The sequence below is a fragment of the Parambassis ranga genome, chromosome 6 (assembly GCF_900634625.1).
Source record: "Parambassis ranga chromosome 6, fParRan2.1, whole genome shotgun sequence".
Lineage (NCBI taxonomy): Eukaryota > Metazoa > Chordata > Actinopteri > Ambassidae > Parambassis > Parambassis ranga.
Genome location: NC_041027.1, coordinates 15788797 through 15855980, shown reverse-complemented (window position 1 = coordinate 15855980; position 67184 = coordinate 15788797). Strand labels below are relative to the sequence as shown.

The 67184-nt window shown below is 49.5% G+C and overlaps 8 protein-coding genes and 1 long non-coding RNA gene across 14 annotated transcripts in view; 6 read left to right on the top strand and 3 right to left on the bottom strand.

The window, feature by feature from the left end:
* Nucleotides 1-20340: 20340 nt before the first annotated feature.
* rpp30 (ribonuclease P/MRP 30 subunit) lies at nt 20341-22994 on the bottom strand. The gene is made up of 11 exons (XM_028408632.1): nt 22863-22994; nt 22332-22390; nt 22131-22253; nt 21951-22022; nt 21414-21503; nt 21193-21309; nt 21059-21088; nt 20952-20989; nt 20800-20879; nt 20627-20719; nt 20341-20531 (listed from the first exon to the last, which is right to left on the bottom strand). Exons 1-11 carry the CDS (start codon nt 22942-22944, stop codon nt 20494-20496), a joined length of 822 nt encoding a protein of 273 aa, XP_028264433.1. The 5' UTR covers nt 22945-22994; the 3' UTR covers nt 20341-20493.
* nudt13 (nudix (nucleoside diphosphate linked moiety X)-type motif 13) lies at nt 22920-26139 on the top strand. 3 transcript variants are annotated; one of them, XM_028408630.1, is made up of 11 exons: nt 22920-23054; nt 23165-23268; nt 23368-23495; nt 24113-24213; nt 24281-24423; nt 24511-24618; nt 24706-24812; nt 24908-25027; nt 25127-25238; nt 25317-25471; nt 25557-26139. In XM_028408630.1, exons 4-11 carry the CDS (start codon nt 24134-24136, stop codon nt 25755-25757), a joined length of 1026 nt encoding a protein of 341 aa, XP_028264431.1. In that variant the 5' UTR covers nt 22920-23054; nt 23165-23268; nt 23368-23495; nt 24113-24133; the 3' UTR covers nt 25758-26139. The 3 variants fall into 3 exon arrangements, with proteins under 3 accessions (XP_028264431.1, XP_028264429.1, XP_028264432.1); XM_028408628.1 differs by having other exon boundaries at nt 22924-23054; nt 23168-23268; XM_028408631.1 differs by lacking the exons at nt 22920-23054; nt 23165-23268 and having other exon boundaries at nt 23301-23495; nt 24113-24215.
* A 766-nt stretch (nt 26140-26905) lies between these two features.
* On the top strand, nt 26906-29248 carry LOC114437420 (zinc finger protein OZF). The gene is made up of 5 exons (XM_028408092.1): nt 26906-27224; nt 27397-27556; nt 27648-27706; nt 27773-27866; nt 27944-29248. Exons 1-5 carry the CDS (start codon nt 27069-27071, stop codon nt 28960-28962), a joined length of 1488 nt encoding a protein of 495 aa, XP_028263893.1. The 5' UTR covers nt 26906-27068; the 3' UTR covers nt 28963-29248.
* Nucleotides 29249-29568: 320 nt separating this feature from the next.
* Nucleotides 29569-38311, top strand: noc3l (NOC3-like DNA replication regulator). The gene is made up of 21 exons (XM_028408705.1): nt 29569-29742; nt 30127-30331; nt 30401-30527; nt 30607-30761; nt 30833-30904; nt 30979-31109; nt 31208-31369; nt 31447-31540; nt 31608-31783; nt 32109-32237; nt 32310-32441; nt 32570-32650; nt 32721-32821; nt 32932-33004; nt 33090-33153; nt 34088-34159; nt 34305-34486; nt 35510-35638; nt 37582-37679; nt 37771-37855; nt 37953-38311. The coding sequence occupies exons 1-21, from the start codon at nt 29734-29736 to the stop codon at nt 38112-38114; spliced, it is 2439 nt and encodes an 812-aa protein (XP_028264506.1). The 5' UTR covers nt 29569-29733; the 3' UTR covers nt 38115-38311.
* Nucleotides 38312-38446: 135 nt separating this feature from the next.
* On the bottom strand, nt 38447-42397 carry LOC114437133 (interferon-induced protein with tetratricopeptide repeats 1-like). The gene is made up of 10 exons (XM_028407584.1): nt 41705-42397; nt 41190-41360; nt 40841-41030; nt 40576-40764; nt 40276-40503; nt 39921-40053; nt 39734-39857; nt 39524-39665; nt 39333-39380; nt 38447-38745 (listed from the first exon to the last, which is right to left on the bottom strand). Exons 1-10 carry the CDS (start codon nt 41707-41709, stop codon nt 38713-38715), a joined length of 1263 nt encoding a protein of 420 aa, XP_028263385.1. The 5' UTR covers nt 41710-42397; the 3' UTR covers nt 38447-38712.
* A 264-nt stretch (nt 42398-42661) lies between these two features.
* Nucleotides 42662-43909, top strand: ch25h (cholesterol 25-hydroxylase). Its single transcript, XM_028407588.1, has 2 exons — nt 42662-43135; nt 43396-43909. The coding sequence occupies exons 1-2, from the start codon at nt 42713-42715 to the stop codon at nt 43726-43728; spliced, it is 756 nt and encodes a 251-aa protein (XP_028263389.1). The 5' UTR covers nt 42662-42712; the 3' UTR covers nt 43729-43909.
* Nucleotides 43910-47273: 3364 nt separating this feature from the next.
* Nucleotides 47274-49680, top strand: LOC114437136 (uncharacterized). Its single transcript, XR_003670889.1, has 2 exons — nt 47274-47510; nt 47859-49680. It is a non-coding gene; the product is annotated as an uncharacterized LOC114437136 (long non-coding RNA).
* Nucleotides 49681-55214: 5534 nt separating this feature from the next.
* acta2 (actin alpha 2, smooth muscle) lies at nt 55215-59106 on the top strand. 3 transcript variants are annotated; one of them, XM_028407587.1, is made up of 9 exons: nt 55215-55371; nt 56676-56855; nt 57021-57149; nt 57225-57335; nt 57452-57536; nt 57646-57807; nt 57878-58069; nt 58164-58345; nt 58423-59106. In XM_028407587.1, exons 2-9 carry the CDS (start codon nt 56727-56729, stop codon nt 58564-58566), a joined length of 1134 nt encoding a protein of 377 aa, XP_028263388.1. In that variant the 5' UTR covers nt 55215-55371; nt 56676-56726; the 3' UTR covers nt 58567-59106. The 3 variants fall into 3 exon arrangements, with proteins under 3 accessions (XP_028263388.1, XP_028263386.1, XP_028263387.1); XM_028407585.1 differs by having other exon boundaries at nt 55223-55371; nt 56622-56855; nt 58423-58566; XM_028407586.1 differs by having other exon boundaries at nt 55268-55371; nt 56625-56855; nt 58423-58566.
* A 24-nt stretch (nt 59107-59130) lies between these two features.
* The window catches only part of stambpl1 (STAM binding protein-like 1), a 9597-nt gene continuing 1543 nt past the window's right edge, over nt 59131-67184 (bottom strand). The window contains exons 2-11 of one of the 2 annotated variants that reach the window (XM_028407581.1): nt 66248-66465; nt 66088-66166; nt 65914-66009; nt 64730-64948; nt 64311-64461; nt 61021-61145; nt 60746-60883; nt 60320-60432; nt 60134-60233; nt 59131-59949 (exon numbers count right to left, since the gene is read on the bottom strand). In XM_028407581.1, coding sequence (XP_028263382.1) covers nt 59893-59949; nt 60134-60233; nt 60320-60432; nt 60746-60883; nt 61021-61145; nt 64311-64461; nt 64730-64948; nt 65914-66009; nt 66088-66166; nt 66248-66465 — 1296 coding nt within the window. In that variant the 3' untranslated portion in view covers nt 59131-59892. The remainder of the gene's footprint in view (nt 59950-60133; nt 60234-60319; nt 60433-60745; nt 60884-61020; nt 61146-64310; nt 64462-64729; nt 64949-65913; nt 66010-66087; nt 66167-66247; nt 66466-67184) is intronic. The other variant, XM_028407582.1, reaches the window with a different exon arrangement.

The window sequence follows — 67184 nt, the reverse complement described above, 5'->3', positions numbered from 1 at the left end:
GGCAACGAAGAGTCTGAAACTTCTTCATCAATAAGTGTTTTCTACTTGTATGGTTTGTGTTTACTCAGCCTGTGTGTGTGTGTCTGTGTGTGTGTGTTTGTGTGTGTCTGTGTGTGTGTATGTTCTTGTGTGTGTCTGTGTGTTCTTGTGTAATATTGATAAATGACAGCAGAAACATGGATGTTCTATCTGCACAGAAACACGTCTTTGTTTCCATTTTAATGAGTTTTGCTCAGACTAAGCGTTTAAATTTCATTTGTCCGGCTGTGAAGCTGCTGTTATAATTAACTCCACTAACATTATTGACGTCTGTCACACACACACACACACACTCAGAAAACAACACATGCGTTTTGCTGTGTGAGCACTTTGTTGCTTCATAAATATGATTCCCTGTTTTCTCCTGATTGGCTTTTGTGCAGCACCACGAGGGAGTTATTGATTGATTTACCCATCGTCAAAAATAATTGTGAGAGCGAGCGAGAACGAGAGAGAGATCGACGTCAGCATTTAAAGTTGTAACATTTACAAACCATAATGATAAATAAACAGTTATTGCTGATGGTTCATAAACATCTTTCTGGTGTGCTAACAGTTTTCTTCTTTTTAGTACAGGTGCCAGTTATGCTCATATTTTAACACCTTCCACATGCTAGCTGCTACATGCTAGCTGCTACATGCTAACTGCTACATGCTAACTGCTACATGCTAGCTTTCAAAGCGCCTCATCAGCTGTTTGTTTCTTCGTCACATGTGATGTGTCCGAGGGCGTGCCTGACGTGATGAGGCCTGTGAGGTCAGAGGTCATGATGGCGACTGTGAGGTCAGAGGTCAGGCCGCTGGTCGGTTCCTCAGTCTGAAACAGCTCCACATACAAATGTTCTTTTTCTGTCATTGGTCTGAATGAGGTGCTGTCTCAGCAGAAAATGAGTGCTGATTTAAACCTCACCTCCTCCCCCCTTCTCTCCTCCTTTTATCTCCCTGTGTATCTCCCCCCCTGCCGCCTTTATCTCCTTCTCTAAAATGACTCTTAAAGACTTCCCACTCGACTAACCCTCTCTCTCTACACTGCCAGCGCGTCATTGGTCGACTGCTGACATTTTGTTAGACATCGTTAAGGCCGGCGGCACCATAAAGCACCCGAGGGTGACACCGCCCCCCCTTCACAAAGAGGAGGGGGGGAGAGTTATAGTTCTTATTTAAGGTCTCGATTAACCTTCTTTTCTGTACGACTAATCAATTTTCATGATACGAGCTCCATAAAGTCTCTTAATCACACACAGAATCTCTGTGAGAACACTCCGCGCTCCAGGACCACAACCTGGAGAACACATACCAACCTGTTTTATTAGCTGAGGACAGCTGGACCCTGCTGGACATTTCTTTGACTCGTAGCCTCCAGAGTTCCTCACAGTCCCAAAAACCCACCCCCATTTAAAATGCTTAAAACTCTCTGAATCCCCTGGAAGCTCAGAGTGACTCCTGGAAGGAGAACCTTCGGACAGCAGTCCCTCTCCTCAGAGCCTCATCAGGATCTGTAGAACCTCTTTTCTCCTTTTGCCCCCTGCTGGTGAGGATGTGCGGGTGACTCCTGAGACGCTCTCACAGCTCTCGGCTGGTCTTCTTCCACGTCTGTCTTCTCTTCTTTCTTCAGTCTCTAACTTTTCTTTTTCTTCCTTCATCTGTCTTCATCTCTCTCTCTTCCTCTCAGTGTCTCTCGTCCATCTCCATCACTCCATATTAGTTCTCTCTCTCCTCTATTACCTCCCTCTCTCGTCCATTAGTAACACCTGAATCCTTCTATTAGATTGAGGAAGTTGGCCTCATAAATTCGCCGGCGTCTGTCGGCCGCCGAGCGACGGCTCAGTGTTTTTGATAATGAAAGGATCTGGGCTTAAATTCACATTACCTTTGTAATGTACTTCATGCTTGATCATATCAGGCTCTTTGATTTTATTAACGTCTCTGAATGGATTTCTGCCTCTCTCCCCCGTCCATCTCCGTCTGTCTGCCCCCAAACGTTTCTTCCAACGACAGCTTCGCCCTCCGAGGCGCAGCTGAAGGTCGAGAGGTGGCCGCCACTGCTTGAAACGGAGGCTTCTGATGGCCTGCAGAGATGCATGATGGGAAACTTTAAGGTGAGGAGAGGCTGAAAGCTGTGTTCGTGATGTCTGACCCACAAACTGATTCTGCTTTCCATCGCCCTGCTGGACAGACAGGCAGCATCTGAACTTCCTCTTCTTTGGTTTTTATGAGGCTTATCTGGACATGAACACACGTGTGTGTGTGTGTGTGTGTGTGTGTGTGTAGAGTGTGTGACGGCGGCAGGTGTGTTTGCTGCTGACCGGGCAGGGTTCAGGCTGAGCTCACACTGAACCTGATCACATGTTATTAATCAGAATCAGTCAATGAGAGGAGCTGCAGCACTTTTAATGAACACATGTTTGTTGACACATCGACTCACAGTTTGATCCCATAAGCACAAAATGAAATTGATTTAACTCGGGTTAATTTCCTGGCTCTGTGTGTGTGTCTGTGTGTGTGAATAAAATTAGCTGTTGTGTTTTTTGTGTAGAGCAGCAAACATTGTTAGTTTACAAGCTGATCACTCAACTAAAACTGCAGCACTAATTAAAAGCCTGCTGTGTGTGTGTGTGTGTGTGTGTGTGTGTGTGTGTGTGTGTGTGTGTGTGTGTGTGCGTGTGTGGTGTGTGTGTGTCTCTGTGGTGTGTGTGTGTCTGTGTGTGTGTCTCTGTGGTGTGTGTGTGGGTCTGTGTGTGTGTGTGTCTGTGGTGTGTGTGTGTGTGTGTCTGTGGTGTGTGTGTGGGTCTGTGTGTGTGTGTGTCTGTGGTGTGTGTGTGGGTCTGTGTGTGTGTGTGTCTGTGGTGTGTGTGTGGGTCTGTGTGTGTGTGTGTCTGTGGTGTGTGTGTGTGTGTGTGTCTGTGGTGTGTGTGGCAGCCATTTTATGGTTGTCGGTCTGATGTTGAACTCTGGTCGGGTCAACACACTCACACTTTCTTGTTTTTTCCATTTCTGTTCCTCCTCTGCTGTCACGCTGTCTGTCATGCTCTCTCTCTCTCTCTCTCTCTCTCTCTCTCTCTCGCTGTCAATCAGTCAGTTACTCAGCCAACACATTACTAGTTTCCGGACACACACACACACACACACAGCTGACCATCATTACCAGGCTGCAGTGAAGCAGAAAAGCTCAGTAATAGCAGGTCACACCCTCTGTGTGTGTGTGCGTGTGTGTGTGTGTGTGTGTGTGTGTGTGTGTGTGTGCGTGTGTGTGTGTGTGTGTTGACCACTTGGCAGTCTATTAGTGTGATGTGATGGACTGTTTGGCCGGAGTGGCTGTGATGGTGGTCAGTGTGGTCAGTGTGCCTGAAAGCTGCAGCTTGTTCTTGGAGTGAAATCTGCAGAAACTTTTATGTCTCGTGTCCACATCACTTCTATAGTCCATACATCCGTATATATACATCCATATATATATATATACATCCGTATATACACTCAACAAAAATATAAACGCAACACTTTTGTTTTTGCTCCCATGTTTCATGAGATGGACTTGAAGATCTAAACTTCATTCCAGATACACAATATTACCATTCCTCTCAAACATTGTTCACAAATCTGTCTAAATGTGTGATAGTGAGCACTTCTGCTTTGCTGAGATAATCCATCCCACCTCACAGGTGTGCCACATCAAGATGCTGATCTGACATCATGATTAGTGCACAGGTGTACCTCAAACTGCCCACAATAAAAGGCCACCCTGAAATGTGCAGTTTTGTCTCACAGCAAAATGCCACAGATGCCACAAGCATTGAGGGAGCGTGCAATTGGCATGCTGACAGCAGGAATGTCAACCAGATCTGTTGCTCGTGCATTGAATGTTCACTTCTCCACCATAAGCCGTCTCCAAAGGCGTTTCAGAGAATATGGCAGTACATCCAACCGGCCTCACAACCGCAGACCACGAGTAACCACACCAGCCCAGGACCTCCACATCCAGCAGGTTCACCTCCGAGATCGTCTGAGACCAGCCACTCAGACAGCTGCTGAAACAATTGGTTTGCATAACCAAACAATTTCTGCACAAACTGTCAGAAACCGTCTCAGGGAAGCTCAACTGCATGCTCGTCGTCCTCATCTACTACATCCATGTATATACATCCAGCAACCTCCTGTCCCAGGTGACCTGAGAGATATATTTGTGAGATGGAGGTGTTGGTGTCTCTCTGTATGAGGGTCTGCTGGATCAGCTCCGTGCTCTCTGTGGCTGCAGGGACCAGGTTCTAGTCCTCCACCTGCCTGATGTCTCTGTGTGAGGAAGAGGAGGCTCCGTGTTCTCTGTGGACTCGGCGGTGGGAGTTCAGAGACCGTTGCGCCTTTGTCCTCACAGAGACGTGGCTGAGAGACAGAGTTCTGTACGCCTCTGTCCATCTGGACTGGCTGGTTCGGTGCTGACAGACATGCAGCTCTGTGCGGTGAGGCTCGCCGTGGTGGCTGCTGTGTTGACATCAGCTCAGCTTCTACTTCCTGCTGCTCCCTGGTGGAGCAGACCAGGTCCATGATCAGGTCCAGGACATCAGAGCTGGTCCTCAGTCTGTCCTGCACTGATTCTACCAGTCAGTATCTGCACAGGGGATAACCATCAGCGCCCCCTTCAGCAGGGACAGATACCTACACACTGTCCCTCTTTAATGGGAACATGTTCAGTCTTTTGTTTGTGCGTCTGCAGTTCGGTGCACAGTCGGCGTGTCACATGTGCGAGGTCGTGGTGGCGGTGGTCACATGACAGCGACCCGCAGCAGTGTGATGGCTGACTCCTCTGTTCCAGCACATGAACCTCTGATGCAGATCAGAGCTGACGTTTCCGTTAATATTTCATGTCACGCTTGGATAATTCATGCACGCACATGCGCATGCCCGTGCGCTCTCACGAGCACATTTAACGAGCTCTGTTGGCTCCCCGCTGCTAAAAGATTCACTCTTAGCATCAAAGTTTAACGAGGCTTTTCTCTGTGTCCTAATGAATTCAAGTCCATTTGTTCACATTTGAATAACCAACGAGGCACGGCAATCATCATAACACACACACAGCCTGCAGTGTTGTTCAGTGTGTTTACAGAAAACACACACTTATCTGTGTGTGTGTGTGTGATGGTTTATTTATGTGTGTCAGAGTGAAACAGGAAACCTCTCATCTCTGTTTAGCTGCAGGCTGAACGCTGTCCGGCCCATAACCCCCTGCTCTGAATGTGTTTGTATGTTTTAGCGTGTGTGTGTGTGTGTGTCAGAGCTGCGGGCCTCTGATCATGGTGTGAGAACAGGTTTTCAGTCTGTATGCAGCAGCAGTAATGTATGCAGAGCCCCTGCAGCCTGTTTAGCCTCCTGACCCCGGCTGCTTAATGCTTTAGGTGCGCTTGATTTCTCCGCCTGAGCGTCAGTTATTCAGACGATTATTTGACTCATTTCCTGCTTAATATTTGGATTTTTCAGACTTGCTCTCTGCCGGCTGCCTAATGGACTGAAGGCAGTGTGAGGCTCTGCAGCTCTAAACACTGCCACTCACTTAAGGATGATGAGTTCCAGTGTAACACTGCTTAATATTTAACCCACTAAGTGGCTTTTAAGGCGGACTGAACAGCTGTTTTTAAGGTGTTTTAATAACTAACGCTGCCTGCTGGCTCCTTTATGGAAAGCTGAATTAAACATGGTAGCCAGAGTGGCCAATGGAATGCCAGGAGCCCCCCCAGAGCTGGGTCTGAGGCTGAAGACAAGACACTTCTGCAGCAGGAAGCACCCACAGTCACACAGATTTCCTACAGGTTGATAACAGCAAGCTGAAAGGAACGTCCAAGACTGTCCTGTCTGTAAGGACCAATCACAGCAGAGCCTGATGGTGGTCCTCTGACAGCCTCCACCTTAAACGTCGTCCAGCACTGATCACACAGTCACACTGAGAACATGTACGAAGTCTGTGTGAAACTTCATGCAGCATTTTATTGGACAAACTGTCCTTGACCCATCAGCTGGGTGTAAATTAACAAGCAGGTAATTAATCTTAATTAGAGAGGACGAGGCTCTGTGTGTGTGTGTGTGTGTGTGTGTGTGTGTGTGTGTGTCAGCAGACAGCTGGAGTCTCTGCTGCTGCCTTGCTTCAGGGCACTTCTGCTGTGTGAGGGATTACACCTGTGACCTTCAACGCCCCCCCCCCCCCCCCTCTATGTTAACTTTAAAGTTTATTTAAAGGACAAAGTCAATGATGAAGCAGTTTGAGTGACAGCTGGGGACTGACCAATCACAGACCTGCCTCAAGAAAGGCTCACCGGGAGTGGAGGGAGGATCACACACACACACACACTTACTGCAGGATGATTGACAGAGCTAATTAAAAGCAGTGTGTGCAGATTCTGCCTCACACACACACACACACACATTTAAATAACATATAACATTAAACCCAGTGGCTGATTTGTGCGACTCAGCAACGACCTGTAATAACAGTTATGATGATGAGGATGTCGAGTCTGATGATGATGGATGTGTTTCTGTGTGTGTGTGTGTGTGGTGTCTTTAACATGGATGATTAATGTAGGCTTAATTACCTGAAATGACGGACACACACCTGACCGCCTGCCTGTCAGTCTCACTGAATGAAAACATGGCGGACATGACAGCACCTCTCAGGAGAAGCCAAGATGCTCAGGTTGCCCCCTGGTGGCCGGTCCACCCTTGAGGGGCGGGGCCTCCACACCACCTGACTCATTGTTACATCTGCTGGTTGGTCCAGGGGATGAGGGGCAGAAATACTGGACCTGTGATCTTACTCCTGCCGCCCTGGTGGCAGGCTGCGTCAGCGTCTTCACCGGATGCAGTACCTGGACACACACACAGAGGACACACACACACGACACATGATGTCACCAGAACAAGATGGCAGCCCCCATCTCTGAGCAGCTCCGGCAGTGAAGTCGAAACATATCAACCATCTTGGTGATGGTCCGCTCCATTGGAAATACATGAATCAGTATGTTGATGAAGGATTCTGGTGGGTTTGGCGTGCGTGCTCCTTTCGTGTGTTTGAGCGCCCTCCTGACGTTTCTCCGTCTGTGGTGACATGAAGCCGCCGCTTCGTGTTCACTGACATTTGTGAACATCAGGACTCTGACTGTGTTCAAAGCTGCAGCCGGGCAGCTCTGTGTGAGGCAGGCTCACAGCTGGATCCAGATGCTGACATTCAGGGGGTCAAAGGTCAGACGGACGAGCTTTACCGAAGCTCAGCCGATATTCAGATCAGGCCGAGTGTAGAGGGGAAGGCGGCGCTGCGTGCTGCTTGTTCGTCTGAAGGTCATTACCATGGATTCAGGAGCTCGTTAGCTGATATAACAGTAATGCTTTAATTAGTCATAGATACACAGGCGGCCCAGCAGCTGCTTCCAGTGTTTACACAGTTTGTGCTCTAATTGTTTAATTGTTTTCAGAGTGTAAATGTTCTCTGGGCTGTTAGTCGCTCGTTAACAAACCTTCCACCTCATTAATTAACTTCATACAGTGTGAGGAAACGTCTGACAGAGTGCATCTCAAACTCTGGACAGAGGAACTTCCTCCACGAAGCAACGCCTCAGCTTTGACAGAAGGAACCGTGGCGCTCAGTGAAGCGCTCAGAGCAGCTTTGTCATTGTTTGAGTACAGTAATCTGAGGAGTCCACTTGAAATCACAGTGTGAAGCAGGGAGGAGCTGATGGAAACAGTTTTTCACTCTGAACAAAGGTCACACTCATCAAACTCTGAGACATGAGTGGACGTGTGGCGGCCTTCGATCTGAAAGGCGGACTTTAATTCTGTTAGGTTGAAATGAATCAGAGACTTTAACTGACTCAAGTTCAGCCAGTGAGAATCATCCTGCAGAGCTTCAGCAGCTCGGCTAATTTACTGTCTGATGATGTTTGGACCAAAGTGTTAATATTTCACAGCTGAAGTGAGGAGGAGGAGGAGGAGGAGCAGCAGATGTAGAGCCTCTCAGCAGTCGAGCTTTTTACTGGAGCTCAGCGTCTCCCTCTTCATGTCTTTAATTGACTCCCTCTCCTCTGTCCTCCCTCCTTCCTCTCTCTTCATCTCTCTGTCTGATTTTAGCTGCAGGGCTCGCTCAGCGTTGTTTCTCTCTGCAGCTGATTGGTTGCTGAATTACTGAGGGAATCACTGTGATTGGCAGCTGAGAGCCCACAGTAACAGCTTGGCAGGAAGAACACAGGACTACTAATTACTGAGGAGTGTGTGTGTGTGTGTGTGTGTGTGTTCTTGTCGTTAGATGATGTGACGATCATGCTGTTCCCAGCGGTCATCAGAGAAGATTAGCTCCTATTGCCAGGGGACACACACACACACACACACACACACACACACACATTCCTAGAGCCAGAAACAGAGAACCTGAAGTGAAGCCCGCTGAGTCCTGCAGACCTCTGAAGATGTCTGTAGTCTTGGAAGGAGGATCAGAGCGCCTTGTGGAGCGCTGAGATCCTGTAAGACAACAGACTGCTGGTTTACAGTCGTTGAGTTACACTTCCTGGAGGTGATGGTTCTTCAGGAGAAGGGTCACCACACAAGTTCTTTGGGTATCTCCAGGATCATGCCCCATGCTCTTTAGAACGTTCTCCAGGACAGTAGAAGGAGGTTCTCTGAGAAGGGAGATCTCTGCAAAAAGAGAGAGGATTTGTTGTCCAGGACAGCAGAAAGTTTCCTTCACCAGAATCATGATGTTCTTTGGAACAAGATGAAACTCTTTCAGAGGGTCTTCAGGCCCAGAGGATTTTTAGATGGTTCTGTTAGGCAGGAGGGTGCTCTTCGAGGCCACAGAGGTTTCTGCAGGACAGGAATAGATTCTTCAGCCTATGATGATGTTCTTCAGAGGTTCTTCTCCGACAGCAGTGCCTTGTGTCCTGCAGTTCATTAGGCCGTGCATGGCAGACCCTTAAAGCCAGCCGAGCTGCCGTGTGGAGCTGATGAGCTGTGATCCTCAGAAAGTCTGAACTTTGTTTAATGATGAAAAACGTGCAATTCCCCTTTAAGGTTTTTCCCTGCAGGACAAAACACTGCCTCAGTCAGTGTGTGTGTGTGTGAGTGAGCAAGTGAGTGAGTGAGATGATTGATGATTAGATCTGTTCAGATCTATCAGAGGGCTCAGAGTTTAGAGGACGAGAGCACCCTGAAGCATTATGGGAAATATCACATTCCCTCTAATGTTGACTCTGATTAGTGTGTGTGTGTGTGTGTGTGTGTGTGTGTGTGCATGCGAGAGAGAGACCTGTTGGACATCCACACTACAGGTCCATCACAGGTCTGCAGATGAATGTGTCAGACTGAACTGAAGCAGAAACAGGAAGTCACCAGTGTTTTAACAAATCATTTCACAGCAGCTTAAAATGTATGATCCCACATACTCTGTGTGTGTGTGTGTGTGTGTGTGTCATTAGCAGCACTCTAAAAAACAGTAACGAGAGCCATAAAAGGAAAAATTGAAGTTTTAATGTGAGGTGGTCATCATGCAGCTGCTGTGTGTGTGTGTGTGTGTGTGTGTGTGTGTGCAGGGTTTGTCTGGAGGCTGGTCAGTTTGTCTCGTTAATGACCCCTCCCCAACTTAACGAGATAATAATGAGAGCTCATTAAGACAGGCGGACGGACGGAGCTCGGCAGTAAAACTCAGTTACTGCTCGTCACTTGCTCGGTACCTGCTGAAACCATGGCAACCAGACTGGACAGATTAGGAGGCATGTTTCACTGGAACTGTTCGGTCTGTCAGCGTCAGGGATCCATGTCGGGGTCCTTCTCTGTTCAGGTCAATTGTCATGGTGACCACTGAACTCCTCCTCCATCTTGGGTCTGAGGGTGAACCAGTGGATGCTGTCAGTGTGCCTACAGGAAGTGATGTCACCATGGTGGGCCGAGGATGAAGACTGTCAGTATAATACATATAAAACATATTGTATGAAACACTAAGATGGAGTCAAATTAGTGAAATATGCTGCATGATGAATGCCATCTCTAAAAAGTGCAGGAGGCAGGAAGCGTGTTTTATCTGAGGAAACCTTCTGATCGCACATGAAAGCCGAGCGATGAATAAAAGATGAAAGCAGTGGAGGTGTGTTAATGACGCCGCCTTTAACCCCTTATTATTACTACACAGCTCAAAGAAATGAAGGGAACACTGAAATAACCTGGGCCTCCACACATGGAGTATTCCACTTCATTCATTACTGAACACACTGAAGACAAAAGAACAATGATCAATGTAAATCAAAGTTATTAACCCATGGAGGTCTGGATTTGGAACCATCCTCCAAATCAAAGTGTAAAATCACATCACAGGCTGAAACTCTTCAAGACGAGTCAACGCCTGGGCATGCTGAGGGATCTCCTCCAGATATGGTCTCACAGTGGGTCTGAGGGTCTCATCCTGGTACCTGATGGCAGTCTGGGAATCTCTGGCCAGCACATGTTTGGATTAATGATCTGTTCGTTGTTATTGGATGTGACCATGTGGAGCTGATCCTGGTTCTGACCTGCTGGCTGTCTTCAGTGGTCATGTGACTCTTTCTGCCTGGATGCTCCTAACGAGCGTCTGATGAAACTTTCCCTCCTCTTCATCTCTTTGAAGTGTGTGTGTGTGTGTGTGTCTGTGTGTGTGTGTGTGTGTGTGTCTGTGTGTGTGTGTGTGTGTGTGTGTGCGTGTGTCTGTGTGTGTGTGTGTGTGGTAGCAGGCCTGGACGGTGACTGCGCGGCTGTGGCAGCTTATGGCCACCAGGTGGAGTCCCATGTCCCAGTCTGGACAGGTATTGCTCTGCAGTGCTAACGGGACGTTTAGCTTGCTTCCTCCTCATTAATCAGCTCCTCTTCTTCTCATTAGCTCTGTGTGACTCTGATGTTCAGCAGCATTTATTGATCTGCAGTGTGAGTGTGTGAATTCATTATTGGAATGCAGTTAATAACAGAAACACAGAGGCTGTTTATTTATGAGCGTGAGGCTGCTCCGCCGACCTCTGACCTCTGACTGTAGCCGTGGAAACACACTCACCTGCGGCGGTTGATGGGACTGCAGATTCTGCAGCAAGTCAGAGTTCAACAAAACTTCCTCTCATTAACAGCCGACCTCTGACCTCCAGAGCTGTTTACTTAAGGAGATTCATTCACTTACCCCCCACACCTGAACTCACCACAGCATGCGCTCTAATGAAGCAGCACACACGGTGTTAACACTTAGGTTCCGTGTGACTTCCTGTGTTCACAGGACCCCTTCACTGGCCGTGCTCACACACACTTCCTGCTCCGCTGTGTGTCGACCGCAGACCGGATCGATCCACTGGACCGGGCCGCTCCTGATCGTACTGTTTTCTTTACAGTGGGAATGTTTGGGAACTTTGGAGGCGGGGCTTATAGTTCTGGACATTGTTGATTGGTCGAGACTTGAAGTGGGCGGAGTTTTCCTGCCTCTGTCACACTAACAATAACATGTGACTAAAATGATGGAAATCATCATCAATCAACACACACACACACACTGACTACAGGAGAAACACACAGTCTGTTCCAGCAGGAGTGTGTCTGTGTGTGTGTGTCTATGTGTGTGTGTCTATGTGTGTGTGTGTGTTCCAGCAGGAGTGTGTGTGTCTGTGTGTGTGTGTGTGTGTTCCAGCAAGAGTGTGTGTGTCTATGTGTGTGTGTCTGTGTGCGTGTGTGTGTGTCTGTGTGTGTGTCTGTGTGGGTGTCTGTGTGTCTGTGTGTGTTTCAGCAGGAGTGTGTGTGTCTGTGTGTGTGTCTGTGTGTGTGTCTGTGTGCGTGTCTGTGTGCGTGTTGCAGCAGCATGTCCCTGGGCTCCTCTTTGTTGTCTCTGATAAACAGACTCTGGATCTGGTCCAGCCTGGTGCAGCTCTCTGTCCTGGTGGACTCGGGCTGATCCGGGTCCCTGAGCTCTGGACTCTTCCAGGGCTCTCCAGGATGTTCCAGATCCGTCTGATGTCTCTTCAACGTGCAGCGGCTGCAGCAGACGGAGCCAGAGAGATGCTGAGAAGGAGGTCATGCAGGTTCTTTTCTGTCTGTCACCGTGGCGACACATCTACATAGTGAATCCCTCAGTGGGACGTCCGAGGATGACATCACTGACCCTGAGCGAGACTCAGAGAAAGTTGTGTCCTCTGGGACTCGGCGTGTCTCTGAGTCACTGAGGCCGTTTTTTTCTGTCATCCGGTCCAAGTGACGAACGTCCTGCTCCCTCCTCCACTCTCCCTCTGTCTTTTCTTCCTCTCCTTCCTCCTCTTTCTTTCTTCTTCTACTCTTTGGCCCTCTTCTTATTCTCTTCTTCTGTTCTTCCTACTGCTGCAGTCTGCTGAACTCTCACTGCACCATTTATTAGTAGAACCACAGCTCCACCGACAGGACCAGCAAGAAACTACAGCACACTTAATGAGAGGATGTAGAAGAGGATGGTGGTGGTGCAGCGGTTAGCACGCTGAGACCCAGAGAGACAGGTTCAGCAAAGGGTGGAGGATAGGACGGAGACAGACACACACAGAGACACACAAAGAGAGACACACACACAGACACACACAGAGACACACACAGAGACACACAAAGAGAGACACACAGACACACACACACAGACACACAGACAGACACACACACACAGACACACACAGACACACACACACACAAAGACACACACACACAGACTGACACACACACACACACAAAGTCACACACACACACAGACACACACACACAGACACACAGACAGACACACACACACAGACACACACACACACACAGACTGACACACACACACACACAAAGTCACACACACACACAGACACACACACAGAAATACATACACACAGCCACATACAAAGACACACACACACACAGACACAGACACACACACACACACAGACTGACACACACACAGACTGACACACACAGACACACACACACAGACACACACACACAGACACACACTCCTCTGGGATGTCATTTGAACACTTTGACCGAACAGTTTTCTTCATTCTTTTTGCTGCAGACTGACAGAAAATCAATTAAACCTTCATCTCTCCTCCTCTTCCTCGTCAGTCTACTCTCAGTGGCTCCTGCTACAAACAAGCATCATCTGGGTACCATGGCAACCACTATCCACACAGGGAATAACAGTGATGACATCATCAGTGGTAGAGAAGTTCATAATAGTAAGTCAGTCAGTTTATGCTGTGTGGGCAAGCTGTCTGACCTCTGACCCTCGTCCACACACACACACTGTGGTGGGTCTGCGTGCTGGTTGGAGAGTAATCAATCATACAGCTGTCAGACCTGCCAATCAGAGTGACTGTTACAGCTGTGTTTGTGTGTTGCTTGGTTGAACTTAGCAGCTGTAAAACGCGTGCACACACACACACACCCCTGTCTGTTTCATAGTGTCTGATTGGAGAAGCAGGAACACGTGGTCACATGTCACAGCTTCGAGTTCACTTCAACAAACTGTGTTCTTTAAACTTCACACACACACACACACACACACACAGAGGCTGTCAGCTGCCAGTCAGACAGAAATCAATAAAAGTGTAAAGGCCGTTAAAGTTAATATTTCATCTGAGTGGTTGCCAGGGAACCAATTAATGGAGGGAGTGATGTGTGTGCGTATGTGTGTGTGCATGCATGTCTGTGTGTGTATGCATGTGTGTTGGGGTGTGCGTGCGTGTGTGTGTGTGTGTGTGTGTGTGTGTGTGTGTGTGTGTGTGTGTGTGTGTGTGTGTGCGTGCGTGCGTGTGTGCGTGCGTGTGTGTGTGCGTGTGTGTGTGTGTGTGTGTGTTGGGGTGTGTGTGTTTTACAGCTGCTGTGGGGACGCACTGGTCGCTCGGAGGTCAGGACCTAGGTCTTTAAAGCACCATGAAGACACTGAAGGTTTCATCAGCACACACTGATTTTAAAATCAGAGCACAAACCAAAACTGCAGTTCCTCAAGTGGCCACTTGGGGGTGGCTGCTAAAGCTGTCTGTCTAACATCAATGGTCCATTTAAGCTCCACCTCCAACAGTTAGGCAGACTAAGGTGCTGCCAAGGTGGCAACACAGAAGTCACATGGACTATCAGGGCCCTGAACCAAGAGTCTGGTTCAGGGCAAGAGTCTCAGCCAGGCCACTTGACATCTTGACAACGTAACACAGCAATCTTTACACATATGCTAACCGCTACATGCTAGCTTTCAAAGCGGCTTGTTGTGTTTCGTCCTTGATCTGATTGGTTGAAGAACTGGAGGACCTGGTCCTGCAGCAGTTAGAAGAGAGACATATGTGGATTGATAGTGTTCGGCTGAAAGGAAAGGGTTAATGTGGAAGTTTACTCTATGCTGCTGTCATATTTATAACTTTATGTCTTTTTGTGTCTCATGAAGAATTCATTGCACTGAAACGAGAACAAAGAGAAGAAGCAGGAGGGTGTCTGCTCAGCAAAATAAAAGCATGTGAAATGCCACCAGGAGCTGAAGCGGGCCTTTAATCTGACGCACGCTTCATTTCTTATTCTGTTGTTTCTGAGATGTTTCCACGCCGACGGCAGAAAGAGGAGTCAGAGCTGACACACAGAGAGGGAACGTCTGCTTCTCTGAGTCTGAAACATTCATAATCCTGAAGAAACATCAATCTGATTCGGACCTGAACCAGATCTTTATAAACCAGCAGATCATCAAACCTGCAGCGGAGGCTAAACCTGCACTGATGTGTTCACCAGGTTAGGTGGAGGAAGCTCAACCGGCTGAACGAACGACAGCACCTGATCATACTTCCTGCAGCACTGAGCCTATTTGTCTGGACGTAGGAGGAAGAGGAGGATGAGGAGAAGTGGTTTTGGTGTTTTGGGGCCTCTGGGATGAAGATTTTCCGCTCAGAATCCTTCAACATGAAGATGATGAGAAACAAGTCAGACGGAGCTGTGGAGGACGGCAGGACGGCGGCGGGAAGTGGAGGGGCGGAGGACCTGAGGGACCGGAGCAGAATCTAAAACAGCGTTTAGCACTCGCTGACCTTCACCCCCCTCCGCTCACTCCTCTTCCTCTCCTTGTTCTCTCGCTCTGTTTGGTCAAACAGCTTTCAGACGTTTAGCTGAACCTCAGGAGAAATCTGACATCCTCCTCCATCAGTCCGTCCTCCGTGACCAAGTCCACCCTAATCAGTACACAGTCAGCAGTGCTCAGGATTAATCTGCTACAGATTACAGATTACATTCAATCCAAGCTGTAATGTGAGCTGTTAGCTGTGCTGCACATTCAAAGTTTAAACTGCAGTTTCCTGATGTTACTGCGCCCCTCTGCTGCCACCTGCTGCTCACACACAGTTACTGCAGGAACAGTCTGCTCATGTCACGTGTTTCCGGTCGAATAGATTATTACAGAATGGTTTTATTCACAGAGCTGTGTTCACGTTCATCAGCGGTTAGTTTTTAACCCCAGAGTCTCCAGATGTCTTCAAAGCACTTTTAAAGCTTTTGCGTCCTCTGTTGTTTTCTTATGTTTGACGTCACACAATTTGAAATGGAGGCAAACGTGGACAACGTGACCTGTCAAAGGAGCAAAAATACGACTTCCGGTCTAGTCAGAGGACTTCAAAATAAGAGTGGGACATTCACTTGTGACATTGCAGACGTGCATGTCGGTTTTACCGGGAGTGCAGGCATGAATAGGTGTGTGTCTGTCACTGCTGCCACATGATGGAAATAAACAAACAGATCAGATGGACGATTCAATTCAGTTCAATTCAATTCAGTTCAATTCAATTCAGTTCAGTTCAGTTCAGTTCAGTTCAGTTCAGTTCAATTCAATTCAATTCAGTTCAATTCAGTTCAGTTTTATTTATACAGAGCATTTTACAATCAGAAATTGTCTCAAAGCGATTCACAGAAACCCAGAGCCTGAACCCCCTAAGAGCACTGTGGCAAGGAAACACTCCCTTTAAGAGGAAGAAACCTTGAGCAGGACCCGTCAACTTAAGGGGGAACCATCCTGTTCCTAGTCAGCCGGGTAGAAGAGGAGAAGAAGAGGGAGACAGGACAGAGAGGATGAAGGAGAGAGAGGAGAAGAAGAGGGAGACAGGACAGAGAGGATGAAGGAGAGAGAGGAGAAGAAGAGGGAGACAGGACAGAGAGGATGAAGGAGAGAGAGAGAGAGAGAGAGAGAGAGAAACAGTGATTATATTCTAATGATATCTATAAATATCATCAGTCCATAAGTAGTAATAGTAATTTGATAGTAATCAAAGCAAAGATGAGCAGCAGAGGCTGATGAAGTCGATGAGCACAGGAGAGATCAGGGGCCGGACTGAGTCAGCATGCAGGTCTGAGACCTGCAGAGAGAGAGAGAGGGAGAGAGAGAGAGAGCGAGGCACAGAACTACAGGAAGACAGTGAACACAGATTATGAGATGAAATGACCAGTATGAGACTAAGGAGAGTAGAGGAGAGGAGAGGTCAGAGGTCAGAGGTCAGAGGGAACCTGGGCCCAGAGCAGCATAGCTGTGCTGAGTTTAGATTTTATCTGCTCTACCTGTAACTGTACCTACAGCCCCACACACTGTTGATGATGTACACAAACTATAAATATTAACCCATAAGGACACAAACGAAAGCTTTGACTTCAATGTTATTTCATATAGAAAATGATCAGGCTGGATCATAGTTAATGAGGAGCATCGATCATGTGATGATCGATCCATCGAGCTGTTTTTGTTGAGCCTCGGTGCTTTTATTGTGACACACCAGGCCAGCCTCGTACCGGAAGCGGTGGTGGTTGCTGTGAGCTTGGAGCGGCCGGTCGACAGAAGGTCGCACCGACACAGGGTTCAGCGGCTCGGCCCGGTGGACGTTCGCCTTCTGTCTGCGTGAGCGGGAAACCGAGCGGCATTCTTCCGGGATTATCAGAAATGCTAACAGTTTAACTCGTTAGCTGCCAGGCTGTTAGCTGTTAGCATGCAGTGCGCTAACGTTGTGAAGAAGAGGAGTTTGGAGACGGTGGTGGAGCCGTGGAGCTGCACACCGGTGAGACACCTGTGAGAGAGGAGGAGGTGGAGGAGGGGGAGGTGGAGGAAGAGGAGGAGGAGGAGGTGGAGGAGGAGGGGGAGGTGGAGGAAGAGGAGGTGGAGGAGGAGGAGGAGGAGGGGGAGGTGGAGGAAGAGGAGGTGGAGGAGGAGGAGGAGGGGGAGGTGGAGGAAGAGGAGGAGGAGGAGGAGGAGGAGGTGGAGGGGGAGGAAGAGGAGGAGGTGGAGGAAGAAGAGGAGGAGGAGGAGGAGGAGGAGGAGGAGGAGGAGGAGGAAGCAGCTGGTGGCAGTTTAACTGCAGTAATGTCCAAGTGCAGTGCTCAGTAGTGTGTGACCTTTGTTGACCCCTACACACTCTGATCAGTTATCAGTTGTCCCTCACGTCCTCAGTCTGCTCTCTGAGACGTCATCGAGTCTGTCTCCTTCACACTAAGAGCCTCTGTCAGAGAAATGCATCGATCAGTTTTGTCATGTGATCATTGATTTCAGAAGCGGATGTGTTTGGAGGCGGAGCTCCCAGCTGAATGTCCAATGGAACTGTCCCAGAGTCCGGCTGTGGCCGGCCAGCAGCAGCAGGTCAGTGCGGGGTGTTGATGCGGTGACGCTTTGTGGGGAAGCCTCTCATAACGTGTGCTCGTGCAGGTCGGTCCGGTCCGGCCCAGGTCTTCTCCGCTCCGCTGTCCCAGATGTCTCGGAGGAGAACCAGTAAGAACAAACGTTTGTGATTGGCTGTTCACAGTCCGCCGGCCTCTGACGACGTCCTGTGTTTCAGGGTCACATCAACCACATCCTGGGCCTCTGAGCGGGAGGAAGAGGAGGAAGAGGAGGAGTCCAGGCCTGGGAGCTGCAGCGTCTCCCCGTCCAATCATATTCTGCTTGTTTTTTTAGTAATGCTGCTGCATGATGTCATCATGACCACGCCCCCAAATGGATTGATCAGGTGTGATATCCCCTGCTGATGATGATTGCAGCCCGTGGTCTTCATCAGCTGATTCTTCATGTGTCATGGAGATCGACCCCCCCCCCCCCCCCCCCCCACCTGCCTGATGATTGGTTCAGTTAGGTGTGATGTGTCTGGTTTACATCAGCTAATCAGTAATCAATGACTGTTATTATTCTATTGATCTCTGACCTCCACACTCCTCATGAGGCGTTCACTGTTTCTTGGTGCAGACAGTAAAGGGCTATTACAAACTACTACACTCAGACGCTGCCTGAAAGTCTGCCCGGTTTTCAGGGTTCAACAGCTTCTCAGTATTAAAGTAAGATTAAGATTTACTTTATTAATCCCCAGGGAAATTAGATTATTATTGTTGTATTATTGAGACATTTGTCAAACAAAGTGCTCACAGAGCTCTGCTGCTTTTATTGTGACAGTCTGACTGACAGGAAACAGCCTAAAATCATGACAGATGTCAGATTATAGGATTACATGTTTGTACAGTATCGAGGTGGCTTTTGAATCGTAATTTAAGTGAAATCAGGAGTTAAAGGGATTTAAAATGTTGAATGAGAAGAGTAATGTGGCATTAAGTGATTCAGAAAATTTATATTTTTATATTTTTACATTCTGACTGAAAGTAACAGCTTCCTACAGAGTGCTATTTTTACATCTGGGGCTGACCAATCAAAGGGCTGCGTTTGTACTGTAGTCTAATTTTTGAAAATAAAACATTTGACTGAATTCTGAAGTGGTCTTTGGACTCAGCAGGCAGCTGATTGGCTCACCATCTCTTTGTTGTCGTCCCTCATGGGTTTCATCCAATCAGATTGCTTTGTTATCAGACTGACCTTTGTCATAAAGGATACTGATTGGTTCAGAGGTTGAGAGTGGTCGGTCATGTGACCCCGAAGCTTTGACTGACAGCAGATATTCCTGCACACAGGTGAGTTGCAGTGTTGTTTGAAGTAGATGAATCTGTTTGACATGTTCTCTGTTCTCTAGTTCTGCAGAATAAAGTTTGTAGTTTTGAAACAACTTTATTGAACTTTCTGAGAAGACAAATTGTGACGAGTAATCAGCGTCTTTATACATGGTCAGAACCATGTTTCCTTTATTACCAGTCTCTATGCTAAGCTAACAGTTTCCCTCTGTTCCCAGTCTCTATGCTAAGCTAACAGTTTCCCTCTGTTCCCAGTCTCTATGCTAAGCTAACAGTTTCCCTCTGTTCCCAGTCTCTATGCTAAGCTAACAGTTTCCCTCTGTTCCCAGTCTCTAAGCTAACAGTTTCCATGTGTTCCCAGTCTCTATGCTAAGCTAACAGTTTCCATCTGTTCCCAGTCTCTGTGCTAAGCTAACAGTTTCCATCTGTTCCCAGTCTCTATGCTAAGCTAACAGTTTCCAAATGTCCTGGTCTCTGTCCAAGGTGGAGAACTGTCTGCCGGGATAAGTCAGTCTCCAAACACTCTCTCCAGCTCCTGAAGCCCCCTTGTACTGATCCCGGCGCCGCCCATCCTCCTCTGGAACACCTGGAGACACAAACATGATAAGAGGTCTGAGACTCACCTGCCGCTCTGTGTGTCTGAATGACTTGAAACACCTCAGACAACAATGGTCTCCAACAGAAGACAACTTGAAGACATCTGCCTGTGGAAAACTCGCCGTGCAGCGTCCTCCGTCCTCTCTCAGTCCATGTCACAGTACGCCTGCACTCAGTCAGTGGGCTCAGTGTGTGTGGCTCTGAGTGACATGTTGAACACATCATACAAGGACCAGTCTGCATCCAGAGAGGATCTGACGTGGATCTGATGGGGTAGAAGGTTCTTGTCCTTATGGTGGATGCTGCTGCAGTCAGCCGGAGGGACGCGGACTGGACAACACTGGAGCCAGCAAAGACTGCGGAGGGGATCATGTCTGTGTCCCTCAGTGTAGGCCTGTAGCAGCGTAGCTGTGATGATATCCTGAATTTCCCCTTGGGGATCAGTAAGTATCAATATGTATCTGATGAAGGCTCAGGACTAGTCATCCTACTGGAACTGTGGATGAAGGCAGACCTATGAAATCACATTTAGACAGGTGTCAGAGCAGCAGTGTGTCCATGTTGACCCCCATCCACTGCTGGACGGACACATCATGGCACCAGAGCCAGGGGAGGCAGGGTGCTGCTCTGGGTGCTGCTCTGGGTGCTGCTCTGCTGGGAGGCCTCCAGTTCTGCCATTCATGTGAATCTTTCAGGTATGAGGACCTCACCGGGTTTTATCAGCTGGGAAACTAATAAAGAATGAAGCGTGTCCACTGATTACAGCACAAACAAACACACAGGAAGTCCTTCTTCGGAATATTTATTGAACCAAAAACACCAACGTGAACTCAGAAGTGGCAGCAGCAGCCGTCTGTGCTGCTTCATGTAGAAACCATCTAAACAGGAACAAAAGAGAAGAAATGAGGCTCGGCCCCGCCCTCCTCGGCTGTCAGTCACTCAGGTGGCTTTGGCTCTCTTGGCTGCAGGAGCTTCACCTGCTCAGGTAACACAGATACAGCAGCTCATGAGTGAAGCTGAACTGTTCATGGAATCAGTAGCCTGCAGCTACAGAAAGACCGAGGACACCTACAGTCTGCTGGCTCCTGCAGCGCCTCCTGCTGGCCGGGCGCCTCCTGCTGGCTGTTAGTGGTGTAGATGATCCCGCTGGCGGTCTTCCTGGTTTCTGAACACAGACAAAGAGTTTTAAATGTTTCCTCTCTGCTGCACAGGTCTGCAGAGCCGGAGCACTTCCTGAGGACTGACCTGCGTGCAGTAAAACTGCTCGGCAGGTGGAAGAAACGGCTTCTTTAGCATCTCCGTCTGACAAACCGAACAATAGACCTCTGAGGGGAAACATCAGGAACACAACACACTGTCTGCACTAACTCCTGTATTGACCAGCGGTGGAAGGATACAGATTGGTGACATCATACGGCCCTCTGAGCTCCAGAGCCTGAAAAAGCACAGGTTCATTTACAGAGCTGCATCACAGCGGATCAATAATGATCAATGGGTCTCTGACCTTCTCAGCCGCACTGGACAGGATCACATTCTGAAAGACAGATCGGAACTTCAGCTGATATCTGTGACATCACACCAGTCAGCCAATCCTATGAGCCGAGACGCCACAGCCGCAGCAGGCCAGCAGACACCTACCTTTCCCTTACAGCTCTCCATCAGACAGGTGGCGTTGGTGATGGTGTAGCGCCTCATGGTGGAGTCTCTGATGGCTGCAGAGTACGACACCTCAAACACCACACCTCTGTCTATGGCCTCAACACACACACACACACACACACATTTACCAGAAGAAGAGGGAGGAGATGGAAGAGAAGAGGAAGAGTGAAACATTCTGGAAATGCTTGATGTCTGTTCACCCCGTTGATTGGCGCTCTCTTAAAGAAGAAGGGAAGTTTCTCCGTCACTGAGATACAGATGATGTCGACATCGTACAACATACAGGCCGCCTGAAAACACACACACACACAGACTGTCAGTGAAGGCATCTCTCTGTGACTGTGTTTACAGTGAGCAGACTGTCAGTGAAGGCATCTCTCTGTGACTGTGTTTACAGTGAGCAGACTGTCAGTGAAGGCATCGCTCTGTGACTGTGTTTACAGTGAGCAGACTGTCAGTGAAGGCATCGCTCTGTGACTGTGTTTACAGTGAGCAGACTGTCAGTGAAGGCATCGCTCTGACTGTGTTTACAGTGAGCAGACTGTCAGTGAAGGCATCGCTCTGACTGTGTTTACAGTGAGCAGACTGTCAGTGAAGGCATCGCTCTGACTGTGTTTACAGTGAGCAGACTGTCAGTGAAGGCATCGCTCTGTGACTGTGTTATAGCTGAAGACAGAGTCCAGCTGCCTGGGACTTAATGTGACCCGGATCAATGAGAGCTTCAGGGACATACTCACGTGGAAGAGTTTCTCTGAGGTCGGCTGGACAGCCAGCAGATCGAAACAACGATACTCTGCAGCGTTTGGCCTCTAACACACACACACACACAGACACACACACACTTAGTTAATAGCTATTCAACTCTGATCAATACATTGTCACCACAGGGGGCGCAGTAGAATATTATAAACACTCACAAAGTGACTGGAGTCCGACATCACCACCGTCAATCTGTTCAGCACTCTGATTGGACGGGACCGACCCTGCACCACTGGCAGCTGATCAATCAGCTCATTGATCTTCACTGGTGTGGGGATTTCCTGTTTATAAAAGTAAGTCATTTCTTTGTTTCCCTGCATGCTTGGTGTCCTTGAATGCAGCACAGCAGGTACACTCACCTGTTTCTTTTTGCTCGTTGGTTCGAACACGTAGTTGATGGCGACTGCGGAGAACCCGACTGTGGGAGGAAAACAGCATGTTCAACACACAACTACACACAACTACACACGAGTTAAACACGGGGAGAGGACTCAGCCTGAGCCCGGGGAGAGGACTGAACCCGTGCAGAGGATGAATCCTTCATATTATATATTATCCTTCATATAGGCGGCCTCAGCCCTCTGGATGGAGGTCTGCCTCCATGAACTGTGACAGAACCACGGGCGTAAACACTTCCTGGCTCAGGTGTGTCTTTGGTTCAGTGTGTGACGCGGTCTGGTCTGTCGGTGTTTGCGTTGCAGTGGAAACGATCTGCTTATAATGACGTAAAGCCGAACACACACTGATCATAGACGCGTCTTTACGCCGCCTGGCAGCCCGGGCGTGTTCTGAGCGGATCCCTCCAGGCGGAGTTCCGTGCTGGCGGAGTTACTTCCCGCACAGGAGCAGGTTCGGCTGTGAAAGTGGTGTTTTAGGCTGAGGACACTCACGGTGCGCTGCCGTCTCTATCACCGTCCGCAGGCTGCTTCTGTCCGCCGAGTACACCACGTTTAAGTCCATAAACACAGACATGATGCCGCTGCCCGCTGTCCGGCTCTGCGCCACATGGGTACCACCGCAAAGCACCTCTGGGAAATGTAGTCCTTCCTGCTCCCACCAGGAGGCGGCGTGAGATCGAGACGGTAATTCAATATTATAAACACGATATAAATAAACAAAAAGCACAGCGTCATGATAAACATAATATAAAGAGGATTTATCGAAACTGATAACGTTGTTGCTGCTGTTCCAGCAGGGGGCGAGCATGTGCAGAGAACAAAACAGAAGAAGAAGTCCTGAGCAGAGGGAAGAAAGCACTTACATGAATTAATCTGTTTGGAGATGTACCTAAAAAAGGTAAGGAAAGGGTTAATGATGTGCTTAAACACGGGATTGTTCAGTCGTGTTTAGTTTATGTGAAGGATTCCCTGACTGTTCCCGGCGTCCACACTCCAGTCCGGTGGGTGGCGGTAAATGCACCTTAAGTTGCCAATCGCCAGCTAAACTCCGAGAAGGAGAAGAAGAAGAAGAAGAAGAAGCTAAATTCCAAAAGAAGAAGAAGAAGAAGGTCACAGCAGCTGCAGGTACCTGACAAACATGAAGTCCCGCTTTTTATTAAAACTCTTCAGCGACCTGCAGCCCGCAGTCCATTTTACACGTTCTGTGTCTTCAGTATAAACCCGAGCTGAGTGTGTGTTAGCTGTTAGCTGCTCAGTGTTAGCTGCTCAGTGTTAGCTGCTCAGTGTTAGCTGTTAGCTGCTCAGTGTTAGCTGCTCAGTGTTAGCTGCTCAGTGTTAGCGGCTCAGTGTTAGCTGCTCAGTGTTAGCGGCTCAGTGTTAGCTGCTCAGTGTTAGCTGCTCAGTGTTAGCGGCTCAGTGTTAGCTGCTCAGTGTTAGCAGACAACTGAAGGTGTTTACACCAACTGAATACTGATAACACGGGGAAAGGGCAGAGTGTGTGATCAACAGCTTCTGAAGGGAACAGACTAAAGTGTCATATAATAATATATATTTGTGCCACAGTGAGGAAAACACAAAAATCATGACTTAGTGTGTTTTTTTCTCTGTAAATAAAACACACACCGTGGTGGTGGTGCTACAGCTAAGAGGCTTCTCTGTAAAGCATTTGAGCTTTATGTAGGATAGGCTAATACAGTCCCTGTGCTTCTTCGTGCTAAGCTAACAGTGCTGTCTGTCTGCAGGAAGCAGAGCAGACTGGGCCCATGCTGAGATCTCTGAGGATCTTCCCTGCCACAAAATGTCAGCTGACCCGCTGCTGCTCGGGCTTTGTGTCCAGGATGAGGTGTAGTAACTCATATAGTTGATTGACTGCTTGATTGATTGACTGACTGATTGATTGGTCCTCTCAGGTATCTGAACAGGCTGAAGGAGGATGATGCAGCATGCGCTGCAGCATTGCAGGATGGGCTGATCTTCTTGTTCCACCGTCTGTCACCTCTGTTGCAACGCACCAACAGAGGAACGCTCAGAGCGGCAGCTGTCCCTTCTTCAGGTACAGATCCACATCTCCAGGACCAGAGTCTTGGGTGCAGAACCTGAGACACACATCAGCTCTGAGCCGTGATGTTTTGTGTTCCAGATGTGCATTTGATCTTACAGAGACTCAATTCGGATGCTTCTCTGCTGAAGGAGTCTGTGCTGATTGGTTGTTCTGAGCAGAACCAGGCTCAGTTTTGTCTGGATGTTGGTATGAACACAATAGATCCAGATTACTCTGCTGTAAGGTCCTGAATGTGCTGGGCTGTGCTGGTTCTAATGTTCTGTCTGTGTTCAGGAGAACTCAATCAGGCTGCAGTAGAAGAAGAGTTTGGGGGAACCTTCATTGATCTGAGGAAAGCCTTCCTTATTCTGGCAGGAGCCGAGGTGCCACTAGTGGCCAAGGTGAGTAACTGCAGCTGATCTCCAGTTCTCGCCAGAACTAGAGCCCATTGTGTGTGTGATCCGACTTGTGGCCTAGACTTCGGTCTGTCCTGCAGGGTCAGGCTCTGCTGCGATGGCACCAGACCAGCAGATTCTGCAGCGCCACAGGTGAGCTGACCCACCGGAACCAGGCAGGCAGCCAGAGAGTCTGCAACAGCATCATCTACTACCCGAAGGTAACAGCCAGACACCACATCCAAATCAATGCTAAACTAGCCTGCATCCCTGTTGTGTCCGACGGGTTCCTGGCTGATGGTTTCTGTTTCCTCCTGCAGATGTCTCCGGTCGTGATCGTCCTAGTGTCCGATGGCAGGCGCTGTCTGCTGGGCCGTCAGTCATCATTCCCTCGTGGAATGTACAGCGCTCTGGCTGGCTTCTGTGACATGGGTCAGTGTCACAGTGAAGACTCGGCTGTCCACCACTTGTTATCCTGTGTATAATTGTGTGTATGTGTGTCTGACCCAGGGGAGACCCTGGAGGAAACCCTGTGCAGGGAGGTGGCAGAGGAGGTGGGCCTCGAGGTTCAGAGCTTCTCCTACAGCTCCTCACAGCACTGGCCTTTTCCTCACAGCTCCTTCATGCTGGGCTGCCACGCCAGTGTTCGCCCCACCCACACTCAGGTATACCTCACACAGCTTGTACAGGCAGAATGAAGTCGGAGCAGAGACGCCCTTGTGTGACTACAGACGTTTTTTCTGTCCCCAGCTGAGTGTGGATCACTCGGAGCTGGAGGACGCTCGCTGGTTCAGTCTGGAGGAAATCACCGCTGCCTTGCACGTGAAGATTCCACCACGGAGGGGCGACCCCCCCTTCTTTTGGCTGCCACCCAAACACGCCATCGCCAACCGCCTCATCACAGAGTGGATGGAGCGGCAGCAACTTGGCAATGGCGAGGGAACTTCATGACACACACAGTCAGATGCTAACAGTGGCTAATCATGCTAACTGCATGACATTACACGACTCTGTTGTAAAGAGGACCACGGACCATCATATCCAACCATGAACAGTGACAGGAAGCACTGAGGACCTGGACCTCAGAATAAAACCCCATCAGGACCTGAGGATCTGTCTGAGCGTTCCTTCAGCCTCATGCCACCTTTGTCTGCACGTGTTGAAACGCAGCCGAACAGGAAGTACTCGCAGAGCCCATTCAGATGTTTTTATGACTGGTGGCTCTGGCTCAGAGTCAAGACAAACATTTGATAAACATGTAAAGAGTGTGTAGAACAGTTGACTAATTTAATGTCCAATAAAGCACAAAGGTCTGAACAGACAGGCTCTGTCACCTTTTGTCTTGTTGTTGTCCTTCAAATGCACAACAGAAGATTTAAAACATGATCAGAATGATTGCTGACCTTTGTCCAATCATTTTATCCATCAATAAAAACCGAAGAGGCAAATTAAAGCAGGCTGTCACTCAGTCACATGACAGCTGTTGGGGATAAATCTCTTCTTTTGAAGTGTTTTTGTGGAGACTCCCTGTAGCAGCCAGGCTAGGTGTTCCAAACGATTCAAACATTCAACCACAGTCAGCAGGAAGGTGTTAGTATAATGTATGTATGTACATACATTATACTAATGTATGTACATGTAGTATAATGTATGTATGACCAGCTGATGTCCACAGGAAGCAGTGAAGCAGTGTTGAACCACTTCATCAGGTGTGGGTTCATTCATTCAAAGCTTCGTCTCAGTGACCTCTAGTGGTGAAATAGGGCACTGTGTTAATTACGTGATGAGTGTAGCCAGGTGTGTGATACACATATTTTAGTGAAGCCTGATTCAGTGGTTTCGGTCAGTTGGTTCTATAAGTTATTGCAGTAGGAGCTTGTGGATCCTAATTCAAACATTTTTATTGTCAAACAATATTTTTCCACTGTTTTGCGACTGCGACTCCGGAGCTTGTGTCGGAGCGTCGGTGTCACTAACATAATAACCGCGGACAGCTGCCAGCAAACTACCAACCAACCACCACCGTGAGTTCATCAAACTCTTATTGTGAAATATGAATACACTTCCTGGTTAACCCGGAAGTCGTTCTTCCGCCCGGAAGACACATAAGAAACCCCCCTTGCTGCCAGGGTGTCAGCAGTCTGTCGATAACAGCCAGTTATTTGTAATCGATTCCTCATTGTTTGTTTTATCGATCACCGAACACACACGCAGCTCCGCTGATGCTCCTCTGGCCGGCTCAGCTCAGCCGAAGCCCGAAGGATGAGCCCGTCCGTGGCTCTGCACACGCAGCTGGCCACCGTTATGGAGTCTCTGGTCCACGCCGCGGTGGCGGAGCTCAAGAAGCTGGTTGAGGACGAGGCCGAAGAGAAGAGGCCGCTGCCGGCCAGAGCGCAGACGAGGAGCCGAGAGAAGATGGTGAGGAGGCGGGCAGCAGCCCCGGCGAACATCCGAGGCTTTTATTTTGAAGTTCTCTGTCACGTTAAAGTGTTAAAATGGAAATTAAATAGTGTAGTTACATTATGATATTAAAACTGACAGCGTGGTGGCACAACGTTAACAGCCCCACCCGTGTGACCTCTGACCTCAGGTTCTTTTTGCCGCCGTCATGGAGACCCTGGGGAACGAGGCTCTGGGGAAGATCATGAACATCGTGGATGAAGCCAAGCTGCCGACGGAGCTGGATCCAGGCAGGAGCTGCAAGAGGCCACAAATCAGCATCCTCAACATTCTCAAAGACACGCAAGTGGGTATGTACACAGGCCCCGCCCCCGGGCAGGCAGACGCTCCAGTCAGGATGCTGCGGCACGATGATGTCAGACCCTGCTGTCTTTGTTTCAGAGCTGGAACATTCTTATGGAGTCCGGGTGCAGAGCTCGGATGGAGACCAGCCTCCCAAGGTAAGACTCGCCTCTGCTATGTGACGTCTTCACTGACCCGACACTGACGCCACTTTGTCACTGCAGAAGTCAGAGGAGGACAGCGTGGAGGCTCCGTTTGTGTTGGCGGTCACCGTAAAGGACGAACGTGGAAACATCAACCTAGGAGCCATCGCTGAGAGTGAGTGCCCAGTCCACGTCCACCAGTGTCCGATCAGCGCCGTCCGCTCACATCACAGGGTGTGTGTTCTCTTTCAGGAGCACGGGACGAAGCCGCAGAGGCGGCAGACCTGCAGGTGATGCTGCCAAAGGGTTCGGAGGCACCGGAGTTCGTCCTGCAGAGCGTCACCTGGAGGTACTTCATGTGCACGGCCTGTGGCAAATCCTTCACGTCCAAGAGCAACCTCGCGTCCCACTACCGCATCCACACAGGCGAGAAGCCGTTCTCCTGCGACGTCTGCGGTCGCGCTTTCCGGCAGCGGCAGAGTATGCAGAGCCACATGCGCACACACACGGGTGAGCGGCCGTTCGAGTGCCAGCAATGCGGCAAGCGCTTCTCCAAGCAGGCTCAGGTGAAGACGCATTCCATCATCCACACCGGAGAGAAGCCGTACGGCTGCGACGTGTGCGGCCGCCGCTTCAACCTGCTGCAGAACCTGCACCGCCACGCACACACCCACACCGGCAAGAAGCTCTTCGTCTGCAGCCTGTGCGGGAAAGGCTTCACACGTGCCGTCACGCTCAGAACGCACCAGCTCATCCACACCGGCCAGAAGCCCTTCAAATGTGAGCACTGCCCCAAAACCTTCCGCCACGCTGTCAACCTCAAGAACCACCAGAGGATCCACAGTGGCGCACGGCCGTTCACCTGCGACCTTTGCGGGAAGAGTTTCCGCCAGGCGGTCAACCTGAAGATCCACCGCCGGATCCACACCGGCGAGCGCCCCTTCAGCTGCCCGGAGTGTGGCAAAACGTTCAGCCAGCAGAGCAGTCTGATCTCTCATGGACGCACACACTCCACGGAGAAGCCGTTTGAGTGTGATTCCTGTGACAAGAAGTTCAACAACGCCAACAGCCTAAAGCTGCACCTGCGCGTCCACACGGGCGAGAAACCGTACGGCTGTGACGTCTGCGGCAAGACCTTCAGCCAGGGCAGCCACCTGAGGACGCACAAGAGACACGTCCATGCTGGCGGCAAGCAGTACATCTGCGACAAGTGTGGTAAGAGGTACTCGGACCAACGCAACCTGAAGCTGCACAAGTGTGGCTATGCGTGACCTCACAGGAAAGGGTCCTGGACGCCGCCGTTTCCTCAACGGACCCAGAACACTGAAAGCTGAGTTTATTTTTCTAGACAGGAAGCAGGCCTGTGTGACCAATCGCAGCTCGTCCTTGTTGAGGTGGGCAGGGCCCTATGGCTGCAACATGGAGACGTCATCCAGAGCTATGACCTCGGCCGAATCCCTGTGCTGTGATTGGTCGGAGATATGAGTGCTGTAAATGTGTTTTATAATGGCATAGATGATATTTTTCATGTTCAGAAAATAAAGCCTACAACATCTGGCCAGCTGCTCTTTCTCTGTTTGGTCATGTGATCGCCATGGACGTATGACGTCATGGCTGTCCTTCTATGTCACCGGCCAGGCGACAAAATAAAGCGTGCACACCATACTTTCCCCGGTATGGGACAGATGAAGGTTCAGACAGCAGCTGTAACACTCAGACACTTTACTTTGAAAGGTTTAAAGACCGCACATTACGTCATGTGAGAGGCGTGACGTTTGCGTCAGCAGGCTCCTCGACCTGCGGTGTCAGCGGGGTTTTACTGGCTGGCTTGGCCCTTCCGGCCTCCCGCCGCTGGGGGCGCAGCTGTGTTCCAGCAGCGGGACTCTTGCCTAGTGCTTCCGGGTCTGTGGTCATGTAAACACGCGTGCGGCCGCGGAGTGGAAGTTTTCACCAGAACACACGAAGCGACTTCACCGCGCTCACCCAGGAGGAGCGCTCAGAGTTCGGCTGGAGCCTGCGGAGACACACGGAGACCTGCCGCCATGGGTCCGGTGAGTTAACCCGTTAAATTAACCCTTTACCGCGTGGAGTCTGGTCAGCTGATGGAGCGCAGACCCCAGCGAGGAAAGAGTGAAAAGATCACGTGTTGGTGATAAACAGAGAGGAAGATGGATTCACACTTTACAGAGTCTGGTCTCTGGTCTGTGGATCAGATCCATGTTGTTGTTGCACGGAGAGCTTGGTGATTCGGTCTGTGCGGCACAGGCACTGATGATAATAAACCTCCAGACTGAAGTACAGTTCATACAGAACGTCCAGGCGGCTTCTGCTGGACACGGCTGTGGAGGCCGCGCTGTGACCCGGGGTCCAGAGAGAAGTGAGCATTGTAACATGGGTTTAATCAGTGTTCATGTCATGCTGTCGTCCCCCTGCAGCCACGCTCAAAGAAGCGCCGCCCGACATTCCGTCGCCTGCTGAAGACAAGCGGCGTGAAACTAGACAACAAGCTGAAGAGCCGTCAGATGAAGCAGCAGAATGTCGCCAAGAAGCAGCGCAAGGAGCAGAAGAGGCTGAGACAGGCGGTGAAGGATGCTGCCGTCAGGACGCCGCACCCCCTGGAGGTGTACAGGAAGAGACCTGGTGAGAGGAGCAGTCATCGATCAGCACAGGTGTGGTAGTTGTGGTTAACATCTGTGTGGTGTCTGACAGAAGAGGAAGAGGAGGAGGAGGAGTTCATGGAGAGTCTGCCAACTGATATGATGGAGCACGAAGATCTGCAGCAGATGACCGCCATGGCTCAACAGGCCTCCTTTATTACCAGGGATCTGTCGTCATGGTAACACTAACAAAGAGCAATGAGCAATAAGGAATGTGCCGATTCTGAGGCGTGTTTGTTTTGTGTCGGGGTGTCTCAGTGGACCGGTGCACGGCGGGAAGAAGCGGAGTGCGGAGGTCGTTCGGAGGTATGAGAAGGTTCCCAGAAAGATGGCGAGGACGGAGGAGAAGGAAGTGATCCACCTTCTGCCGATTAAAGACAAGACCGGCGTGATTCCACAGAGCATTGAGAGAGGTACCGCACACACCACTGATCCACCGATCAATCACACTGACCAGCTCTGACGGTCTGATCTCTGTCTGAAGTTGTTGAAAAGCAGCCAGAGGAGGAAGAGGAAGAGGAGGAAGATGCTGTTCAGCAAAACCAAGTTGAGAAGGGTAAGACATGAAAACGCTATCCTGACTCCTCATTGGATGTTTATGTCCTGACCGGCTATGCTGTGTCTGTGCAGAGGGGGCGCCACAGAGCTGTGTGCAGCTGACCGCCAGGCAGATAGAGCAGCTCAGGATCAACACCGTTACCCAGAGAAAGCAGACCATCGCCAGCCTGGCGTCCGCCATCGTCTCCGACCCCTTCAGCAACGTAAGCTGAGCCGCCGCTCTGGGACCGGGCGCTCTGGGACCGGGCGCTCTGCCTGCCTTAAAGGAGCAGTGCCTCTCATGTGGTGTGCTGTGTCACAGATAAAGCGCCTGAAGGAGCTGCGCGGGATGCTGATGGAGGCTGATGCGAGCGTGGCGGTGACGGTCAGGAAGCTGGTGATGGTTTCTCTGATGGAGATCTTCAAAGACATCACACCCACCTACAAGATCCGACCTCTGACCGCCGCAGAGAAGGCTGTCAGGGTGAGTCGCCTCTCGACCTGTTTCACAGCGCTGACGCCGCGGGCTGAGCTGACACCTGATTGGTTGATGTGTTTCAGGTGAAGAAAGAGACACAGCAGCTCCGAGAGTTTGAAGAAGGTTTGGTGAGTCAGTTCAAGTTTTACCTCGAGGACCTGGAGCAGACCATCAAAGGTAACGCAGACACACACAGGCGCACTTTAAAGCTACACACAGACACACTGATGACCTGTGTCGTCAGACTGGAAGCAGAAGAAGAAAAAGCGCAGCCAGGTGGTGGCGCTGCAGTCGTACCGTGGCCTGGCTGAAGTCTCCATCAGATGTCTGTGTGAGCTGCTGCTCGCACTGCCTCACTTCAACTTTCACAACAACATCATCGTCGCCCTCGTGCCGCTGATGAACGACCCCGTCAGGAAGGTGAGGCCAACACCCGCCTGGGCCTAAGCTGTCTGCGTGTGTTGCAGCTGTGTGGTGCGTTCAGGTGTCTGTGTGTGTCGCACTTGTGTGATCCGTTCAGGTGTCTGTGTGTGTCGCACTTGTGTGATCCGTTCAGGTGTCTGTGTGTTGCAGCTGTGTGGTGCGTTCATGTGCTTGTGTGTGTCGCAGCTGTGTGATGCGTTCAGGTGTCTGTGTGTCGCAGCTGTGTGATGCGTTCAGGTGTCTGTGTGTCGCATCTGTGTGATGCGTTCAGGTGTCTGTGTGTCGCAGCTGTGTGATGCGTTCAGGTGCCTGTGTGTTTCAGGTGTCAGACATGTGTTGCGATGCGTTCAGGAAGCTCTTCCAGCATGACAAAGAGGGCGCCGTCTCTCTGGCGACCGTGCGGGTCATCTCCGGGCTGGTGAAGAGTCTCAACTACAACGTCCGGCCTGAGGTAACGAACCAAACGTCCGCCTGGTCAGGTGCTGGTGAGTGAAACAGGAAGTTAATCCTGTGGTTTGGTCAGGTGCTGCGGACTCTGCTGAGTCTGAGGATAAAGGAGGTGGAGATGAAGAAGGACCTCGAAGCCACAGCACCAACGAAGAAGTTCATGAACAACAAGGAGAAGAAGAAGAACCTGTCCAGGATGCAGAGGAAGGTAAACCTCACTCAGGAGCTGCCGGAGTCTGTCCAGGTTTAAGGGACGACTTCACAGGCCGCACACACACACCCCACTGAGCTCTTCTGTGTGTGTGTCTGTCTGTGTGTCTGTGTGTCTGTGTGTAGTGGAAAAAGGCGGAGGAGAAGTTGGAGAAGGAGCTGCTGGAGGCTGAAGCCTCAGAGAGCAAAGATAAGAAGATCAAACTGGTGAGCGGAAAGTTCCAGAAGTTCTGATTGTCAGTAGTTTTAAGGGTTAAACTCTTCTCTCCCTCCTCAGCACACAGAGACTCTGAACATCGTCTTCCTCGTCTACTTCAGGATTTTGAAGAAGGCTCAGAAGTCCGTTCTTCTACCTGCAGTCCTAGAGGGTCTGGCAAAGTATGACACACACAGACACACACAGACACAGACGAACACACACACACACAGACACACACACTCACACTGTTGCTGTACTTAATGCTAATTCTGATGTTGCTTCTGATCAGCTTTGCTCACCTGATCAATTTGGAGTTTTTTGATGACCTGCTCAATGTGCTGCAGAGCCTCATCCAGTCAGGAGTAAGTATTTGTTTTAACCCCGCCCCTTGACTGCTATTGGTCCATCAAATTATGCTGTTGGTTGATTGATCGGTCGATTTTGCAGGATCTCACTAATAAGCAGATTCTCCACTGCATTCAGACGGTCTTCACCATCCTGTCAGGACAAGGTCAGTGTGTGTGTGTGTCTGTGTGTGTGTGTGTCTGTGTGTGTGTGTCTGTGTGTGTGTGTGTCTGTGTGTGTGTGTGTCTGTGTGTGTGTCTGTCTGTGTGTCTGTCTCTGTCTGTGTGTCTGTCTCTGTGTGTGTGTGTGTCTGTGTGTCTGTCTCTGTGTGTGTGTGTGTCTGTGTGTCTGTCTCTGTGTGTGTGTGTGTGTGTGTGTCTGTGTGTGTGTCTGTGTGTCTGTCTCTGTGTGTGTCTGTGTGTGTGTGTGTGTCTGTCTGTCTGTGTGTGTCTATCAGTGTGTTTCTGTGTGTCTGTCTCTGTGTGTGTCTGTCTGTGTGTCTGTCTGTGTGTGTGTGTCTGTCTGTGTGTGTGTGTCTGTCTGTGTGTGTGTGTCTGTCTCTGTGTGTGTGTCTGTGTGTGTGTGTCTGTCTGTGTGTGTGTGTCTGTCTGTGTGTGTGTGTCTGTCTCTGTGTGTGTCTGTCTCTGTGTGTGTCTGTCTCTGTGTGTATGTGTGTCTGTGTGTGTGTCTGTGTGTGTGTGTCTGTGTGTCTGTCTCTGTGTGTGTGTCTGTCTGTCTGTCTGTGTGTGTCTATCAGTGTGTGTCTGTGTGTCTGTGTCTGTGTGTGTGTCTGTCTGTGTGTCTGTCTCTGTGTGTGTGTGTGTCTGTGTGTGTGTCTGTGTGTGTGTGTGTCTGTCTGTGTGTGTGTCTGTGTGTGTGTGTGTCTGTCTGTGTGTGTGTCTGTGTGTGTGTGTGTGTCTGTCTGTGTGTGTGTGTGTGTGTGTGTGTGTGTGTCTGTGTGTGTGTGTCTGTCTGTGTCTGTCTGTGTGTGTCTATCAGTGTGTTTCTGTGTGTCTGTCTGTGTGTGTGTGTGTCTGTGTGTGTGTTCATGGGTCTTCTTCCTGTGTCTCTTACCAATAAACCCGTTGTGTGTGTGTTAGGTGACGTTCTGAACATCGACCCTCTGAACTTTTACTCTCAGCTGTACCGGATGCTGCCACAGCTCCACGCAGGTCAGCACACACACACACACACACACACATACACACACTCACACACACTCTCGCACACACACACACACACACTCTCGCACACACACACACACTCACACACACAGACACTCACACACTGGGAGGTCTGACTCTGACTGCTTCTTAGGTGCTCCTAATGATGACATCATCATTGTGCTGCGCTGCCTGGATGCGATGCTGACGCGCCGTAGGAAGCAGGTGACCCTGCAGAGGGCGATGGCTTTTGTCAAGCGACTGAGCATGCTCAGTCTGCACGTCATGCCTAACGCCAGTGTGGGAATTCTCGCCGCCAACAGAGCCACCATGCACGTGAGTGTGTGTATGTATTGTAGATGGGGAACCATGTGTCTCCGTGTCAGTCCAGTCATGTGTCTGTCAGTGTTAATTTTGGCAGCAATTTCTACTTTAGTTTTTATTTTAGTCTTGTGACTAAAATGTCATTTGATTTTAGTCACGTTTTAGTCATCAACATTTTTAAAGTTTTAGTCTAGTTTTAGTCGACTAAAATTCTTTGATATTTAGTCGACTAAATCTGCCGTGGATTTAGTCGACTAAAATTCTATGATATATATTTTTCATGAAATATTTAAGGTTTGATTGTGCAATAAAAACAGGCACAGCTTTAACTTGTGTTATTTGAAACAAACACCTCTTTATTTAATTGCTATGACCTAAGAACCAGTGAACAGTGAGCTGCTCTCCCTGAACACACTGTTCAGTCATGACCTTCTTCATGAATCCTCCATAACTACAGCAGAACACTGCAGTGACAACTTGGAAACAGGTCACATGCTGTAAAACCATCATCAGGGCTGTCTTCATTTATAGATTTTGTCACATGTATCTTTGAACGGAAATTAAGATGACTCGTCTGCAAACGTCGCTTCAGGTTTGTTGTGTTTTTACCGCTGATAGTCGCTCCACACGGTTTGAACCGTCCTGTTTGTCTTGACATCAAACGTGTCCGTGTGTGTGTTCTTCTCCTGTGTTGTGTGACCATGCATGAGGACGCCTTCTTCCAGCATCGCGGGGTAACGTCCTCACGCAGAGAGATCACTTCTGATTGGCTCTCTGCCGCCGTCCCCTGATTCGTCCCTCCCTTTCCACAAACAAAATTTGCTCTGATTGGATCTCGTCTCCATCAATAATTTCGTCTCGTTTTTATTCGTTGACGAAAATGTCAGTACATTTCGTCTTCGTTTTTGGCACCGTGCGTTAGTTTTTATTTCGTTATCGTCTCATTTTTATCAGCAAAAAAAGGTTGTTAACGAAAACTATGACGAAAATGATTCGTCAACAAAATTAACACTGGTGTCTGTGTGTGTGTTTCAGGGCTTCCCAAAGTGTGACTTCCTGTTGGACAACGAGATTCAGGGCAGCGGATTCTACCTGCCAGAGCTGGACGAGCCAGAACACTGCAACGCTCAGAACACCGCTCTGTGGGAGCTGCACGCACTGCAGGTACACACAGACACACTGCAGGCACACACAGACACACACAGACACACACTGCAGGCACACACAGACACACACAGACACACACTGCAGGTACACACAGACACACACAGACACACACAGACACACACTGCAGACACACACAGACACACACTGCAGACACACACAGACACACACTGCAGGCACACACAGACACACACTGCAGACACACACAGACACACACTGCAGGTACACACAGACACACACTGCAGACACACACAGACACACACTGCAGGCACACACAGACACACACTGCAGACACACACAGACACACACTGCAGGTACACACAGACACACACAGACGCACACTGCAGACACACACAGACACACACAGACACACACTGCAGGTACACACAGACACACACAGCAGGCACACACAGACACACACAGATACACACTGCAGGCACACACAGACACACACAGCAGGCACACACAGACACACACTGCAGACACACACAGACACACACTGCAGGTACACACAGACACACACAGGAGGCACACACAGACACACACAGGAGGCACACACAGACACACACAGACACACACTGCAGGTACACACAGACACACACAGACACACACTGCAGGTACACACAGACACACACTGCAGGTACACACAGACGCACACACAGACACACACTGCAGGCACACACAGACACACACTGCAGACACACACTGCAGGTACACACAGACACACACAGCAGGCACACACAGGCACACACAGACACACACTGCAGGCACACACAGACACACACTGCAGGTACACACACTGCAGGCACACACAGGTACACAGACACACACTGCAGGTACACACACTGCAGGTACACACACTGCAGGCACACACAGACACACTGCAGGTACACACAGACACACACTGCAGGTACACACAGACACACACAGACACACACTGCAGGCACACACAGACACACACAGACACACACTGCAGGTACACACAGACACACACAGACGCACACTGCAGACACACACAGACACACACTGCAGACACACACTGCAGGTACACACAGACACACACAGCAGGCACACACAGACACACACAGATACACACTGCAGGCACACACAGACACACACAGCAGGCACACACAGACACACACTGCAGACACACACAGACACACACTGCAGGTACACACAGACACACACAGGAGGCACACACAGACACACACAGGAGGCACACACAGACACACACTGCAGGTACACACAGACACACACAGACACACACTGCAGGTACACACAGACACACACTGCAGGTACACACAGACGCACACACAGACACACACTGCAGGCACACACAGACACACACTGCAGACACACACTGCAGACACACACAGACACACACAGGAGGCACACACAGACACACACAGGAGGCACACACAGACACACACTGCAGGTACACACAGACACACACAGACACACACTGCAGGTACACACAGACGCACACACAGACACACACTGCAGGCACACACAGACACACACTGCAGACACACACTGCAGGCACACACAGACACACACAGCAGGCACACACAGACACACACTGCAGGCACACACAGACACACACTGCAGGCACACACAGACACACACTGCAGGTACACACACTGCAGGCACACACAGGTACACAGACACACACTGCAGGTACACACACTGCAGGTACACACACTGCAGGCACACACAGACACACTGCAGGTACACACAGACACACACTGCAGGTACACACAGACACACACTGCAGGTACACACAGACACACACTGCAGGTACACACAGACACACACTGCAAGTACACACAGACACACACTGCAGGCACACAGACACACACAGACACACACTGGAGGCACACATAGGCACACACACACACACTGTATGTACACAAACAGTGTGTAACGTGTGTGTGTGTGCACAGAGACATTACCACCCAGTGGTCCGGCGGTTTGCAGCTCACCTGAGTCGGGGCGCTCCCAGTGAGGGGTCGGCGGCGCTCAGTGTGGATCTGAGCCGCAGGTAAGAGTGCATCATCCCCTTAAAGGCACAGTACACTCCCAGTAAAGCTGCAGGCGCACAGAGGTGAATGTTTGACCTCTGCCCTCTTCAGGTCGCCGGTGGAACTGTTCAGTGACTACAGCATCAAAGACATGACCTTTAACCCTCCTGTGGCCCCGCCCACCTCCAAGAAGAAGGTATAAAAACAAACCCACCTGAAGCTGAGGTCATGTGACACATTGACTTTACCTTGTGTTGTTATTCATGTGTGTGTGTCTGTGTGTGTGTGTCCAGGATGTTTTCGTGGTTGGAGAGGCACTGCTGGACGCTGAGCTTCAGAGACGCGTTAAGAGCATCCTGACCGCCGCTGAGGACAAACAGCTGGACTTTACTGTAGTACACACACACACACTGCAACACAACACTGACACACACACCTTATACACACCTCTATGAAATAAATGGCACCAGTGGGGCCTTCAAAATAAAAGCCTGCAGGTATCGGTCAGAGGTGCAGAGCACAGCGAGCGGCGCCGTGTGCTTCATGCTAACCTGTGTTTTGTTGTTAGTGTTCTTTTGTTGTGTCTCAGTTCAGATTGTGTACTTCACCAACAAACTCCCAAATAAAGCTGACACTGTTGATTTTAAAGTGATGACATCATCTGTGTGTTATTTTTCACACACACACACACACACTCAGAGCCTCACTTTGAAATATCTGGTTCTCTGTTGGGTTCTCTGTTGGTTCTCTGGTGGCTCAGAAGACACAGTGACTGTGTGGTGGGAAAATCTTCATTTATTTGAGGTCATGTGACCGTTTTCTCGCACATGTTATAATGCATAAAAGATGATGATCATTTTTTGGTGATGCAAGTGCTTCACAGCAGTCGGCAGCAGTCACTGTGGCTCCATGTCCAGGTCTCTCAGAGCGCGCAGGTACTCGTTGTTTTCATCGCAGGCCAGAGCTTTCTTGTAACATTCAGCAGCTCTGCTTGTCGCCCTCAGCCTTGGCCACCAGAGCCTGCAGAGCATAAGCCTGGCCGTCCGTGTTCTTTTAGGGACGCCGCTCTGCGATCTTCTTCAGCATCTGCAGGAAAACAAACGAGGAACCTCTGAGAATGTATTTGTGCCAAAAAACAGCTGCACCTCCTACTGCTCCGGCTGCTCAGAGGCAGGGCGGCTCATGTTTCTCAGCCACAGCTGAAGCAGCTTATTTGGTTTTTTAAATGCAGAATGAGAAAGTCCACCTCAAAGGCCTGTCCGGGTCACCAGCATTACTCCCAGGAGAGTAGGCTGGTGCAGTTAAGCTCAGCACAGCTCCCACCGCCTCAAACCAGCATGCATCAGCCTAAGGGACTCCTCTCCCCCAGGTCGACTGTACAGGCCCTACACATGACTAAAGAGCTGAAAACACTTTCTACCCACACCTTAGAACACCTTATGCTGCTGAGACGTGTCCTGGAAATGATCACTGCAACAGGAGACCCTGCTGCCAGGATGCGTGTCTGGGTGAGCTTTAGAGCTGTTCATTTATTCTTTTCTATTGAAGCTCTATCAGGTTTTAGCTTATGTATTTGTTGTTCTCACACAGACTGAGAATGCACTTCTAAATTTCGTTGACAGCACTCTATCAGTGGATGGGTGGTGTTGAAGGTTTTGTAACATGATGCTCACTTTAATGCACTGACTCCACTCCCATGACTTTGAGTTGAACCGAAGAGCCTGAGGAGGAAACACATAGGTCAGAGCTACACATCAATCCTCCTGATCATGTCATGTCTGTGTTGGGGCTACACAGAGCTGAGGGGCCATTCAGACCGTGGGTCCCATGTCCCTCACGCTCTGTCCCAGCCCCTGACACCTACCTCGGTGTAGTATTTGATGGCATCAGCCTCATTTCCGGTGTGATAGTAATGAAAGTCTCCATAGCGCTGATAGAACAGTGTACAGATGTATTTTTCTGGCACTGGTAACATCTTTAAGCCACTCTGGAAAAGCTCCTCGGCCCTGACAGACAAAGAGGTGAATTCACACAGATGGAAGGAGTCACTGTGACTTCGTGGAGCCTGCTGTACCTGTTCAAATCCTTCTGCTCTCCATACAGAAGAGCCAGATCGGCCAGCGCAGCAACAAATGAAGGCCTTATCTTCACAGCCTCCTCCAGGTGCTGAATGCTGAGACGCCTCCAGTGCTCCACACCTTATGGAACACAGTGTAGTTTAGCTCTGTTGGCAGCATTTCACTTAGTGCCTTTAGACGTACTTGTGCTGTTGACTTTCTGTTCCTCGATCTTCTTTGTCTTGTAGCACTGAGCCAGCTGGTGATGGATGAAGGGTGACTGGCTGGTCCTCTCCAGTGCTTGCTTCAGCAGATCGATGGCCTCATCGATTTGTCCCTGGCTCACAAACATTTACATTCAGATAAGCCTTGGTTAGGTAAAACACTCACATGGACCCTGAGTTGGGGTTAGGGTTAGGTGCTAGGATGCGGTTGGAGCATGTGGTGCTTCCCAGCAGATGCGTCGCCTTATCAACCATTTTGTTTGTACAAGGGAGAAGCATCTGATCCAGCTCCCTCTGGACACTCCAAGCGTTTAAGAGTAACTTATTTCACTCACCTGCTTACGATAGTATTTGCCTATGTAACGAAGGACATGAGGGTGGTCAGGATTGACTCTCAGTGCTCTCTCCATCAGACCGCTAGCCTCTCCATGTTTCTTGTAGGGGATCAGATCCAGTGCCAGCAGGCACAGCAGAACACCATTGTCAGGGTCGAGCTCCAGGGCCCGGCGAAGTTGTTTGACTGCTGCTGACTCCTCAGATTGCTTAGAGAGTTCACAAGCCCTCTGCAAATACAACTTTGTGAGTTTTAAATTCTCTGTGGATCAGTGATGGATCCCTCACACCTGAAAACTGACCTCCTCTGTCCTTTGGAGGACCATTGCGTATCCTGTATTCCACTCGCTGTCATCATTCTGCAGCTGCAAGGCTTTCTGGAAACACTCGATGGCTTTGGGGTAGTAAGACCTGGAAAACATGAAGTAGGTCCAGGCTTTTTCTCCATACACCTCTGGGCGGAGAACTGCTGGATCGGTGGGGAAGTTTAACTGTTGAGAAAGAGGGAAGGGTGGATGAATGTGCAGTCCAGAATCCTAAGCAGTGTGGGTTTATTGATGTTCACACCAGTATGTCCTCCACTCTCTGGCAGTATTCTTCAGCCTCTGTGTAGTCTCCAGCATGAAATCTCAGCCAGGCCATGTCTCCATAAGTCACGATGAGCCGCCGCTCGGCCTCCTCACCATCACACTCCTTGGTCTTCTCCTCTGACTGCTTGAGGAGTGACAGCGCCTCCTCTGGTTGGCCCTGAAGATACCTGAGAACACTCGAATGTTTAAAGGTGTTTCACATTTGGAGGAACTTCGGACTTCTGCTGTCCCTTCAGTTAGAACAGCTGGAACTGGACTACAACGAGACCCTGCTGATCTCCCCACCCCCACCCCTGCAGTCCTGTCTCCACTGCAGCTTACTGTACCTGACATAGGCCAACAGACTAAATGAGCGAGCGACTGCATCACCCTGGAGCTCGATGTGCTCCTCCAGCCGAATGTTGATATCATCCAGGTCCATGTCCTCCACCCTCAGGTCCCAGGTGAAGCGGCTCTGCAGCTGCTGCAGTCTGAGGCGCAGATTGCTGATTCTGTCACTGACAAATAAAACAAACTCAGAGAGGATGCACCCAGACTGGGTTTTCTGAAAAGCCCAGTCTGGCCAGTTTATCAGGTCTGCAGTAAGTTTCACTTTAGGTTAATTACAAACTGGGCCGCCACCGTTTCAGTGTGACCGGCAACCGTTTGTTTAAATTTCATGCAGCAGGTCCCCTATTGATGGATGGGACTCGTTTCCTCGGTAACCCAAAACCATTTCCATTTTGTGCCAAACCGTGAATTTAATAAAACCCAGCAGGACGGTGTAAACTTTGTCTTCCCTGTCTGGAATGATCATATTCCTAAAACGTATTCTGAACGTGAGAACCTGAAGCACACTGACCTCATGATGTATCTGCTCTCTGTCGATCTGAGAGATGAAGATGAAGAGGGTCAGAGCTATGATGATGGAGTGATCCGTCTGCTGTCAGTTCAGAGACTGAGCAGGAAGGAGCGGAGCCTGGTCAACAGAAATGAAAGGCAAACCCACACCTGATGACGCCTTCACTGCCCGGTCCCGTCACAAGAAGGAGGGCTCTGTGTCACTGTCGAGTGGAACATCTCCAAACATCAACTCTTTGTGGACATATTAGGGCTTTTCTCTTTGTGATATTATTAGAACTTCTGTCGTCACCTCTCATGTTGATTAGTTTGATCAGTGAAGTGCTGCCTGTCTCTGAGAGACCACCAGAGGTCACTGTGGAGCTTAGTTCAAGACTCCTTCACTCCCTCAACAGAAATCTGAACACGTGACTTTGTTCAGTCCTTAACATGACTTGAGTTCATAAAACAATGAACAGACCTCTGTGTTCATCAACAGTCAATACTTTACCAAACTCAATGACAAAAACACCAGAAAGAGGTAATATAATCCTATTTGTTGTAGAAGCTCAGCACATGTCAGGGTCTGTGTGTATCGTTCTGTTTGATGTAAAACTTTAAATCATTCTGAATATGAAGCTGAAAGTTATGCTTCAGCTGCTCTGAACCTGCAGCACCTGTTCTGATCAGAACTGATCAATAGTACTGATCAGTACGTGTCACAGGAGCTCAGCTACAGAAACCACAGTATTGATCAGAACTGATCAGTACTGATCAGTACTATTGATCAGTTCTGATCAATACTGTGGTTTCTGTAGCTGAGCTCCTGTGACACGTGTCAAAGAGTAGAAGAACTCCGCAGCATGTTCCCTTCACTTGTTTCATTTCCTGTCCTCACACAGGAGGAAGTCCATGTATGGTAATGTGGGTCAGGCTGTGGGCGGGGCCTAGCTGTTATAAAGCCAGCACAGACTGCAGCGGGCTTTTAACACTGACTCCTGCACACAGCGCAGGTCTGATCTGATCCAGAATGCTGCTGCAGCCTGTGTGGATGTTCCTCCTCGCTCACACCTCACTCCTGCGCTCGCCATTTTTCCCCGTTGTCTTCTCGCTGTCTGTCTACCTGGCCTTCTGCCTGCCCTTCCTGCTGCTGGACATGCTGTCCTCCAGGTGGGCTCTGGTGCGCAGGTACAAGCTGCAGCCTCAGAGCTCTGTCAGCTGGGCCTCGGTGCAGAGCTGCCTGGCTCTGACACTCTACAACCACGTGGTCTTCATCTTCCCGCTGACTGTGCTGCACTGGTATCTGCGGCCGGTCAGCCTGCCTGAGGAGGCCCCGGCGCTGCCCCGCCTGCTGGCTCAGGTGCTGGTCTGCCTGCTGCTCTTCGACTTCCAGAGCTTTGTCTGGCACCTGCTGCACCACAGGGTGCCCTGGCTCTACCGCAACTTTCACAAGGTGCGTACCTGATGAGGATGATGGTGATGGTGATGATGGTGGTGATGATGATGAGGATGGTGGTGGTGGTGATGATGATGAGGATGATGATGGTGGTGGTGAGGATGATGGTGATGATGGTGGTGATGATGATGAGGATGGTGGTGGTGGTGATGATGATGAGGATGATGATGGTGGTGGTGATGATGGTGATGCTGTAGTCCTTCTCTGTGCTTACTGTTGTGTTCCTCCACCTGATGTTTCTTCTTTTCTCCCTGCAGGTGCACCACACATACAGCTCCACCTCTGTCCTCACAGCAGAGTACTCCGGAGCCTGGGAGACCCTCAGCTTGGGCCTCTTTGCCGCCGCCAACCCCCTGCTGCTGGGCTGCCACCCGCTCACAGAGCTGGCCTTCTTCCTGGTCAACATCTGGCTGTCGGTGGAGGACCACTGTGGCTACGACCTGCCCTGGGCCACACACCGCCTGGTGCCGCTGGGGCTGTATGGCGGCGCCCGTCACCACGACCTCCACCACCTCAAGTCCAAGTGCAACTACGCCCCCTATTTCACCCACTGGGACCGGCTGGCCGGGACGCTGCGCACAGAGGACTGAGCTTGTGGAGATGAAACATCTCTGTTTGATCAGGAACCGGTCCTCTGACGGTGTGTGGACATCAGGAGGTTCCTGCAGGACCAGGAGAACTCATCAAAGGCTGGACAGGTCCTTCACCGTCAGGAGGGAAGGTCCCTTACCTTATGGTGTCTTTTACATTAAAAGACTGAGGACAAAAGTACTACTATTAATTTAAATCTATTTATTTATTAAGCTGATTTTAACATAAGCTGCACTGAACACTTGATGATACAACTGTAGACCTGCTCTCATGGTTTTAAAGACGATCTTTAAAGAATCAGAAAAGGGTTCATATTGGACAAACCTGCTACATGTGGACCTCTGTGGTCATAGATATACTGATAAGGGTTATTAAATATTTTATTAAAATCTGAAGATGGGAGAAAGTGAGGAGAGAGGAAGTGACTGTGAGTCTGAGGAGGAGGAGGAGAGGTGTGATGAAGGAAGCTAATGTGAAGGAAAATTAAATATTTATTTCAAACAAACTGTTTTCCTGCTTCACTGAGAGAAATGTCCACTAAGAGAAGATGTGTGGCGCTGAACTGTCATTGATCTTTTATCAATAAGCTGATCAGAAAACACAGACCGCTGCTGTGGATGCTGGATCAGCTGGCTGTTGCTCCCCTGATGTGTCAGTATATATATATATATATATATATATATATATACTGCGGCACAGCTGAGGCACAGCTAGCTCCAGGCGGCTAATCAGCCGAACTCTCTGAAGTCATCACCAGTTTGATGCTAGCTGAGATATAACAGCGCTCTTATTTTCTATATGTATGTACCAGCTGACATGATCCAGACTCAGACGTATGTGTAAAGTGCAGCGGTGGCCGGTTTTAAGAAGCTACTGATGTTAGCTTGCTGCTGGTGTTTCTCGTGGATCAATCATTACTTGTGTGGAGGAGGTTTTACAGAGTCTTTATGACCTCACTGTAACCAGCCACTGTGATCGAAGCTCAGCCAAGGTGTGGCGGGAAACACACACATGATGACACACTGGGAGCATTTCCCACATTTTGTCATCATGTGTTTGTTTCCTGTCCAGACCCCCCCCCCCCCACACACACACACACACACACACACACAAACACACACACACACACAGACAGAACACACACACACACAACATGATGCAGCTGCACACAGTATGATGACTGTCAGTGACAGGTTAGATCTGCACAACGCAGCACTGGGAATTTAAAGTTTAACCATCACACACACACACACACACAGACACACACAGTCTGTCCAAAATGGTTTAAGCAAACCAATAATGACTGTGTAACAGCCAAACAGTGTGTGTGTGTGTCTGTGTGTGTGTCTGTGTGTGTCTGTGTGTGCATGAGCTCATCTGTTAGTGCACACTTGTTGTTTTGTTGTTGTTTCCTTGTTGAGATAAACCCTGCAGTAAAACAAGCCCACACAGAACACACACAGACACACACACACAGACACACACACACAGACACACACACACAGACACACACACACAGACACACACACACAGACACACACCGTTTTACCGTTTTATTTGATCTTTGTCGGTCGGAGCAGATTTTCTCCCTCAGCAGGAACCAGGATCCTCTTTTCTAAATATAATCCCAGCCGTTTGTTGTAATGTCAGAGAAGTTTCCACTGTCTGAGATTATTTTTGCTTCTGCTGATGATGATGAAGCCTGATTTTACCGCTGAGGCTCCACCAGCACAAAATCTGATCTGATGATGGATGTTTAACATTCTGCAGTGTTTAGGTGGAAATTCCTGCTGCTAATCTGATTCCATTCTCAGTTTGGAATCATTCAAGATTAACATCGTGAAAACTTTCCTTTTCCATCTGTGTGTGTGTGTGTCTGTGTGTGTCTGTGTGTGTGTCTGTGTGTGTGTTCTGTTACACTATGAGTCATCCTCTGGTATGAAGTCTTTTATTGCAGCCTGACACAGTGAGAGTTATGTTCTGTCAACAAGAGAAGGGGAATTTTTCTCCCACAATCCTTTGCTTCACACTGTTGACTCATTGATTAGTAAGATTCCACAGAACAAGGAACCCTAGGGAGCTCACAGGAGAGAAATCAGCAGCTCAGGAAGGAAGTGAGAGGAGGCCTGCTCTGTGATAAACAGGAAGCCGAGAGCACCGCCAAAATAAAATCGAAAGTCAGGACAAAAATGGTCGCAACAGACGTTTGTTTCTCCAACCAGTGAAAGTCAGGGCGTAGATTTGCTTTTTAATTTGGTGGGGACCCAGACCGAGATTCTGATGATGAACTCATTAGTGAACTTGACTTCCAGTGACTCACAGGTTTCTTTATAAAACAGCTCCTTATATAGACCTTCTTTATGGACGCCATCTCTTCCATAGGCACCATCTTGCACTCACCGCCTCGCATGTGTTGCAACCAACGTGGCCGCACGTGTGACATGAGGTCAAGGCACAGCCAATCACATGGTCACATGTGTTACAGCAGGACCAGAGCCATTGATATAACCCAATCAGAATTTGGGACAACAGTGGCGAAGTGGTATAGCAGGGTTGTCTAGTAACCGGAAGGTTGGTGGTTCGATCCCAACTCCTCCCTAGTCACTGTTGTGTGTTCTTGGGCAAGACACTTCACCCTAGCCTGTGGCGCGCCTTGCTAGTCATTGTATGATGCTGCTTGGCAGCAGCCGTAAAGAATTTCCCTCTGGGATTAATACAGTATCTAAAATAAAAAAAAAAAATAAAATAAAAAGAATCAGAATATGAAGGGCTTTGGGACAGGAGGACAAAAGAACGGAATTTAACCCTTCCTGCACCCAGTGAGAATCTGTGTTTTGGAGGGGATCAAATTATTGGTGGGGACAATTCAGTAATCGCTGGACATTGGTGGGGACACGTCCCCTCCGTCCATGCTAAAACTACGCCCTCGGTGAAAGTCATGTTAATTGAAGCACCTGCTTCAACAGATAACTCAGTGATGATGTAATACGAAGAATCACCACCTGGGGCTCCACCTCTCAGATGTCTGATGATGGCTGACGCTGTAGTTATCTTATCCTCTAAGTTATGACTTTAATCTGAGAGAATGCTTGATGTTTCTTTCTGACTTTATTTAACCCTTTCAGTGCTGGCTAGTGTCTGACGTCACATCAGACAAATGTCTGCGTGTGGCTGCGGCAGCTGAAGACAGCAGGCCTGTGTGGACAGATCTGACCTGAACAATGACACTGTGAGGACGCAGCTGCTTCACTTCCTGTTTCAGCTGAGGACTCACATGAACCCTTCTCCTCATCTCCTCATCTCAGTCAGTCTGAAAAGCTGTTTGATCTGTCAGATCACTGTGATCACACATGTGGAAAGTTTTGTCATGGAACTATTCAAAAATATAAAAACTCCTGACCTGAAGCAGAAAAATGAGTTCAACCGTGTCCTTTCACCTGCAGAGACCTGCCTCCACCGCACGGCTGGAGTCCATTCAGAGCTCTCTGTGACGTGTGCTGCATGTCAGGGCAGCTGCAGGAGGAGCATGTGTGCAATCGGAGCTGAGAGGAGGTTGTGTAACCGACTGCAGTCGAGTCACAACGGTGTGTGTGTGCACTCGCAGTGTAAATCATGCTGAAGGTATTTCTTCTGCAGGTCGTGACAGAGATGGAAGCTCCACCATCTTGGATCCACCAGGAGTCTGTGTGAGCCTGATGAAAGGAGACCGAAGGACCAAGGCCCTCTGGGAAATCCCCGCGGAAAGCCCACTGGTCACTCATCTGGCAGAATGTCTATCTCTGTGAGGACCCCTGGTCATGTTTTCATCCACAGGCCATCACTGTAAATGCAGTTAGCTTGTTAGCTTTCCACTGTGTGTGTGAGTGTGAGTGTGTGTGTTTGTTTGTTTGTGTGTGTGTGAGTGTGTGTGAGTGTGTGTGTGTGTGTGTGTGTTTGTTGTGTGTGTTTGTTTGTGTGAGTGTGTGTGTGTTTGTTTGTGTGAGTGTGTGTGTGTTTGTTTGTGTGAGTGTGTGTGTGTGTGTGTGTGTTTGTGTGTGTGTGTGTGTGTGTTGTGTGTGTGTGTGTGTGTGTGTGTGTGTGTGTGAGGGGGACGTGATGATGTAACATCCTGCTTCCTTCTGGACTGCAGGCTCATTTCTGGGAAACTCCGAAGCCAAAAGTCCAGTAGGATTTATGGTCAATCATGTGATCAAAGTTTTGGAGAACTGCATCTTTCAGACTGAAATAGAAGGAGGATGTGATGATGTAGTACGTCTGGGTTCACACTGGACAAGTGTTCCACCAGCATCAGACACAGTGAACAGTCATACCAACACCAGGCCCTGCAGAGATATTGTCACAGACAATGCAGGTCTACCCCACACCAGAGACACGGTCCAGGACCTGCTGAGGGACAGGACCGTGTACCTGTAGCAGGCTGCCCTGCTGTTCAGGAAAATGTTTCAGTGGTTGACGTTATTGTCACACATGTTTAAGATGATCCAATAATGTTACAAACGTTTCTGAATAATTGTTCTGAAAATCTTAAAGCTGTGTGATAACTGGAATATCCCGCGCTGTGCATTGCTCCTGAACACATCGAGCATTGTGTCTCTCTGGACTACGTGAGGGTTGTTGACATGGTTGAAACAAACCTAAACCCGCTGTAAGCTATGATGGAGCTGCTGGAGGCGATCTGAAGAGAGCATCAGAACGGCAGAGGCCGATGTAGGCAGGAGGTGCAGGAGGTGCAGGAGGTGCAGCACATCACCAGCTGCAGAGGCAGCATCCTCCCTCACAGCTGTGAAGTTCGGCTTGCAGGTGAACTGAACCACTTCTTGGCTCATCAGAAGCAGACACTTCCCATCCGCCCGCCCACAGCAGCCACCGCCTCATGGTGGAGGAGCTTGAGGTGAGGTGAGGTCCATACAGAGGACAGTGAACCCACAGATGGGTCCTGATGGAGTCAGCTGCTGAGCAGCTGGCTGAGGTCTTCACCAAGGCCTTCAACCAGTCAGCGGCTCACCTTCACTGCCTGAAGTCCTGAACCACTGCCCAGCTTGCCAAACCAGCCAGTAAAACCACAGTCATCATGAAGTGCAAATCCAGGAGGACTTGACCTGGACAGCAGACACCACAGCACTGGTTAAGAAGGCACAGCAGAGACTTCTGAGGGTCCTCAGGAACTCAGCATCATGCAGACTCTGCTCCATAGAAGGCATGACTGCACTCCAGAGGGCCCCCCACCTAGAAGGTCATCAGCTCAACAAAGCCCAGAGCATCCTGGGAGATCCACACCGCCCAGGACTCCATCTGTTTGAAATGCTGCCATCAGGCAGTTTTCACTCCAGAGGACGACGTCTGGTTCGATCAGTCTGCACCAGGTTCAGGTGTGTCCGTCATCAGTCATTTATTGACTTTCAACAGCTTCTATTGTGTTCTGTACTCTGGAAGAGCAGCAGCACCGCCTGCAGGTCACAGAGCAGAACTACAGCCTCTCTGTACTGACAGTGTCCATCCAGCAGGGGGCCACAGAGAGCTAACCCTCCCGTTGTACCACATTCTGCCTGATGATGTCGCTGTGGATTCTTCTGGAGAAAATGTGTTCAAGAAACGTTTATTCAGCCTAACAGCTGTTCCGAGCTTTTAATTTAAAGAGCCTGTCAGAACACACACACACACACACACACACACACACACACACACACACACACACACACACACACCCCGGGCCTGGACTTTGACCGAAAATGGGAAAACAGCTGGAGTCCTTACAGGGACTTAAAGTGCTTCTGATTGGCCGTCTAACATCAACACAACCAGCTCAGGAATGTGTGTGTGTGTGTGTGACTGGAGGTGGAGCAGGTGGAGTCCTCTGATGCTGAAAGGGTGAAACGGGAAAAACCACATTTGTTTCTGCTGCAGATTTAATTCACAATAAAACATAAGACATACTATGTCACAGAAACTAAGTGAAGCAGACTTTGTAGCTCCTTTGTGTTACTTTGTGTGTCTTGTAGTGTCTCTTTCTGGCTGTTGTGTAACGCTGGTTGTTTCGGGTTGTGTGTCTTGTTGTGTCTCTGGTTGTTCTGTTGTGTAACGCTGGTTATTTCGGGTTGTGTGTCTTGTTGTGTCTCTTTCTGGCTGTTGTGTAACGCTGGTTGTTTCAGGTTGTGTGTCTTGTTGTGTCTCTGGTTGTTCTGATGTGTAACGCTTTTTTTTTTCGGGTTGTGTGTTGTGTCTCTGGTTGTTCTGTTGTGTAACGCTGGTTGTTTCAGGTTGTGTGTCTTGTTGTGTCTCTGGTTGTTCTGTTGTGTAACGCTGGTTGTTTCGGGTTGTGTGTTGTGTCTCTGGTTGTTCTGTTGTGTAACGCTGGTTGTTTCAGGTTGTGTGTCTTGTTGTGTCTCTGGTTGTTCTGTTGTGTAACGCTGGTTGTTTCGGGTTGTGTGTTGTGTCTCTGGTTGTTCTGTTGTGTAACACTGGTTGTTTCGGGTTGTGTGTTGTGTCTCTGGTTGTTCTGTTGTGTAACACTGGTTGTTTCGGGTTGTGTGTTGTGTCTCTGGTTGTTCTGTTGTGTAACGCTGGTTGTTTCAGGTTGTGTGTCTTGTGTCTCTGGTTGTTCTGTTGTGTAACGCTGGTTGTTTCAGGTTGTGTGTCTTGTTGTGTCTCTGGTTGTTCTGTTGTGTAACGCTGGTTGTTTCGGGTTGTGTGTTGTGTCTCTGGTTGTTTCGGGTTGTGTGTTGTGTCTCTGGTTCTGTTGTGTAACGCTGGTTGTTTCAGGTTGTGTGTCTTGTTGTGTCTCTGGTTGTTCTGTTGTGTAACGCTGGTTGTTTCAGGTTGTGTGTTGTGTCTCTGGTTGTTCTGTTGTGTAACGCTGGTTGTTTCAGGTTGTGTGTTGTGTCTGGTTGTTCTGTTGTGTAACGCTGGTTGTTTCAGGTTGTGTGTTGTGTCTCTGGTTGTTCTGTTGTGTAACGCTGGTTGTTTCGGGTTGTGTGTTGTGTCTCTGGTTGTTGTGTTGTGTCTCTGGTTGTTTCGGGTTGTGTCTCTGGTTGTTCTGTTGTGTAACGCTGGTTGTTTCGGGTTGTGTCTCTGGTTGTTCTGTTGTGTAACGCTGGTTGTTTCAGGTTGTGTGTTGTGTCTGTGGTTGTTCTGTTGTGTCTCTGGTTGTGTTGTTATTTGCTGCGTTGTGAGCACAGATGCGGTGCAGTCTGTCCTGTTGTGGTATGAAGGTATGAGGCTGAGCGCCGTGCAGCTAAAGAAGGACATACTGACACAGTGCCCCAGCCGGCGGCCGAGCAGGCCCCGCCCCCGGCCCCGCCCCCGGCCCCTCTCCTCACATGTAGGAGGAGCAGATGCTGAGGCTCCTTATTTACTGAGCAGCTTCCTTATTTGGACCTGGAGATGCAGACAGATCTCCTCGCTGTCTGTTGTTTTATGTTTGAGCTCTCGCTCTGTTTTTCTGTCTCGTCTCGACGGTGGTTTTATTTTCCAGAGCAGTAGTGCGAGGGGCGGAGCCTCTGCCACAGGAAGTGCTGTCGGTTGTAGTAAAGCCTCCTTTTAAGGAGATGCTGCCTGTTGATGCTGGAACATGATGAAGAGCCCCTCCATCCTTCTGCATACTACAATACCCATGAGCCTCAGCAGCCCCAGCTGCACAGACCGTGGCTTTGATTTGACCCTGATGGAACATGGGCTGGAGCTGGATTTCACAATAAAAGCTTCTGTTTTTGATCATCCAGGATTCCTGAACAGTGTCAGACTGCTCACACCGAACTCTGCATCACGTGCTCAGACACCGGTTCTGGTCCTGCCTGACATCCTCCATACGGAGACAAACATTTAAGTCAAAACATTCTTCTTCAGGTTCAGGACTCCTCCCTCCTCCTCCTCCTCCTCCTCCCCCTCCCCCTCCTCCTCCCCCTCCTCCTCCTCCTCCTCCTCCTCCTCCTCCCCCTGGTGTCTGCCTGTGTCTTTTTAAGGAGATGGACTGCTGTCTCCCCCTCAGATCTGACACAGGCTAACCGGACATTGTGAACCCATGGTTCTGTTCAGGTCACCCCCTGACCTGTCAAACTAAGTCCTGTCATTCACACGGTCTGTGAGTCTGTCCTGGTCTCAGATATAGATTGAGACACTTTATTGATCCCACAGGGGGAAACAGGAGGTCCAGTCTGTGTGTGTTTGTCTGTGAGGACCGGAGGACAGTCAGGGTCTGGTCCTCGTTGTGGGACAGACCTTCAGGTGAGCTTCAGTATCTGAGTGATGCTCACACAGGAACATAAACATGTGTGTGTGTCATGGGACTGTAGTATCCGGCATGTAAACTGATGATGTCATCAGTGTGTGTAAATGGACACGTTTTACAGCCATATGAGGAGGTGGGGGGGGGGGGGGCAGGACAGAGAGGATGAAGGAGAGAGAGAGAGGAGAAGAAGAAGAGGGAGACAGGACAGAGAGGATGAAGGAGAGAGAGAGAGGAGAAGAGGGAGACAGGACAGAGAGGATGAAGGAGAGAGAGAGGATGAAGGAGAGAGAGAGAAGAGGGAGACAGAACAGAGAGGATGAAGGAGAGAGAGAGAGGAGAAGAGGGAGACAGGACAGAGAGGATGAAGGAGAGAGAGACAGGAGAAGAGGGAGACAGGACAGAGAGGATGAAGGAGAGAGAGGAGAAGAAGAGGGAGACAGGACAGAGAGGATGAAGGAGAGAGAGAGAGGAGAAGAGGGAGACAGGACAGAGAGGATGAAGGAGAGAGAGCAGGAGAAGAGGGAGACAGGACAGAGAGGATGAAGGAGAGAGAGACAGGAGAAGAGGGAGACAGGACAGAGAGGATGAAGGAGAGAGAGGAGAAGAAGAGGGAGACAGGACAGAGAGGATGAAGGAGAGAGAGAGAAGAAGAGGGAGACAGGACAGAGAGGATGAAGGAGAGAGAGAGAGAGAGAAGAAGAAGAGGGAGACAGGACAGAGAGGATGAAGGAGAGAGAGAGAGGAGAAGAAGAGGGAGACAGGACAGAGAGGATGAAGGAGAGAGAGGAGAAGAAGAGGGAGACAGGACAGAGAGGATGAAGGAGAGAGAGAGAGAGAGGAGAAGAAGAGGGAGACAGGACAGAGAGGATGAAGGAGAGAGAGAGAGGAGAAGAAGAAGAGGGAGACAGGACAGAGAGGATGAAGGAGAGAGAGAGAAGAAGAGGGAGACAGGACAGACACACACACAGTGTCATACATCACAAAGACAGGTTGTTATAAAAACTATCATTTGTACTTATATGTATTTTATTTTACAGCGTGCTGAGGTTCTGTCATCAGTCGCAGTGTGAGGCAGACCAGTCTGGACCAGTCTAGACCAGCCTGGACCAGCCTGGACCAGTCTGGACCTGGAAGACAAACAGGTCTCAGATCAGGCTGGTCTGTGTGAAGAGAGGCGTCTTATTGGCTGCTTCTCTGTCCTGGATCAGTTTAACGAGCCAATGAAATTTCACGCTGACATGTTTGTCTGAAACTCGGTTCAGGTGTTTGGGCTCGGCCCGGTGCGGCCCGGTGATCAGTGTAAATCAGTCGGCAGCAGCACAGCTGAGAATGGAGACCCGGTCAGTGCTGGAGGGCTGAAGTGTGTGTGTGGTCTGGTCCAGCGGGGCGCAGCTCTCTGCAGACACTTCTTACAGCGACCAAGGACCAGGTCCACACAGACCCACACAACACACACAGACCCACACAACACACAGACACAACATCACCACACACAGAGACACAACATCACCACACAGACACAACATCAAGACACAGACACAACATCACCACACAGACACAACATCAACACACAGACACAACATCAAGACACAGACACAACATCACCACACAGACACAACATCACCACACAGACCCACACAACACACAGACACAACATCAACACACAGACACAACATCAACACACAGACACACAACATCACCACACAGACACAACATCAAAACACAGACACACAACATCAAAACACAGACACACAACATCAAAACACAGACACACAACATCAACACACAGACACAACATCAACACACAGACACACAACATCAAAACACAGACACACAACATCAACACACAGACACACAACATCAACACACAGAAACACAACATCAACACACAGACACAACATCACCATACACAGACATAACAACAACACACAGACCCAACATCAACACACAGACACACAACATCACCACACACAGAGACACAACATCACCACACAGACACAACATCAACACACAGACACAACATCAACACACAGACACATCACCACATACTGTCACACAACATCACCACACAGACACACAACATCAACACACAGACACAACATCAACACACAGACACACAACATCAACACACAGACACAACATCAACACACAGACACAGACAGACACAACATCAACACACAGACACAACATCAACACACACAGTCCGACTGCTGCTGACGGTCAGCATACACAGACACACAACATCAACACACAGACACAACATCACCACATACTGTCACACAACATCACCACACAGACACACAACATCAACACACAGACACAACATCACCATACAGACACACAGACCCACCATCAACACACAGACACACAACATCAGCACTAAACAACTCAGAGGCACAAAATGAGCACAGAGGCCTGTGTGTGACTGTCCCTGTGTGTGGGTCTTTGAACAGAGGCGTCCCTTTAAACAGGGACAGAGGGGACATTGGAGGTGCACTGGAGGCGTCCCTTTAAACAGGGACAGAGTGGACACTGGAGGCGTCCCTTTAAACAGGGACAGGGGGGACATTGGAGGCGTCCCTTTAAACAGGGACAGAGTGGGCACTGGAGGCGTCCCTTTAAACAGGGACAGGGGGGACATTGGAGGCGTCCCTTTAAACAGGGACAGAGTGGGCACTGGAGGCGTCCCTTTAAACAGGGACAGGGGGGACATTGGAGGCGTCCCTTTAAACAGGGACAGGGGGGACACTGCAGGCGTCCCTTTAAACAGGGACAGTGGGGACACTGGAGGCATCCCTTTAAACAGGGACAGGGGGGACACTGGAGCTCGCTGTGAGACAGTGTAACACTGCCTGAGCGTGGAGCTCCAGTCTGACCGTGCAGACAAACCGTGATATTAGCAGATGTTGGTGAGCTTCATGTCAGCCATCTTGACTCCCCTCTGTGAAGGGTTAAGTTAGTCAAACTGTTAAATGAACTGCTGTTACTGACGTTAACGTTAGCTAGTTTTAAACTAAGAGGGGGTGGACGCGGCCCCACAGGTCACACAGGTGTTAGTGGGTCTTGGTGTGAAAGGGAGGCACGGTGCTGCAGGATCTCTCCTGCTGTGAAGTATCCGAGTACTTCCTGCTGTCCACACATCACGGCTGTGTCTCCCTCTCAGAGGAATGCAGTAATGATGGGAGAAAGTCCGGTGGCACAGCCGGTCCTCTGATTGGCTGTTTCCCTCAGGGCCTGCCCTATAAGGAGTGGAGCAAGGGAGAGAGCGGGTGGGAGGAGGAGGGAGGAGGCCTAGGCCATGTTTGGGATGGAGGGATGGATGGAGGAGGTGAAGGGTTGATAAACTCAGTTGCAGCTCTCAGACTCTCACTTCTGTCCTGCCCCACCCCCACGTCCCAGCAGGCCCTGCACCGCCACGGTAAGAGCTCCGCGCCTCCTGCTGCACCTCCTGCTGCTTCAGCTCCTCTCTTTTTGGAGTACTGCTGAACAGAAACCTCCTCTTCTCTTCACTGTGATCGTCCTGCCTGCTCCTCCACCACTCCTTCCCTGCTCACCTCCTCTCTGGGAACCTCCATCCTCTCTCCATCACCTCCTCCAAGCTGCTCTGCTGCTGTCAGTGCTGAGCAAACATCTGTCCTCCTCCTCTCTGCTGTCTCCTTTTGTTCTGCTCCTCTCAGTGTTTGCACCTCCTTCACCCTCTGTCTCCTGCTGGTTCTCCTCCTGGTTCTCCTGCTGGTTCTCTGCTGTTTGTCTGCGCCTCCTCGTGAAGCCTCCCCCTGTTTATGTGTGTAAGACATGTATTTTTTAAACGGGGTCTGAATCTCCAGGTGTTTTCAACCTTTAGCTCGGACCAGCTGGTTATTGATCGGCAGTATTGATCTGATGAGTTGTGTGGAGGTTGGGTGTGGTCAGTCTGGCTGCTGCAGGATGCCCTGTATGTGGTATCTGAAATGTGAAGTTCAGCCAGCAGGGGGCGCAAACTGCAAATTAAAAATTAATAGATTGATGATTTTTGAACGTCAATAAAATAAATATCTGCAGCGTCATGATTGTGACCAGGGAATTTCAAGTATTCATAATAATTCACTTTAAATTTTAAGTTATGTTTTATTTATGCAGAAGCACCTTTTTTCAGTGCAGTGTGTTTTGTATTCTTTCTAAAGTCATGTGTAACTTTGACAGATGAGGAGCAGCATTACAGTACCAGCAGCAGCGCCCCCTGCTGGGCCAGCTGTTTCCTGTTTGTGTGTCTCTCATTAACCGTCTGTGATGTCAGTGATGACTGAGTGTTGACTGGGGAAGGCTGCAGTCTGTCAGGCAGGACTGAGGGCACACTGAACCTGCCGTCTGTGAAACATCTGATAAATATTTGATCCCAAATTTCATGACTAAATATGGAGTCAACAAGGCAGCGAGAGAGAGAGGGAGCATACAAGGAGTGGGCGAGCGAGGTGAAATGAACGCAGGGAGAGAGAGCATACCAAACACAGCCAGGACTCGGCTCTATGCCCTAATTAGGAAGTTTTCCCAGAGTGCCTTGTTCATTCACAAAAGGACAGTAGTAGTGGAGAGTGTGAGGGAGGAGGGGGAGGAGGGGTGGGTCCAGAAGGATTTCTCCCCCAAGCGTTGAATCATTTTCAGTCTCCCTGCAGTTCTCTGCTTCTCCAGTAGGTGAGCAGGTTTCCCCCACAGTGAACCAACACGCTGACCGTCTCTCCACAGTGTGACTCCGTGTCGTAGCATTGTTGCTCGTCCACAGCGCCCCCTGCAGCCATGTGTGATGATGAGGAGAGCACCGCTCTGGTCTGTGATAATGGATCTGGTCTGTGTAAGGCCGGGTTCGCCGGGGACGACGCCCCCAGAGCCGTCTTCCCCTCCATCGTGGGCCGACCCAGGCACCAGGTGACGGCTTGATGGTCCACATACACACAGGCCGATGCTAATGCTAATGCTATCATGTCCTGTTTTGCATGTTAGAAGTAAACAGATGTAGACACTGATTGCAGGTGTGCAGCAACAGGCCCCGCCCACAGACAGGAGTAACTGACGGCTGTGTGTGTGTGTCAGGGAGTGATGGTGGGCATGGGGCAGAAGGACAGCTACGTCGGCGACGAGGCACAGAGTAAAAGAGGAATCCTCACCCTGAAGTACCCCATCGAACATGGCATCATTACCAACTGGGACGACATGGAGAAGGTCTGACTCCTCCTCCAGCACCGCTGTCAGTCTGCCGCAGTGATTCTGACCGCTTTCTCCTCTCTGATTGGTCAGATCTGGCATCACTCTTTCTACAATGAGCTGCGCGTTGCTCCAGAGGAACATCCCACCCTGCTGACCGAGGCCCCGCTCAACCCCAAAGCCAACAGGGAGAAGATGACGCAGGTATCACACAGCCGCCGCCGCCGCCACCTCTGCTACTGCTACTACAAACACTGCAGTACCTGCCGTTACGATGGGGAAGTGATGATCATTGCGTGTGTTTGTGTGTGTGTGATCAGATCATGTTCGAGACCTTTAATGTTCCTGCCATGTACGTGGCCATCCAGGCCGTCCTGTCCCTGTATGCCTCTGGACGCACCACAGGTTGGACCTCACACAGAACAGACTCAGCGTACACACTTTTATTTTGAAAAGCTGCAGGAGGAAGTTGTTTTTATCTTAAATGTGTCCCTCCCTTTGCTCCACTGTCCAGGTATCGTTCTGGACTCGGGTGATGGCGTCACCCACAACGTACCGATCTACGAGGGCTACGCTCTGCCTCACGCCATCATGAGGCTGGACCTGGCAGGACGTGACCTCACCGACTACCTCATGAAGATCCTGACTGAGCGAGGATACAGCTTTGTCACCACCGGTACTGCAGCGCCACACACAGACACTCCTGACAGGTAATGACCCGTCTGACACTGTCTGTCTGTCCACAGCGGAGAGGGAGATTGTTCGCGACATCAAGGAGAAGCTGTGCTACGTGGCGCTGGACTTTGAGAACGAGATGGGGACGGCGGCAACCTCGTCCTCTCTGGAGAAGAGCTACGAGCTTCCTGATGGTCAGGTCATCACCATTGGCAACGAGAGGTTCCGCTGCCCCGAGACGCTCTTCCAGCCCTCCTTCATCGGTCAGACCGCCGTCTGTTTCCCGCCTCACCTGTTTGTCCGTCTCTACATGTGTGAGAGGATGTTTCAGGGTGTTTGTACTCATTGTGCCTGCAGGTATGGAGTCAGCAGGGATCCACGAGACCACCTACAACAGCATCATGAAGTGTGACATCGACATCCGTAAAGACCTGTACGCCAACAACGTGCTGTCCGGAGGAACCACCATGTACCCGGGCATCGCCGACCGCATGCAGAAAGAGATCACCGCGCTGGCTCCCAGCACCATGAAGATCAAGGTACGGATCACCACCAGCAGCTGGTCAAAGTGTCACAGATCACCATTAACCTTCATTAACCTCCATTAACCCATCAGATCATCGCCCCCCCGGAGAGGAAGTACTCCGTGTGGATCGGCGGCTCCATCCTGGCCTCCCTCTCCACCTTTCAGCAGATGTGGATTAGTAAGCAGGAGTACGACGAAGCCGGACCCTCCATCGTCCACCGCAAGTGTTTCTAAAGGCCCCGCCCTTCCCCAGTTTCTGCACCATCTGCTTTTGTATGCACGCAGCTAACAGGTCCCAGATCAGCTCCAAAGCACAGGCGCAGCAGGAAGTCACAGTTTCTTTGGTATTTAGGAAGATGCTAAAAATCCCTCAAACAGGAAGTGACATCATGATTTTGGTGAACTAAACCTTAAAACATTCAGAACATGTTCCCGCTCTGCTCACCCAAAAACTGTGAATGTGCCGCTTGTCCCCCACCGGTCCCCTCGCTGCACCCGTGGCCCCGCCCCCTCCATATTTGTACTGTTTCTTGTCAAAAAGTGTGTTTTTATTTTTGATGAATAATGCTTGAATGTCGCCCGCTGTTATCTTCCATCACTGGGGAGCAGAGCACATTCACACGGTGCTAAGATGATGTCACTGCTGTTGAACTCTGGGTAGGTGAGCAGGAGGCGTGGCCTCGTGGTGCTGTAAGTGATGAAAGCTGGCATGTGGTGTGAACAGTGGAAGTGACAATCACCCCAGGAAGACAATAAAGAGCTCTCATACAAGAACGGCTGGTTGTTGTGTCTACGTTATGTGTCCTACCACGGGGGCTAACCCTGTCCAAGCTGACGCTGGATCCCACCCTCCATACCTGGACAATCATGTGTTAGTCAGAGCAGGCAGGGCAGCAGCTGGTGTGTTTTATTAGCAAAACATGGCTGTCAGTTTTGAAAAGACACACGCAAACACCTGAATGTTACAAACTGAAAACCTCCGGCTGCAGACAACAGACCACAGTGCACCCGGAAATGTAAAAAACAAATCAATCATATTTAAGAAAATACTAATAAAGTCTGTAAACAGTTTGAAAGACTGCGCTCGGAAACACACTGAAACATCGAGGTGTCGTCTCCTCATTGTTCCAGCAGGGCCGAGCTGGTACACATGCTCCAAACCAGCGTTTGTCTCCTCTACTGGCAGTGAGACACTGCCGTGTGCCTCAAGGTGAGCTAAGCTAATTCAGCCTGCAGGTAACTACTTCTTAAAACGGTGCTAGCTAGCTGGCTAACACAGACTGTCTGGGGCTGAGCGGGGATGTCTCCACATATACCTGATGCTTTGAATACTTGTTTTAAATGCCAAACAAAATGTTTTTCCTTTTAAAGCAGATTCAGTCAAACATTCAATATGAGAAGGCACTCTGTCACCATCTGACACACACAGATCTATGTACAGCTGGTATCAGAAGCAAACAACAGTAAACACTCAACAACACACCCACCCACACAGAGGCAGCATGTTCACAGTTTTCTCTTCAGAAAGAAAGCCTGGCAGTAAACAGCGCCTCCTGTCTGTCACCTGAGGTCCAGCAGGTTGAGCTTCGAGTCCCTGATGACCACGTGCTTACACACCTGGGAGAGCGAGGGGTCGGGTTATAAAGGGTTACAAAAGCTTTCATGGCTTCATGACACTGTGTGTCTGCTACATAGGAGGGAGGCGCTTAGCACAGCTACTGTTAGCCTAAATTAGCACAAAGACTGGAAGGACAGGTAACTGTTAGCCTAGCTGAACATGATAAGGAGGAAATGTTCTCACAGTGAAGAGAGGAGGCTCCTTGGAGTGAGGATGAAAACCTTTGAGCCTGCAGCCAGAAACCTCCGAGATCCCCGGTCCAGTCAACCTGAACACACCCGTACTGAGAACAAGGAGACAGGTTAGTGTGTGTGTGTGTTTGTGTGTGTGTGTGTGTGTGTGTGTGTGCATGTGTGTGTGTGGACATACTCATTGTGTTTAGGAGCACAGACAATGGCGATGGCCTCCGGCAGCATCAGCTGATAGGAGCAGTGGGTGTGGAGGTCAACACTGGAGAGGAAGGCTGTCTGAGTGGGGTGAGTCTGAACACACACAGAGGTCAAAGGTCAACACTGAGCTATACACACAAACACACGCCTGGCACCAGCCTAAAAATCTTTTCTAAACTTCACTGCAGAGTGAGACCTCTGCCTTCAGCTCCTATCTCTGTCTCTCCCTCGCTCTCCTCATCTGCTGCTCGACCACAGGCACTGTTGTCATGGTGATATTTGATCACGCAAATGAAGGGGATAGAGAAGTGCCTCCGAGGTCATTTTCTGTGTGGGCGTGTGTTTGCCGCAGGTGGCAGCAGCACCTTCACTGTGTGGTTAGCATGTGTGTAGCATGTAGCCGTACATGGATCCAGCCCAGAGTCAGCAGGTTCTGCTGGTCCTGGAAACTGAAGAGCTCCTCCACGTTCTCCATGTCGCAGAAATCTGGCCCCGCTGACTGCTTTGGGATCACAACATGAGTCAGCACGAACTCATTGTGTGTCTGAGGGCGAGAGACATTCACACAGGCCACAGAGAGAGAGAGAGCGTTACTGTGTGCTGCTGTCAGCTGACACACTAACAAGCTGCTGTGCTCCAGTCTGAGGTTAGATCCTGGACCACAGTGATGTGCAGCCTCACCAGGCGTCCACAGAGGACTCCGCAGGTCTCTATCCCCCTGGCTGTGTTGGAGTCGGCCAGCAGGAGGAACCGATATGTCAGATCTCTGGGAATCACCACCCGCCTCAGACCCTCCACCCTCTGACCTGCACACAGAACAGACAAACAGCAAGCTGAGGACGCCTCCTGAGGTCTGGGTCACCTGTGTGACACACACACGGGGTCCTGCATGTTTCCAAAGTCCAAGCAGCATGGTAGATGACACACTAAAAGGAACTCTCACTTTTTAATTGGATTGATGAATAACACCAGTAACAACTCGAAGACAGGAAACATGGTTCTGAAACGTCCCCTTCACTGTCACATGACCTGGAGGAGGACTGGCTGGTTCCAGCTGTTGTTATCATATTCCTGCCTCAAGCCTAAGATTAACCTAACAAATGATGTCATGGTGGTCTTCCTGGTGGTCTGGTGTGGATTGGGGGTCTCTGTGGAAGATGGAGGCAGCTCCACTGGCTGCTTCTGCTGCACGTGATGTGGACCCTCCTGTGCTGAAGGTCAGGACCCGGGCTCAGAGGTCCTCTCATTAGTTTTTTAGATTAGGTTACTGTCAGCCGGAAGGTTCCCCTTATGAGACGGGTCCTGTTCAAGGTCTCTTCCTGTTAAAGGACTTTTTCCTGACACTGTTGCTCTTAAGGGGGTTCAGGTTCTGTGTGAAGCAGCTGGAGACAATTCTGACTGTAAAAGGAGCCGAATGAATAAAACGGAACTGAATTATGAAACTAATGCCGGCCCACAGTCAAGCATTATAAGCACTAACAGTGTGTGTGACAGTGTGTGACAGTGTGTGTGTAACAGTGTGTGTGTGTGTAACAGTGTGTGTGTGTGAGACAGTGTGTAACAGTGTGTGTGTGTAACAGTGTGTGTAACAGTGTGTGTGTGTGTGTGTAACAGTGTGTGTAACAGTGTGTGTGTGTAACAGTGTGTGTATCAGTGTGTGTAACTGTGTGTGTAACAGTGTGTGTGTCTGTGTGTGTGTGTCTGTGTGTGTGTATCAGTGTGTGTATCAGTGTAACAGTGTGTGTATCAGTGTGTGTGACAGTGTGTGTGTAATAGTGTGTATCAGTGTGTGTAACAGTGTGTGTATCAGTGTAACAGTGTGTAACAGTGTGTGTATCAGTGTAACAGTGTGTGTAACAGTGTGTGTATCAGTGTGTGTAACAGTGTGTGTAACAGTGTGTGTATCAGTGTGTGTGTGTGTAACAGTGTGTGTATCGGTGTGTGTGTGTGTGTAACAGTGTGTGTATCAGTGTGTGTGTAACAGTGTGTGTATCAATGTGTGTGTAACCATGTGTATCAGTGTGTGTGTAACAGTGTGTGTAATAGTGTGTATCAGTGTGTGTGTAACAGTGTGTATCAGTGTGTGTGTGTGTGTGTGTGTGTGTGACTGTGTGTGTGTATCAGTGTGTGTAACAGTGTGTGTATCAGTGTGTGTATCAGTGTGTAACAGTGTGTGTATCAGTGTGTGTAACAGTGTGTGTAACAGTGTGTGTAACAGTGTGTGTAACAGTGTGTATCAGTGTGTGTGACAGTGTGTGTATCAGTGTGTGTGTGTGACTGTATGTGTGTATCAGTGTGTGTATCAGTGTAACAGTGTGTGTGACAGTGTGTAACAGTGTGTGTGTAATAGTGTGTATCAGTGTGTGTGTAACATTGTGTATCAGTGTGTGTATCAATGTGTGTGTAACAGTGTGTATCAGTGTGTGTATCAGTGTGTGTAACAGTGTGTGTGTAACAGTGTGTGTATCAATGTGTGTGTAACCATGTGTATCAGTGTGTGTGTAACAGTGTGTGTAATAGTGTGTATCAGTGTGTGTAACAGTGTGTATCAGTGTGTGTGTAACAGTGTGTAAAAGTGTATATCATTGTGTGTGTGTGTAATAGTGTGTATCAGTGTGTAACAGTGTGTGTCAGTGTGTGTGTAACAGTGTGTGTAATAGTGTGTATCAGTGTGTGTAACAGTGTGTATCAGTGTGTAACAGTGTGTGTCAGTGTGTGTGTAACAGTGTGTATCGGTGTGTGTGTATCAGTGTGTGTGTAACAGTGTGTAACAGTGTGTATCAGTGCATGTGTAATAGTGTGTATCAATGTGTGTGTAACAGTGTGTATCAGTGTGTGTAACAGTGTGTGTAACAGTGTGTGTAACTGTGTGTATCAGTGTAACAGTGTGTAACAGTGTGTGTATCAGTCTGTGTGTGTGTGACTGTGTGTGTATCAGTGTAACAGTGTGTGTGACAGTGTGTAACAGTGTGTGTATGTGTGTGTGTAATAGTGTGTATCAGTGTGTGTATCAGTGTGTGTAACAGTGTGTATCAGTGTGTGTATCAATGTGTGTGTAACCATGTGTATCAGTGTGTGTAACAGTGTGTGTGTAACAGTGTGTATCAGTGTGTGTATCAATGTGTGTGTAACCATGTGTATCAGTGTGTGTGTAACAGTGTGTAACAGTGTGTGTAATAGTGTGTATCAGTGTGTGTAACAGTGTGTATCAGTGTGTGTGTAACAGTGTGTAAAAGTGTATATCATTGTGTGTGTGTAATAGTGTGTATCAGTGTGTAACAGTGTGTGTCAGTGTGTGTGTAACAGTGTGTGTAATAGTGTGTATCAGTGTGTAACAGTGTGTGTGTCAGTGTGTGTGTGTAACAGTGTGTATCGGTGTGTGTGTATCAGTGTGTAACAGTGTGTGTGTCAGTGTGTGTGTAACAGTGTGTATCGGTGTGTGTGTATCAGTGTGTGTGTAACAGTGTGTAACAGTGTGTATCAGTGCATGTGTAATAGTGTGTATCAATGTGTGTGTAACTGTGTGTAACAGTGTGTATCAGTGTGTGCAATAGTGTGTAACAGTGTGTGTAACAGTGTGTGTAACTGTGTGTATCAGTGTAACAGTGTGTAACAGTGTGTGTAACAGTGTAACAGTGTGTGTGACAGTGTGTAACAGTTTGTGTATCAGTGTGTGTGTAATAGTGTGTATCAGTGTCTGTAACAGTGTGTGTAATAGTATGTATCAGTGTGTGTATCAGTGTGTGTGTAACAGTGTGTGTAATAGTGTGTATCAGTGTGTAACAGTGTGTGTAACAGTGTGTGTAATAGTATGTATCAGTGTGTGTAACAGTGTGTGCAATAGTATGTATCAGTGTGTGTAACAGTGTGTGCAATAGTATGTATCAGTGTGTGTATCAGTGTGTATCAGTGTGTGTGTAACAGTGTGTATCAGTGTGTGTAACAGTGTGTGTGTATCAGTGTGGGCTTACTGTGGACTCCAGCTAGCGTGGAGGCTGGTTGGCTGACAGGAGCAGGTGTTCGGTTTCTGTTAGGGTCCGCCCCCTGGGATCTCACGCTCACTTTGATTGGCTGCTGAGACAGGCAGGAGCCGTCTGTGACCTCGGGCGCTTTGGTCTCCACCTGCAGGAGGAAGCGGTCTGTTTAATTTCTGGACACGTTTTGGACTCCAGCCGCTCTGGAGGAACGTGCTGTGATGTATGATGGGAGAAAGAGTCGCAGAGCTGTGGTTCAATGTTTAATTCAGTGTGTCCCTTTAAAACGATACCAAATACTATAAATCACTGAACCGTGTCCTTAACGAGGGCCAATACCAAGACATGCACCAGTGTCAAGGAACAGTCACGCAGCTGGCGGCACAGCACTCAGCAGCACTGACATGCCACGCTACCTTTGGCTCCGCCCCCTCTCCTCGTCTGCTGGCCAGCTCCTGACGCCTCAGCTGGTCCTCAAAGTAGCGGAACTGCTCCGATTCGATCTGCATGCGCCTCAGCGCGGCGACACGCTGCCTCTCCTGCTCCAGCAGGATTACTCGCCGTCTGTCCTCATCCAATAGGGAGAGCCGCTGCAGCTGCTGGCCACACCCATCGACCACCACCGCCGCCTGGTTCTGAGGAAATAAACGAGTTATGTCTTAAGTACTCCTTTAAAAGCTCTAGTTGGAGCGACTCTGAGCAGTGACAGGTGTAGCTACTGTGCTTGTAATGCTAATCTGAATGGTCACAACTCATCTCTAACATTAGCATTAGCTCACATTAGCAGCCGATAAGGAGTTAAAGCCTAGCTTTAGCCTTTAGCTAAACAACATTTTCAGACAGGCAGTTTGTGTTTGTGTCCTCACACTTACCATGTACACGCCGTTTCCCTGGATAATACCCATAATGCACCAAACCTGCTCTGAATACAAGTTCTCACTGAGGCAGACGGGACAGACCGCCCAATGACAGGACAGGAATAAACCTGTCAATCATCCTGCAGCTAATCTGATTATCAGCTGAACACACTTCCAATCACACTGTGATATCTGATGACCGCACACACAGACAAAGAGACACACACACACACAAACTGACAAACAAACACACACACACAAACTGACAAACACACACACACAGAAACAGACACACTCAGACACACACACACAGACAGACACACACAGACAGACACACACACACACACACAGACAGACACAGACACACACACAGACACACACACAGACAGACACACACTCACACAGACACACACAGACAGACACACAGACACACACTCACACAGACACACACACAAACAGACACACACACAGACACACACACACACACAGACAGACACACAGACACACAGACACACACACAGACACACACTCACACAGACACACACACACTCATACACACACAAACAGACACACACTCATACAGACACACATACAGACACACACAGACACACACACACACAGACACACACATACACACAAACAGACACACACACAGACACACACAGACACACACACACAGACACACACACACACAGACACACACCACACACACCACACACACACAGACACACACACAGACTGACCTGGGCTCTGAGGTACTCCGTGTGCTCTCTGCTGTATTTCTCCTGAAGGCGTTTCTTCAGCTCGTCTTTACGAGGAAACGCCACTTCCTGAAGTTTCTGCAGAGACACACAGAATGTGAGACGTGGACTTTCCTGTCCTCGGAGGTCTGCAGACTGATCACAGGCAGCTCTGACCTTCATGATGAGCTGCTTCTCTGGGACAGCTGAACACTGCTGGTAGTCTCTGTGGCCCGGCAGCTTCTCTACAAACAGACTAAGACAAACAGCGGCGCTGACTGATCTGTGACTGAAACCCTGACAGAAACCTCTGCTGTGTTGATGTCAGCGGCCTCACGTGATGAACTTGGTATAAAGCACGTAGGCGTTCTCCAGGCTGCCCTCCTCCAGGTAAACCGCCGCCATACGCTCCATCTCCACCCCGGAGCGGAAATACCGTCGGGGTGGGATGTCCTCGTTGATCTCCACGCAGCATCCCATCTTCCCCAGCGCCCGAACCCGCTCCACCGCCGTCAGTGACACATCGGTGTAGTCCGGTTCTGCTGCCAGTTTCTTCTGCATAACACCAAGACAGCAGAGTGATTCAGACCAACATGGAAGTCAGAAAAACTCCACGGGCGCTGCTGACCTGTGATCCCACTCTGTCAATGCTAATACTAATGCTAAGAGCAGGTCAGTTTGAAAAGGATTCTCAAAGGAGAGTCCGTCCATTGGACCGCTGCAGAGACACTGAGCCTTTCATTGACCTGTAACCATGGTAACCACAGAACAAGATGGAGACAGCTGCGGCCTCAGAAATGTAGGGAAATGATGTAAAACTAGAACTTTTGAAGTTAAAACTGTTGAGGGTGAGAACAACAGGGAGGACACGCTGCAAATTTAAAAACCAACACACAGAAACATCTCACATCTCAGCTGAGCTGAACTCCTGGCAGGAAACCTAGATTAACGATTTCTGCTGGGAGCTTGAATGCAGCATTTGTTACTCAGCTCATTTACATGAGGAGACCCTCGACAGTTTGACTGTCCCGTGGATAAACAGCCCTCTGTCCGCTCAGGAGCAGCAGTCTGAGCTAATGCTAATCTAAAACCAATGTTAATCTCATCTACATCCAACATTACTCTTATCTGAATCAAATGCTATGCTAATCTAACATTGGTCTACCGTAATCTAATTTTATCTAATCTAATTTAACGTTAGTCTAATCTAATTTCATGTAATCTTATCTAATCTAATTTAACATTAATTTAATCTAATCTAGTATTAGTCTAAT

What these genes read in the sequence shown, in the direction of transcription:
- ch25h (XM_028407588.1), top strand. Translation starts at nt 42,713, where the DNA reads ATGCTGCTGCAGCCTGTGTGGATGTTCCTCCTCGCTCACACCTCACTC. An exon ending in TCTACCGCAACTTTCACAAG is followed by an intron (nt 43,136 to 43,395) that starts GTGCGTACCTGA and finishes TTCTCCCTGCAG; the next exon opens with GTGCACCACACATACAGCTC.
- LOC114437420 (XM_028408092.1), top strand. Translation starts at nt 27,069, where the DNA reads ATGAGCCCGTCCGTGGCTCTGCACACGCAGCTGGCCACCGTTATGGAG. An exon ending in CGAGGAGCCGAGAGAAGATG is followed by an intron (nt 27,225 to 27,396) that starts GTGAGGAGGCGG and finishes CTCTGACCTCAG; the next exon opens with GTTCTTTTTGCCGCCGTCAT. An exon ending in CCTAGGAGCCATCGCTGAGA is followed by an intron (nt 27,867 to 27,943) that starts GTGAGTGCCCAG and finishes GTTCTCTTTCAG; the next exon opens with GAGCACGGGACGAAGCCGCA.
- noc3l (XM_028408705.1), top strand. An exon ending in GCAAAACCAAGTTGAGAAGG is followed by an intron (nt 30,905 to 30,978) that starts GTAAGACATGAA and finishes GTGTCTGTGCAG; the next exon opens with AGGGGGCGCCACAGAGCTGT. An exon ending in AGAGCCTCATCCAGTCAGGA is followed by an intron (nt 33,005 to 33,089) that starts GTAAGTATTTGT and finishes TCGATTTTGCAG; the next exon opens with GATCTCACTAATAAGCAGAT.
- nudt13 (XM_028408630.1), top strand. Translation starts at nt 24,134, where the DNA reads ATGCTGAGATCTCTGAGGATCTTCCCTGCCACAAAATGTCAGCTGACC. An exon ending in GGCTTTGTGTCCAGGATGAG is followed by an intron (nt 24,214 to 24,280) that starts GTGTAGTAACTC and finishes TGGTCCTCTCAG; the next exon opens with GTATCTGAACAGGCTGAAGG. An exon ending in TTCGCCCCACCCACACTCAG is followed by an intron (nt 25,472 to 25,556) that starts GTATACCTCACA and finishes TTCTGTCCCCAG; the next exon opens with CTGAGTGTGGATCACTCGGA.
- rpp30 (XM_028408632.1), bottom strand. Translation starts at nt 22,944, where the DNA reads ATGTCTGTGTTTATGGACTTAAACGTGGTGTACTCGGCGGACAGAAGC. An exon ending in TGTCCAGTGCGGCTGAGAAG is followed by an intron (nt 20,990 to 21,058) that starts GTCAGAGACCCA and finishes GTGCTTTTTCAG; the next exon opens with GCTCTGGAGCTCAGAGGGCC. An exon ending in CCGTATGATGTCACCAATCT is followed by an intron (nt 20,880 to 20,951) that starts GTATCCTTCCAC and finishes GTTTCCCCTCAG; the next exon opens with AGGTCTATTGTTCGGTTTGT.
- LOC114437133 (XM_028407584.1), bottom strand. An exon ending in AGAGAGTGGAGGACATACTG is followed by an intron (nt 40,765 to 40,840) that starts GTGTGAACATCA and finishes CTTTCTCAACAG; the next exon opens with TTAAACTTCCCCACCGATCC. An exon ending in GCAAATACTATCGTAAGCAG is followed by an intron (nt 40,054 to 40,275) that starts GTGAGTGAAATA and finishes TTTGTGAGCCAG; the next exon opens with GGACAAATCGATGAGGCCAT.
- acta2 (XM_028407587.1), top strand. Translation starts at nt 56,727, where the DNA reads ATGTGTGATGATGAGGAGAGCACCGCTCTGGTCTGTGATAATGGATCT. An exon ending in TGGGCCGACCCAGGCACCAG is followed by an intron (nt 56,856 to 57,020) that starts GTGACGGCTTGA and finishes TGTGTGTGTCAG; the next exon opens with GGAGTGATGGTGGGCATGGG. An exon ending in CCAGCACCATGAAGATCAAG is followed by an intron (nt 58,346 to 58,422) that starts GTACGGATCACC and finishes TTAACCCATCAG; the next exon opens with ATCATCGCCCCCCCGGAGAG.